The 70,685-nt window shown below is 46.3% G+C and overlaps 3 protein-coding genes across 3 annotated transcripts in view; all 3 read left to right on the top strand.

The window, feature by feature from the left end:
- Positions 1-424: 424 nt before the first annotated feature.
- Positions 425-21,359, top strand: TRIM16 (tripartite motif containing 16). The gene is made up of 6 exons (XM_008686016.2): positions 425-1,186; positions 7,543-7,638; positions 12,070-12,303; positions 15,104-15,269; positions 15,748-15,843; positions 19,787-21,359. Exons 1-6 carry the CDS (start codon positions 686-688, stop codon positions 20,368-20,370), a joined length of 1,677 nt encoding a protein of 558 aa, XP_008684238.2. The 5' UTR covers positions 425-685; the 3' UTR covers positions 20,371-21,359.
- Positions 21,360-31,618: 10,259 nt separating this feature from the next.
- Positions 31,619-66,791, top strand: CDRT1 (CMT1A duplicated region transcript 1). Its single transcript, XM_008686017.2, has 14 exons — positions 31,619-32,123; positions 32,783-32,914; positions 33,886-34,086; positions 34,185-34,312; positions 35,101-35,223; positions 37,877-37,986; positions 40,037-40,237; positions 44,962-45,083; positions 49,883-50,031; positions 51,037-51,179; positions 58,040-58,198; positions 59,808-60,076; positions 61,639-61,794; positions 65,947-66,791. The coding sequence occupies exons 1-14, from the start codon at positions 31,619-31,621 to the stop codon at positions 66,744-66,746; spliced, it is 3,198 nt and encodes a 1,065-aa protein (XP_008684239.2). The 3' UTR covers positions 66,747-66,791.
- A 2,367-nt stretch (positions 66,792-69,158) lies between these two features.
- Positions 69,159-70,685, top strand: part of LOC103658559 (trans-golgi network vesicle protein 23 homolog B) — a 19,622-nt gene continuing 18,095 nt past the window's right edge. The window contains exon 1 of the mRNA XM_040630064.1: positions 69,159-69,293. Within this exon, the coding sequence (XP_040485998.1) occupies positions 69,282-69,293 (12 nt within the window). The 5' untranslated portion in view covers positions 69,159-69,281. The remainder of the gene's footprint in view (positions 69,294-70,685) is intronic.

Here is a 70,685-nt window from a genome sequence, read left to right as displayed (position 1 = left end):
ACCTCTTTCTAGGAACCATGGGTGGGACGTGTAGCCTGGGAGAGCTATCTGAATGGAGCTTTGTGTGGAAGGAGACATGTTCTTCCCCGACCCTCTGATCCCTCCTGAGCACTTATTTGCAAGGAGGTGGTATGGATAAGGTCAGGGTCAGGGGCACATATCCTCCTTTTCCCAGTGCCTCCTGTCCAGTTCTATGAGGTGGGAAGGGATGAAGGGCTGTCCTATCGCCGAAGTCCTTACATTTTAGATCCCTTTAAAAAATGCAAACGAAAAACGTAGCCTGTGAAGCCCCATAAAGGAACACAGGCTTTCTCCAGCAGAGCTCAGGAATCTGAGAGCGGCCACAGACACACGTGGTCTGCGGCTGAGCCTATGGGGTGCGAATGATTTCACGCAAGAATATAAGTTTCGGGGCTGGACCCGAGGAGGGGCCTGAGCCACTGGGGAGACAGAGCGGCTGTCCTCAGCCTCAATAACCTAGCTGCCTTGTCATCACTGCAGCTGGCGGCCGTCCGAGCCCGGAGCCGAGTAATGACTAACTGAGCTTCCTCCGGGAGGGCGGAAACAGTTAAACTCCTGTGACAGCTGCAATCACTTAGGCGTGGTTTTCTCGTCTGACTTGGGCCCCACAAGATCCTGGGCCAAGGGGCAGAGGAAGGACAGCTTGGGCGCCAGAGCCTTCCAGATGGCTGAGTTGGATCTGATGGCTCCAGGGCCCCTGCCCGGCATCACCGCTCACCCTCTGGCCACTGTCAGCCCAGACTCTGGGTCGGGCAGCGCTGCCGAAGAAGAGGACATGGGCTCCCCAGGGAGCCCTCAGGGGGAGACGGAGGGACAGGGCAGCAGCTCTGCAGGGCAGGGGGATCCTGACGGCGAGGGGGAGGCGGAGATCCTGTGTGACTTCTGCCTCGGGACCGGCAGGGTGAAGGCGGTGAAGTCCTGCCTGACCTGCATGGTGAATTATTGCGAGGAGCACCTGCGGCCTCACCAGGAGAACAGCAAACTGCACAGCCACCAGCTGACCGAGCCTGTGAAGGACCGGGACCTGCGCACCTGCCCTGCCCACCACAGCCCCCTGGTCGCCTTCTGCCGCCCCGATGGCCAGTGCATTTGCCAGGAGTGTGGCCAGGACGAGCACAAGGGCCACGCCTCGGTCTCCTTGGACGCTGCCCGCAGGGACAAGGAGGCGAGTGCTGGGGTCCATCCAGGGGAGGGAGGTGGGGAGATGGCATGCCCGGGGAGAGGCTGGCCCACCGCCACAGCTCCTGGGGCTCCCGACTTCACTTCTGTGCTCTGAGTCCTGACAAGGACTTTAGCCTTAGTACCTGGCTGTGCGTCCAGGGTAAATATCTGTTGCACTTGGCTTTGGAAACCGAAGTGGGTCCCTCTGCTCCCATCTCCATCTGGCTGTCCCTATACTATCCCCATGTGTGTCTGTCTCACCTCACGCTTGCTAGTTTCCTATCTGTCATTCAGCTTTCGGTGATGGATGCATGTTTGGGTGCGGGATACAGGAATTCTGGGGCTTAGGGCAGTGACGTCTCCTTCTGGCTGGATCTGTGCGGCAATTAATGAAATGTAAGCCTTGGCAGAAATTCAAGAGAAAAAAGTCAAACCTTTCACTTAATGTGTGGCAATTAATGAAATGTAAGCCTTGGCAGGAATTCAAGAGAAAAAAGTCAAACCTCTCACCTAATTTCTCTTTTTCCCCTTTACCCCAAACGGGAGACTGGTAGAAAGGGCTCCTTTAGAGACAATCCGGTGTGAAATCCGAGAGCTTGAGAAATGCTAAGGTAGCCTAGAATTGGACACTTAACCTCCAGGTACAATGTCAAGGACGGCTTAACATCGGGAAACTAGAAGTTCCTCATCAGATGGAGGTATCATGAGGGACTAAGAAACACCATGCTCAGAGCCTGTAATTTTATTCCCATCAGATAGGGAAGCTGTTTCTAGAACAACCAGCTTTTCTTTGCCTTTAAGCGGAGAGCATGGGGAAGTTCTTGGGAGTGGATTTAGCTACTTTGTATTCTTTGTTTCTCATACTTTGACTTTTCAGGAGTACATTTCCCCCCCCCTCAGTAGGGCAGTGCAGTTGACTTTTCTCCCACATTCCTTACGGTCATCCTGCTGTCAGCTCCCTGTTTGCGCTGCACAGGGAGGGAACCCCACAACTCCTTGGTCCAATGTTCCTGGGCAGCAGAGGGAAGGGCTTTCTGGGAAGGGCACTTTACTTGCCAGGCCCTCCTCCATGTCCTTTCTTAGGCACAGCTTTTATCCAGTGTTAGTGGCCATTGTTCTGGAAAGCTCTGTATTCCAGATGCCAATGAGTCACCATTCCCAGTGCAGGGAGCCACTTGCCAACGGCTTCCAGTGTTTCCGGCATCAGGGAAATGTCCTGTCAGGAAAGCAGTTTGCTGCCACTCAGTATAATACTCTTCCGTAACCATGGAGAGGCTCGTATCAACAGACGGGTCAAAAGGAAAACTCTGGACAGAGTTGAGCAAAATGGTCCCGGTTGAGCACTGCCTTGTGCCAAATGCTTTCTGTGGATTTCCTCATTCAGATAACTCTCATTCCTCAGATAACTCTACCGGGTGGCAATTCTTTTTATCTTCACATTTTGCCCAACTCATACACACAACTAAGTCACGGAGTGAGGAATGGAAGCTTTTGGAAAGCCGCCCTACCTAGGGAACGTGAGTGAAGGATCCCAAGATGTCAATATTATAACTTTACTTCTTTTTTTTTTTTGGTACCAAAAAAAATTTGGTACCAAATTCCTGCCATACATACAGTAGAGATACCAAGACAAAGTGTACTGCTGTTCTCTTTGGGTATAATATCTGAATGTTACTGTATTTAACTGGAAAAACTTATTATTTTTTTTTTATTTTTTTTTAAGATTTTTATTTATTTATTCGACAGAGACAGAGACAGCCAGCGAGAGAGGGAACACAAGCAGGGGGAGTGGGAGAGGAAGAAGCAGGCTCATAGCGGAGGAGCCCGATGTGGGGCTCCATCCCATAACGCCGGGATCATGCCCTGAGCCGAAGGCAGACGCTTAACCGCTGTGCCACCCAGGCGCCCCTGAAAAAACTTTTGTATATACATGTTGAAAAGCAATCTCCACCAAACATTGCAATAGATCATTTCAGGGAAAGGTCTCCCTCTAGCCTGCATCCCCCCCCACCTCCTTCCTCAGACAAACACCACTATCTACTCTCTTTTGTTTTCTTTCAGACGCTTTGTGTCTATGACAGCATGGATACAATATGAATTTTAAACAGAGTTAGGGTGATTGTAATTCCGAGCAGGAAGAGTTATTATGTAGAGCATTTATGGAACCCTAAGTTCAGGCATCCTCAGGGAGAGCTGTGTAGGGTAAAGTAAAAAACTGGGTAAGGGGCCCCAGAGCAATTTTTGGTGTTGAAAAGCAATCATGGTTACAGGTACAATCCAACAGCCTCAGACCCCAGGTATTTGATGAGGACCCCCGTTCAAAATCTCCGCCCTTCTGCTCTAAGAGAGCTCTCACCATTTCTCTCCTATGTCCTTGTTTTTGGCTCAGAGAGCAAGTTTCCTTCCTAAGTGCAGCCACACTCTAGGGGGCTCCGCCAAATCTTAGGAGCAAAAGATTTCTCAGCAAGGAGCCCAAGAGACCAGCCTAGAAGACACGGTGGCTTGATGAAACTGCAAATGCCCCTAGGATTATTTTGAAAGCTTTACTAGGCATAAGGAAGGCTCCAGAAGCCTTGTGTCCCCTTCAGCTAGCCCCAGCCTGCTGGAGTCACTCACTGAAGGTCACTTTGGATCGTGTTAAGGGCTAATTACTTAAGCAGGCATGTTGTTGTAGGAAAGTGTAAATGGCAGGGTCAGTCACAAGGACACAAAGCAGCTAAGATCCTGCATCAGATCCACAGAGCCACTTCCTTCTCAGTTAACCAAGGGAGGCCCTCCTGAAGCTTCTCTGGTCTCTAGCTATGCCAGTGGGCAAAACTCTGGATTTTGGAGGGTGGGTGCTCTTTGATATATGTTCTATCCTGCTGGTCTACCAGATCCTGGTTCTTCCTGATGGGGTCTTCTCTCCGTCCCAGGCCAGCTTTCTAAGGCCCCTTTGCTTTTTTTTTTTTAAGATTTTTATTTATTTATTTGACAGAGAAAGAGATAGCCAGTGAGATAGGGAACACAAGCAGGGGGAGTGGGAGAGGAAAAAGCGGGCTCCCAGCAGAGCAGGGAGCCCGATGTGGGGCTCGATCCCAGGACCCTGGGATCATGCCCTGAGCCAAAGGCAGACGCTTAATGACTGAGCCACTCAGGCGCCCCAGGCCCGTTTGCTTTTAAGATCAGCAGGCCTTGCTGTGTACGTGTGTGCATGTATGCAATGCCTGATAAAACTTGGACTCCTTCGGCCATTCCCTTGTTTGTTCTGACCCCGGTTCACTCCTGTTCTTCCTCAAGCTTATCAGACATCATTGATTGCTTCCAGTGGCCTCAGTGTGAGACCACACTGCCTGTCCTCAGGGAGCTTGGACTCGAACAAGGAAGCCAAGGCAACTTCCACAGCTCCCTGGAGTGCCAAAGGGCTGAGGCAACAGAACTGCTACACGGTCCAGGAGGGAGTTGTCATCAGGAGAGAAGGCAGGGCAGGGTTCTTGGAGGTGGGAAGATCTGTCTTAGATCATGGGTCCACTAGTGACAGGCCATGTTATATTCAGCCTCAGCATCGGTTCCAGAAGGTTCAGGACTAGAAGTGGCCTGGGAACACAGTCTCCTTGCAGAGCAGGAGCCAAGTTTCTGCAAGCCACAGGTATTCATGCATCTCTGGAGAACAGTTAACCAGTACTGTTCATAGCCTATTTGCTGGTGGCCACAACACGGATGGTTCGAGGGCACCCAGGAAAAGAATTTCTTCTAGAAATTCTGAGGAACGCCTTGAACTTGGTATTACATAACTTGTTTTATTCTTACACATTCTACCAGACTGTATGTCTTTCCAGAGCAGGGAGGGTGTCCTATTTGACTGCACTGGCATGTGGTAGGTTCTAGACCAATTGGCTGAGGAATGAAGTCCGCCCAGGTGGAACTCTAGTCTACCAAATGCACTCCCCAGAAGGGCTACCATTGTGCGGATGGAAATACAGAGGAACCTGGACTGCCTGGAATTTTCTGTCTTCTCCTTCCCTCTGCTCTTCCTATTTGCATCTCTAACCCCAAGTCTGACCCCTAACCTCTGGGTACCACCTTCCCCTGTAGATAGAAGCAAGAACAATTATGTTAATGCATTCCTGTGGCCCCTGCACCAGGGGAGAAGCTCAGTGATTTGACAGAGATCAGATGGCCAGCAATGGCAGGCCTTCACACCCCAAATATTGTACCTTTTGACACTTGTCATTACCTTGCTGAAGCTGGCAGGACCCTCCATGCCCTTCAGTACAGGGCTGTCTGCACTCACTGGCACCACTGTCCCGCTTTCGTGCCGACCCCATCCACCCTGGCCTGAGATGTGTGTATGGCTGACATGGGAAACCCTAAAGCCAGAGCCTGAGGCACCCTGTCATTTTCTAGGAACAGGAATAACTGGAGATACAGGTCTCCCAAAGTGGCCCCACCTTTTGTAGTAATCCGGAGTGCCTTCCCTTGGGGTGACTCACTCGGAGAAGTCCCATTAGGTACTCAGGAGTCCTTTTCTCCTTTTATGGCAATCTGCAGGCAAGGGAGAGCGCCCCCTCCCTGGCTACTCTCTGAGAATCTCCCTGTGCCTCTGGATCCTGCTGGGGCTGCCCGTGCCCCTTGCCAGGGTGTGTTGGGTTGTGCCTTCACCAGCTTTAAACAAGCACTCACGTTTCCCCCCTTTTCCTCCCTTTCCCCCCCTTCCACCACTGCCCCTAAATAGGCCAGACCCATCCCCCCACCCCCAAGCAGGTTTCAGGGGTGGGGGCATGGGTCACTGGGCTCCCTCAGCTCCATGTCAGCACCCCAGATCTGAGCAAAACAAAACGAAACAAAGTTACCTGCTTTCTGCAGGGTGGTGAGGCCTTGGGCCTGCTTGGGCTACCCTCCCTGGGGGGCCTGGAACTCCCCCCAGGCTTCGGTGGGGAAAAAGCAGAGGACATTGATGCCGTCTGAGTTCCCTTAGGGCGCAAACATGCTGCTTCCGTTGCTGATAAAACCTACTGAAAGCATTTAAAGCTAGTCTTTTCTTTTTTTGCTGACTCATGCCCTGGGAGGGCCTCTGAGGGCTGCAAAGTTTTAGGCTTTGGGCCTTGGCACACTTCTTGGCAGAAAGTGTTTCGGGAGCCTCCGGAGGGAAGAGTGAAGAAGGCAGTGGGGTCAGAGCAGGCAAACCGGAGGGTCTCAGGCAGCCACTTGCCCAGGCTGGAGGGCTAGCCTGCCTCCAGGAGTGATGAGCGTATGATGGAAAACAGCCATGGTAGTGATGTGGTTGTGGAATGTAGGTGAGGTTCAGTGGGGTGAGGTCCGGAGCCGAGGACCAAGAAAGAATTCTTGGGACGTCCTTGGTGCAAAATGGTGGTTTTATTAAAGCCCGGGGACAGAACCCGAGGGCAAAATGAGCAGCTGCCCTGGGACCTTGAAGAGTGGTGATTATATACTTGGGAGTTGGGGGGAATAAGGAAAAGGGAGGTTTCAAAAGAACTTTCATGTGCTAAAGAGGACTGACCTACTGGATACCAGGTTCTTGCCATTGTCAAGTTAAGGTTGTTTTCCCCCTAGCAAGGTATTAACATTAAGACAGTTGCAAGATCCCTGGAAAAGTGTAACACCTGTCCCACCCTGGAGTGGGAGGTGGGGGGGGGGGAGGTTGTGGGGTTTAAGCTTATGCTTTGTCTTCAGCCAGCCTTCTGCTCCCTCATCAGTAGCAATAACCTGGAAGAAGGGCCCCCATGATGGCCGACATTGGTGGACCACACACAGTGTGCCAGCTACTGGAGCAAATTCGAATTAACGCACGCTATCTCATTCAGTCCTCACAAAACCCCTTGGGTTGGGTGCTTTAGTTACCCCATTTTGCAGGTGAAGAAATGGAAGTCTGGAGACGTTAAGTAGATTTTTCCAAAGGAGCAGCTGCTAAGTAGAAAAGCTGGTGTCCCCACCCTTTGCTCCAGCTCGTATTCCTTGTTAGGTTATTTTGGGGGCAGCGTGGCTGGGCCGAACTCCACTGTTGAACTGCGTGACCTTGACTGGGTAGCTTGATTGCGTCATCTGTGAAATGGGGATATTGGTACTTAGCTAACGTGGGTGTGGTCAGGGCGATAGGAGATACATCTAAATGCTGGAGGTGGTGACCCGCGCAGCACCACGTAAGTTCTTATGGTAGTTTAAGCTGATTTGTGCCGAGTTCAGCCCCAGGAGGCTCTGGCACACAGCTGACCCTTCCTGTCCATTTAGGACCCTCCCGGCTGGCTTCTGAGGCAGCTCCCAAGGTCAGATTCTCCTTTCCATGCCAGAAGGGCGGATGGCGCCATCGCCCCTGCGGACATTCTGTGTGCACTCCTTAATGCCGTTCTTCCCTCTTCTTAGGCTGAGCTTCGGGACACCCAGTTAGAGCTGGAACGGAAACTCAGGTTGAATGAAAACGCCATCGCCAGGCTCCAAGCCAATCACAAATCCGTTTTGGTAAGGCTTCTCTGGGTCCCCTGCCGCACATCAGCACACCTGTCCGCTGCTGCAGGCTCAGCCAGGCCTATCGGGGGTTGTGGGACACGGGGTCGCAGGCCCAGCCTCTGTGTCCATGGGCTCCTTGGGGTTTCCTGGCAAATGAGAATTGTAGGTAGAGATATGAGCAGCTACACCATGGGGTGGCCTCACCACACTGTCGGCTTTTGCTATGAAATTTAGGTTCAAAACTGGCAAGTGATTTCCTTTTTCATGATACAGAATAGGAGCAAGATTAGTCCTGTAATAACAGCATTCCTGTTTTTACATTGTATGTAGCATATGCTTTTTTGGCCAGGAGAAAGGAATGTGGGGGGGAATAGAGGGGGATCTGGCTAGAACTCCAGGAATCAGGCAGAGTCTGGGCTTCTCTTACCATAGGAGGGTGTTTTGCATGTGAGTGTCACCAGACCTATGACTTGGCAGCAAGAAAAAAGAGTGGAGGACTGCTTGATTAGTGGATGGTAACTTGAAAAGGCCAATGGTGTGCCAGGCTACTTGGTTTTAGTCTGTCTGGTTTATGGCCACTTAATTCTAACTGGACCCAAACAGTTCCACAAATACTTCTCATTAGTGGAAAGCCAAACCATCACTCAGAAAGGAATGCAAAACACCTAAGCTATGGTAGTGAGTCAGCAACAGCAACTTTGCATACCATGCATGATTCCATCCATCCATCCATCCATCTATCTTTCCATCTACCTATCTTTCTTTCCTCCCTCCCTCCATCCATCCATCCATCAAATTTCCATCCATCCATCCATCCATCCATCCACCCACCTTTCCATCCGTCCATCCCTCCCTCCATCCATCCCTCCGTCCATCCATCCATCCATCCATCCATCCATCCATCCATCCATCCATCCACCCACCTTTCCATCCGTCCATCCCTCCCTCCATCCATCCCTCCGTCCATCCATCCATCCATCAAATTTCCATCCATCCATCCGNCTTTCCATCCATCCATCCATCCATCCATCCATCCATCCATCCATCCATCCACCTTTCCATCCATCCATCCACCTTCCATCCATCCATCCATCCATCCACCCACCCACCCACCCACCTTTCCATCCATCCATCCCTCCCTCCATCCATCCCTCCGTCCATCCATCCATCCATCAAATTTCCATCCATCCATCCATCCATCCATCCATCCATCCATCCATCCATCCGCCTTTCCATCCATCCATCCATCCATCCATCCATCCATCCATCCATCCATCCACCTTTCCATCCATCCATCTACCTTTCCATCCATCCCTCCCTCCATCCATCCATCCCTCCATCCATCCATCCATCCATCCATCCATCCATCTTTCCATCTATCCATCTTTCAACCCATCCATCCATCCACCTTTCCATCCATCCATCCATCCATCCATCCATCCATCCATCCATCCATCCCTGACACATGTATCCATTTCAACCTAATTTCCTCCTTCTCAGTGTTGACAACTAACTAGCTGTGAAAGATCAACGCCTCTTTTGCACCCACATCACCTTATGAAAAGAAGAAAAATAATTGTCCCTTTAAAGTCTTAAAAGCCTTCAGAGATTGTGGATTTCCAGGCTCTTGATAATCTAGAGAACCACATGGAACAGCCTGCCTTTTTTCTAGCCCTTTATTTTTCAGACACTTTGATCCCTACACAGCTTTTCTCATAATTGTGAGACACAATAGCCAACATGTACAAGGGACACGAACACACAGAGAGATGACAAGACTTGTCTGGGGCCCCCAGACTGATGAAACAGGAACTTGGGATTGTTGCTCCCTCAACCTAAGACATTCAGGACATTTACGGGCATGTGCATCATCCTCAGTCTCGTTAAACCATCAGCTTCCATACTTTGACATCCTTGTGGCCCCTTCTCTCTTTAGTCTTTATTTGTCATTATTTGGGGAGTAAAGAATATCCTTTGCATATTCCATTTACATGGAAGGAACAAGTATTTCTCCATGGAACAGTTTAGGAACGAGAGGTCACATTTGACAGCAGAAGAGTCAATCCGCCAACATCAGTTGAAGCCTCCTTCCATCACCCTTCCTCAGGAGGGTCTTGGTGGAAGAGGGGATTTGAACCCTGAAGTCTCTCATTAGACTCCTGCTTCTCAGCCTCATGGCATTGTGCTTCTGTGAGAAACTTGTGATTGCAGGATGCATGTCAGCAAGAAACTCGCAGGGCATTTTGAAGAACAAGATTTATTACTCAGAGGTCCTGGAGGGCACAGAACACTGCCCGAGGGCCACACAGCCACTCTGCAAGGTCGCAGGTAGAGAGGGTACGAGAAAGTACAGACCTGGGGTCTGCCTTTATTGGGGTTGAAGCTGGGTGTCTAGGGTTTCATGGGTTCATTCTTAGTTGGCTTATTTAAAGCATGAGAGCAAGAATTCTGGCTCGGAAAGAGGCAGGGTCACTCAAGGGATCAGATATCTAGACCCCCCCAGGGAATTCTGAAAGAGGGAGCTTCACGGGTGGGGGTGGCCCGATTCCTTACCCGGTTGTGTTGCTCTTAGCTGTGAACCACAGCGGCAATGTGTTTATTCCAGATGGATGTCTTTTGAAATGGATGCTTCAGGGATGACAAATTTAATGTTGGGCACTTACATGACGGCTGCTGTTCTCCATGGGCTCTTCTCGGTCTGGGCTTGAGGAATTTGGGGAAGATCTCCCATCTGCCTTCTTAGTCCCCAGTACCAGCTCATTTTATTTCCAGTTCTGTTCAGCTGCCCCAACCTTGAGGAAGCCAACAAGCAATGGGGCAGTTGGCATGAAAATGACAATGTAGAGAGGCTCTACCCATCTCCCCGCCCCCCGTAGAGATGCCCCTGGCTACCTTTCTCCTCCTTCTTCCTCCCTTGCCAGTTAGACTGAAGACCGGGCCGCCACTAGGCATTCTTGTGGGCTTGCAATCCTGAGCACTGGTCGAGCAAGGTCCTCAGCCAAGCAGAGGTCCTCCTACCTGGCATCATCATTTCTTCCCATCTCCTTCCCAACCTTAAGCCTTCCACATGCCCTGGGCCCAGAGTGCCATCCTTTCTGAGTCCTTTCCTTTGTAGGCCCCTCCTTATTCTCCTCCTTCCCTCCCCATCTTTCCTGCCAGGGAACAGAGGTGCCCTAGCACCCTCAGCCTCTGAGGTATCTGTTGTTTGAGCTCCCCGTAGATGCCCAGGGCTGGCCCTTGCTCTCGGGAGGAGCAACAGAAAACAGCACCCGGAGGGGTTGCTCAGATTGCTCTCGGACGGGATCGATGTGGGTGGGACAATTGGGGAAGCTGAGGTAGGCGAAGAACAAGCTCCGGGCTGTAGAATGAGGTGAAGGGAGTATGAGCAAAGGAAAGTGTGTCCAAAACGGTTAGATGAAGTTTAAGCTGGACAGTATCAGAGGGAGCTGTCAGCACCGGCCCTTAAGAACCACCAAAGGACAGAGGGAAGCATTTACACCTGGATTGAAGTTATAAACGTGATATTGACTGAAGGCAGGTATACAGGATGTCCATCCTGCGAAAGGGCAGAGTACACGCACATGCATAAATGCCATCAGGCAAACCCTTAGTGTGTATCACACGGACTTTGCTTTGTATTTTGTTTGGACAACACATTCCTCCTGCACACTCTCAGGTGCCGTGGCCACCTACCCACACCCTAAACGTTTGTGCCTGATAGAGACACCCTATGCTTAGACGTGCTTTCAGTTCTGATGGACTCGGTGGGCGGCTTAACCTGACGTCATGAAATGCCGAGAAAGCGAGATCACGCCACTGATTTGTACAAAGAAGTCGAATTATTAATGTCCCGCAAGAAAGATAGTTATGGGGGGGGGGATGAAAGATAGCTATCGAGTATACTGAATACATGCATCTCCCTGGCAGGAGAATTGATTTCAAACACTTGAATGGTAACACCAGACTGTCAGAGCTGCCGGGGTCTCAGAGAGCGTCAAATGTATGAGAGACGAAGTTGATGATGGTACATTTAGTAAATTCACCCTGGAGTGTAAATCCTTTTTTTTTTTTTTTCCAGGACCCCAGGATTCATATGAGAATAAAATCTTCCTTTTAGATTTTATTTATTTATTTATTTATTTATTTATTTGGTGGGGGGAGGGAGGGCGCTGGTGGGGAGGAGGGGCAGCAGGAGAGGGAGAAGCAGACTCCCTGCTGAGCAGGGAGCCCAATGTGGGGCTTGATCCCAGGACCCTGGGATCATGACCTGAGCCGAAGGCAGATGCTTCACTGAGCCAGCCAGGCACCCCAAAAAATCTTCCTTTTACAATAGAAAATTGCTCCCTAACTTACGGGTTCCTAGGGTTCACAGTCCTGTGTGCTGAGCTTCGAGAACGTGGCATGCCTCGCTCACGTTTTCTTCACTGCACCTTCCCTCACCAGCTGTCGGTGTCAGAGGTGAAGGTGGTGGCCGAGGAGCAGTTTGGGGAGCTGCTCGCTGCCATGAGGAAGGCCCAGGCCGATGTGATGCTCTTCTTGGAGGAGAAGGAGCAGGCCGCTCTGAGCCAGGCCAACAGCATCAAGACGCACCTGGAGCACAGGGGTGCGCAGATGGAGAAGAGCAGGCAGGAGCTGGAGAGGATTGCTGCCGTCAGCAACACCGTCCTGTTCCTGGAGGTGAGGAGGGGAGGGGTCAAAGGGTGGGGGGTGCAGGGCGGAGGCAGAGGCGTCCAGGCCACTAGGGCCAGGGAGCACCCTCACTTGGCTGGGTCTGTAGCAGATGTGGGACATGTGGGAATGGAACTGCTCTTTGAATAATGGGGTGCATGGGGGGCTGCGGGGGCAGGGAGAAGCAGGTTTTAGCAGAATACAGGAATACTGGAGGGGAAGGCCAGCCTTCCCAGAGTGGGAGGCTGGAACCAGGTCATGGGAGGTAAGTCATGTCCAAAGAGAGAGAATGGCCTATGCACAGGTAGAGAGGTTTGAGAGAGCACGGCTGATTTGGGGAATAAGGCGCTTTCACAAGGATGGGGCATGAGCTGCTGGGCACTTAGGGATGGAGGTGAGGCTGGCTGGGCCAGGCAGGCATCTGGCTGTGAGAGACCTGTGTTCTTCTGCATGAAGTCATGGATGGACGCCGGTGGAGGGTTTCAGGTGGGGGAGTGAGGAGCTGAGATCAGTGTGCCTGGCAGGGGTGAGGCTAGAGACCTCTTGCCTTTCAGAGAGGGCCATGCGTGATGGTTGATTGAAGAAGACCCAGCGGAGGAGACGTTTCATTACAGGGCAATTCATTATACACTAAGCCACATTAGGGCCAGATCTGAAGGACATGTAATCTTGCAGGGATCGGGTATAAATCCCATCATTTCAGATCTGTCACTAGATAGCTGTGTAGTTATTAACTAAGTCACTTAAACTTTCTGGGTCTCAGATTCCTCGTTTATCAGATAATCAGGTCGGAATCAATAGCTTTCTTTCTTTCTTTCTTTTTTTTTTTTAAGATTATTTATTTGAGACAGAGAGCACAACGGCAGGGAGCGGCAGGCAGAGGGAGAGGGAGAAGCAGACGCCCCGCTGAGCAGGGAGCCTGATACCGGGCTCAATTCCAGGACCCCTTGGATCATGACCTGAGCCGAAGGCAGACACTTAACCGACTGAGCCACCCAGGTGCCCCCAGAGTCAATAACTTTCAAGGCTCCTTCAGCTCTAATATCTCTAAATACAAATAATTTTTCTTGATTGCCCTTTTGAAAAATTTCCCCTATAGTTACAACAAACATAAATGGTTATTATGAAAAAACACTTGGAAAACACAGGGAAAGATGAAGGAAAACTGTCATTCATACTGCTACCACCTGAAAACAACCATTGTTACCCCTTTAATGAGAGAAAGAAAAGCAGGCAGAGAACGACAGACAAACATACTCACAAGAATGTCCCTCTTTCAGTCCCTTCCCTTGCTTTTCAATATCAAAACAAAATATGAATAAATACTTGGCTTTCCACATCCTGAGTTCCGCCAAAGAGGACATAAATAATTTTTCTTTTTTTTTTCTCCTTTTAGGACTTGAACTTGAAAACTTTAATATGTATATATTTTTGTATAAGATAACTTATTTACGTAGAAAGCTAACGTCTTTTTCTCCAAATTGTGAGCCAGTTGAAATGACATGTGTTGAATAACACTTTTCCACCCCCCACTGATTTAAAATACCACTTTGCTCATGTTTGGCTCTGAATCTATATACAATGTTAAAATGTTTATCTTTCGGGCGCCTGGGTGGCTCAGTTGCTTAAGCTCAGGTCATGATCCTGGAGTCCTAGGGTCCCTGCTCAGTGGGGAGTCTGCTTCTCCCTCTGACCCTTCCCCTCTCATGCTCGCTCCCTCTCATTCTCTTTCTCTCTCTCAAATAAATAAATCTTTAAAAATCAAATAAAATGTTTATCTTTCTATCGACTCTCTGGGTTGGCCTTTTTCTCCTCTTCCATGAATCTGCCTAACCATTTTGGTACAACTTTCTTTCCATTGCTGTTTTCTGCCATATCCAGTCTGCCCTGCAATGCTCTGGCTGAGTTTGGATGTTGATACTGTGTTGCATCTGAAAGCAGCCTTTCCTGATCACCGCCTTGTTTTGAATCTTAAGTAACTTCATCTGATTATCTACCTGAAAGCACTTTTCAGACTCTAATGAGCAACAGTGCAAAAATTAGAGAGAGCTTGTATATCCGATTGAACTCACAAGGCAAAGGCAGCATTCCTGTCTGACCACCTGTTCATGGGTCTTCCTAGCGTTGCACCTGCTTCTCCACTCCTCCCTTCCATACTGTGACTTGTGTTTGAATTCTAAAAAAGAGGGGTGCCTGGGTGGCTTAGTCGATTAAGCGTCTGCCTTCGGCTCGGGGCATGATCCCAGAGTCCTGGGATCAAGCCCCACGTTGGGCTCCCTGCTCAGGGGGAAGTCTGCTTCTCCCCACCCCCATGCTTTCTCTCTCTCAAATACATAAATAAAATCTTTTTTAAAAATTCTAAAAAAAAAAAAAAAGAAGAAGAAGTCCGGAAGGAATGAAAGTTGCAGGAATGTTACTGTTGCTGTTTGGACTGTTGGCAAAAAATGTGTTCTTGTTCTTGGTCCCTAGTCTGGGAGGTGCATTGGAGCTGCTCACAGGCATCTAGTGTCTCTTGATTTTAATTTTTAAATTTTTTTGTGTGTGTCTCTTGATTTTTATTTTTATTTTTCTATGTTTATTTTTTGTGTGTATCTCTTGATTTTTAAAAGCCCACCTTCCCAGTTTAAAAAAAACCAAAACTTTTTCTATGTTGTTAGGTCCTGAGCTAGACATGTTACTTATGCCTGCTTTGTGATGGCCACGTTACCATCAACCCATTTTACAGATGCAGGAAGTGAGGTAATGAGAGCAGTCTGGTTTCAGAAATCCAAAAATGAAGGCAAGTTCTGCCATGTTTCCTCTCCTGCAGGAGTACTGCAAGTTTAAGAACACTGAGGACAATGCCTTCCCTAGTGTTTACATCGGGCTCAAGGACAAGCTCTCGGGCATCCGCAGGGTCATCACAGACTCCACAGCGCACTTAATCCAGTTGCTGCAGAGCTACAAGGAGAAGCTCCAGGATTTCTCCAAGGAAGGTAAGGAAAGCTGTCTGGGCCGGCACTACGGTATGTGTGTTTCTCAGAGTGTCAGAGAGCCAGGGGAGGGAGGGTGAAATCAGGGGGAATGGCTCATTTGCAAAGCCGTCCTTTGGCCAGGCCGGTGGCTAACGGACACTCACCTTGATGATCTTAGTTTATGATTGAGACCCAGAGAAGTCGAGCTAGTTACATCCTGCAATTGGCTCGAATTTCTCTGACTAGTTCCTGAGGTTGCTAACGCTTGTACTTTTAAGTGAAATCCAAGTCAGGTTGGGATCGCTCTCCAGTGTATTTTGTTTCAGCCATGGAGAAATCATCCACTGAGCATGAGTGTCTCTGACATGACTAGAGTCCAGCCCTTTCTACCCGCCCCCCCGCCCCGGTGAGCCCGGGGGAGAGCGGCTGGGAAGTCCTGCTTCTTAGTCTCTCCTGACCACCTGGACAGGTATGCATTCATAACTCTCTGATTTTCTAGAGGAGTACGATATCAGCACTCAAGTGTCTGCTGTTGTGGAGCGCAAGTATTGGACCTCAAAACCCGAGCCCAGCACCAGGCAACAGTTCCTCCAATGTAAGTTGCAAACAGCGTCCCTTACCCACTTACTGATGTCAGCGTAATGCTCGTTGGAGCAAGAGCGCTGTCTTTCCTGTAAGTCTCAGGCTCTTGCAACCTCGGGTCTATCCCTAAATGGGATATTTAATTTTTAATTTTTATTTTTACTTTTCATCTTTGAGACCATTTCAGACTTACAAAGGCACTGAAAAAACAAGACAGAATTCTTGTATACCTTTCATCGGACTTCCCCGAACGCTAACACTTCATATAACTACGGTACATCGACCAAAGCCAGGAAAAGAACATCACTACACTACTAGTAACTAATCTATAGAATTATCCAAGGGTTTCACCAAGCGTGCCAGCCAATGTCCTTTTTCTGGCCCCAAGTCCGATTCGGGATCACAGATGTTTCCCTGTCTCCTTAGTCTCCCCCCACCCTAGGTCCTGTCCCTTAGTCTGTCCTTTATGAGCTTGGCACTTTGGAAGCTCCTGGCTAGTTACCAGCTGACTCCTTTTTAAGTCTGGCTTGGCCAGAACTGCGTAGCCCATTGTCCTGTCATTATGTGGTATTGACCTGATGTGTTGCATGTTTGAAAACACCATGTTTCCGATCAGACTTAACCAGTCCACGTGCTGTCATCTCCCAGGAGAGGCAGGACTTCATCTGTGCAGTTGAGGCTCATTTTTATGACATTTGGCAAATTAATCTCTTTGGAACGTGTCGTTGAATCCAGTTACTGCTTGTTTTCTGAGGGTGACCGCTGATTGGCTAACTGCTGGACCTCCTTTTTCTCCAGTTTTTGGAGCCTCAGGTTCCAAGGACTGTTTCCTGTTTTTGCCACAGCTCCTACTTTTTCTCAGGACCTCTTCGCTCTCACATAAATTTCCTTTATTTATTCTTTCCTACTTCCTGCCAGAAGCATATCTGTATTTTTTATAAACAGATATAATTAATACAAGACACCAAACACCCTTTATTCTTGACATTAAGATAAAAATGAAATGTATCCTATTATAATCTATCTTCTTTGGTATTACAGAGGTCTTTTTTCATACCCAATATCAACGTTGTCATTTTGGGTATTGTTATGAACTTCGAGCCTTTTATAGACTCAGATTGTTTGACCTGTCAAAGTCACGTGGCTCAAGTTGCCAACTTGACCAGTGGGAGCCACTCTTTCTCCTTTAAAGCCTTTTTTTTTTTTTTTTTTAAATAGATTTATGTATTTATTTTAGAGAGAGAGCAGGAGAGGGGTGGAAGGAGACAGAGAGAGAGAGAGAGAGTCCCAAGCAGACTCCCCGCTGAGCACGGAGCTCGATGCGTGGCTGATCCCAGAACCCTGAGATCATGACCTGAGCCGAAACGAAGTGTCGCCGCTTGGAACCGACTGAGCCACCCAGGCGCCCCACCACTCTTTCTCCTTTAGACATTGACATTCTGCCCTTGAAATTGGGAAAAGTATCGTTGCTTTTTGGCGCTAACAGAATATTCCAGACCCACTCTGATTTTCTGGTCCCAAGACATAGAGTCACCTCCTTGCCAAGAAGTCCTGGGTCCCCTTAGATGAGAAGAATATTATTGTTTACTCTCTGGATGCTAAGGATTGCCAAAGGAGTTGGTTGGTCAGAGTCCGCTGCTGATGCTGTTGGGAACTTTTAGGAACACAGAGCTGCAGATAGTTTTAAAAATATGCCTTTTTTCAGGTGCCTGGGTGGCTCAGTTGGTCAGGCGTCTGACTCTTGATTTCAGCTCAGGTCATGATCTCTCAGGATCATGAGATCGAGCCCTGCATCGGGCTCCCCAATTGGTGGGGAGTCTGCTTCTCTTTCTCTCCCTCTCCCTGTGACCCTGCACCATTCATTTTTTTTTTTTTTAAAGATTTTATTTATTTATTTGACACAGAGAGAGACAGCCAGCGAGAGAGGGAACACAAGCAGGGGGAGTGGGAGAGGAAGAAGCAGGCTCATAGCAGAGGAGTCTGATGTGGGGCTCGATCCCAGAACGCCGGGATCACGCCCTGAGCCGAAGGCAGATGCCCAACCGCTGTGCCACCTAGGCGCCCCATACCCTGCACCATTCGTGCCTGCGCTCTTTCTCTAAAATAAATAAATAAATCCTTAAAAAATAATGCCTTTTTAAAACACATTTGTTGGGATATTATTGACAGATAAGTTTGTATCAGTTTCAGTATGGAATGCTTCACGAATTGTACACGTGTACATGGACTATGCCAATTTTTGCATCATTCCCATTTTAGTATATATGTTGCCAAAGTGAGCACCTCTATGCCTTTTTATGGTCCTCAGTTCACATTCATTTTTCCTTTTTTTTTTTTTTAAGATGTTATTTATTTTGAGAGAGAGAGAGAGAGCGCTGGGGAGGGGGGCAGATGGAGAGGGAGAGAGAGAGAATCTCAAGCCGATTCCACACAGAGCCCAAAACAGGGCTCAATCTCACGACCCTGAGACCATGACCTGAGCCGAAATCAAGAGTCGGTCAGTCAACCGACTGAACCACTCAGGTGCCCCTTCATTTTTCCTTTTAACTTAGATTGTTGTGTCCTTTTTATCCTTCTAAAGTGGTCTCATTGCCTACTAAGAATTTCCCTTACCAAAAAAAAAAAAAAATTTCCCTTACCTAGACACCAAGGAGTTGGGAAAACTCTGGGTTAATCTCAAACAATTTTTTATATTAATGGATTTTAAATTGGCTCGAATATGCTAATTGGGAAATAAATACTGGACATCTTCTCTGAGCTAGAAGCCCATGATCGAGTCCCATGTGAACTGTGGAGTTTTATCAATTAGAAGGAAGACAGGCATGAAACAAACACATAAATAAATAGATTATACACATTGTGTGGAGTACCATGACGCTTCAGAAGCCAGAGGGCTCTGAGAGAAAGTGGTGGCGAGTCACGGAGGGCCTCTTTGAGGACACGAACCCTTAGCTACAATTTGAAAGGATCAGTAGGAATCCCCCAGACTCAGGTTAGGGCGATGATGATGTCACAGAGAGAACGGTCTATGCTAAAGCCCTTAGAGGGCTCAGCGTTGCACGTTTCTGAGGCCGGGATGACTGGACCATGGCCATGAAGGGCCAGAGGGAAGAAGACAAAGCTGGAGACACGGGCAAGTCATGCAGCCTGGGGTGAGGGGTCACTGCTTTATTCTGTGGGCAAGAGGCACCATCCAAGGTCTTGAAGCTGGGGTGACATGACTTACCTTAGCCTACACCCTGAAACATGCTACACGGCTCTGTGGTGGACAAGGGATAGAAGGGGGTCAAGACAGAGCAGCATGGCATGATTCTGGGCTAGACTGGGGGTGAAGCAGTGGTTTGGACAGAAGTGGGATCTACTGGGCTTGAGGCTGTCTGTGTGTGTGTGGGGGGTGGTGATGAGGATGGGGGCAAAGAAATTTCCAAAATAACTTTAGTGTGACTCAAGCGACAGGGTGCATGGAGGTGCCATTATGTTTTCATTCTCTGGGATTGGGAAGAGAATGTGTTTAAGGGAATTTTTGAGAGGTTACCATGCTAAATATTGGTCAAATAAGGAAAGAAAGACTCAAGTGTGGGAATGTGAGTGCCTATTCCCACAAGCCCTTGCCAACACTGAGAAGAATAGTGCCTGGCTTTCAATACGTATTTGTCGAATGAATGAACGACGAAATCAGTGGGTTTTATTTCTTGATTCAGTTCCGCAAATCACATAGTCAATGCCAAGCAATTTGAACTTCAGAAAGGAAGGAAATGGAGTGACTTGTGTTCTCGGTTCTCTGGTTTTCTCCCACCTCTTTTCTGGGGACGGGGGAGCAGCTTCCCGAGGTAAACAGAGCAGAGGAGAGAGATGTTTGCTCAGACCTGGGAGGCAGGCTGGGTTGGAAGTGTTCTGTCTGGAGCAGCCGTCCGTTCCTGACCTGCCTCCCTGCCCTTCCTCCGTATCCCCCTCAGATGCGTGCGACGTCTCCTTCGACCCGGACACGGCGCACAGGTATCTCCGGCTGCAGGAGGACAATCGCAAGGTCACCAACACCACGCCCTGGGAGCATCCCTACCCGGACCTCCCCAGCAGGTTCGTGCACTGGCGGCAGGTGCTGTCCCCCCAGAGCCTGTACCTCCACAGGTACTATTTCGAGGTAGAGATCTCCGGGGCGGGCACCTACGTTGGCCTGACGTGCAAAGGCATCGACCGGAAAGGGGAGGAGCGCAATGGTTGCATTTCTGGAAACAACTTCTCCTGGAGCCTCCACTGGAACGGGAAGGAGTTCACAGCCTGGCACAGCGACACGGAAACCCCGCTCAAAGCCAGCCCTTTCCGGAGGCTGGGGATCTACGTGGACTTTCCGGGGGGGATCCTCTCCTTCTATGGGGTAGAGCCCGATGCCATGACTCTGATTCACAAGTTTGAGTGCAAGTTTTCAGAGCCGGTCTACCCTGCCTTCTGGCTTTCCAAGAAGGAAAATGCCATCCGGGTCGTGGATCTGGGGGAGGAGCCTGAGAAGCCAATGCCAACTTCCACCGAGGCTGCTCCCTAGACGCCAGACTCTTGCTGGCCACAAAGACGGGGCAGCAGCTTGCATCTTAAGGGGGACTTGGGGATGGAAAGGTCCGCCGGTGGTAGCGGGCTTTAGGAATCCCGTGGGTCCCTGCGCAAGGAGAGAGGTCTCTGGCTTTTCCCTTTTGCTCCCTGCTGTGCTGTTCTCTATGTTATAGCATTCCCTAGGCACCGACACCCCGTTTCTCATCTTCTAGTGATATTCTCCTGTCTGCTCAGGTGAATGTCACACTGTGTCCAGGCTGGGTGATCAGGAATCTTCAGAGCAATCAGAAAGACGGCAGGCTAATCAGAATCAATTGCAAACTCTATTTTGCATTGCCTGCCCCCCCCCCCCCCCCCCCCCCCCCACCCCGCACACTGTTCTGGATGCTGCGTGGCCATTGACTTCACCTTCACAGCAACCCCCTGGGGGTCGAGGCTCCTATCGTCCTCATTTTGAAGATGGGGAACCTTTGGTCCCCGGGGGGATCAGTGAACTTGCTCAAAGTCATTGCGCTCCCGTGGTGGGCGAGTGGCAGAGCTGGGATTTGAACCTGGGCAGGCTGATGTGGAGATTTTAACCGCTACACGATGCTGCCCTCCTCATTCCATCGTGGGTATTGTGTGTAAGGGAATAAGCCACATGACGACCTTCTCGGCATGGACATCGAGACTCTTAAACCCTCAGTGTCTTTGCACCCACTCCGTCTGGCTGGGCCATGCAGCTGAGACCTCACTACCTCACACAGCAGCTCATCCTATTTTTGGATAGTGAAGATGATACGAAATGTCTTTCCTGTGTCTGAGTCTTAGTCCTCATGACCTCTGCGGAGGGTCTCACCTCGTGATGTGGACTTGCCTGATTTCTCATTCAGAGGACAGTCCTTCAGGGGACACCTGGGTGGCTCAGATGGTTAAGCATCTGCCTTCGGCTCAGGTCATGATCTTGGGGTCCTGGGATCCAGCCCCATCTCAGAGTCCCAGCTCAGCAGGGAGTCTGCTTCTCCCTCTGCCCCTGCCTCTCCCCCTGCTGGTGCTCTCTCTGTCTCTCTCCCTTTCAAATGAATAAATAAAATCTCAAAAAAAAAAAAAACCCAAAAAACAGAGGACAGTCCTCCAAATATTTGCAGGCAGTTCTCCTGCACATCCTTCAGGGGAGTAGTCTTGTTTCTATGCTGCATTTCCCACTTTTCTTCATAACTTCTGGGTCTTTCCCTGTGAACTGTGTCAGGCAAGGCTCTTCCTCATACGGTCCGATGGTCCTTTCTCAAGAGTACGTTTCTTTACGTCGCTTGTCTTATTTCCAGAGACCCCATCCTCTATTCGTATCCAAGGATTTATACTGTGTAGGATTTGAATTTTTTATTGGATTTTTTTAAATTCGATTTTTATTATTTTTTTACTTGGATTTTAAATTTCATTGCATCATTGCTGCTTGCTGAGATACTTTTGATTCCTTCCTAGCCTGGTGTCACCTACAGAGTGGGTAAACTTTTCTTCTGAAGTCTTAGTCGTGTTGATACATACCGATGAGGGGAGGGACAAATATGGAATCTGGCAGCTCCCAGTCGATACCTGTTGGGTTTAGTTATTCAGTAAGTTACACTTTGGTAAAACTATACTAAGGTACCCCACTTTTAGCCCTTTATCCCCAGACACCAGGAAGAACTTTTCCAAAGGGAGAAATCAAGACATGTCTAGAAATGTCTGCATTTCCTTGCTCCGTCTGTCCCACACTGCTCTCAAAAGACAAACTGAGATCAGCTTGGCCTGCCTTGTGTTTTATCGAACCGCTGTGGGTTATTGGCACTGGCTGCTTTATTTTCTAAATGCTCACCACCCGCTTGATTCAACCATTTTAGGATTCCTTTGCCATGAGTCAACATCAAGTTGATGAGTCTGTTGTTTCCAGAACCTACCTTATTTTTCTTTTTAAAAATTAAGACAGTTTTGTGTGTCCCCATCCTCTACCACTTTTCCTAATTTCTCGAAGATTACTGCCTGGCCTTTGGTCATATTGGTAAACAGTGTCAGTGTCGTGAGATGTAGCTGGGTTAGGTCAGAATGCCTGAGCTCTTACAAAGGGACCCTTTGGGTGTCTCCTTCACCGACTGGAACTTCATTTCCCTGCCAGCTCCTTTTGTTCATTCAATTTCAGTGTCAACACCTCCCTTTTTTTTTTTTTTTTAAGATTTTATTTATTTATTCGACAGAGATAGAGACAGCCAGCGAGAGAGGGAACACAGCAGGGGAAGTGGGAGAGGAAGAAGCAGGCTCATAGCGGAGAAGCCTGATGTGGGGCTCGATCCCAGAACGCCGGGATCACGCCCTGAGCCAAAGGCAGACGCTTAACCACTGTGCCACCCAGGCGCCCCTACACCTCCCTTCTTGATATAAAAGATCAAAGCAAAATTGAGAGTTTGGGACATCTACTTCCTGTCTGTCATTGTGTCCACGGATGGGCATATCATTTTTCTTATTCTTGGTCTCCAAATTGGAGTTGCCTAAAATGAACATATTAAAAAAAAAAAATATATATATATATATATATATATATATAAAACAATATATATATATATATATATATATATATATATATATATATATATGTGTGTGTGTGTGTGTGTGTGTGTGTGTGTGTGTGCACACCACCCTTCTGTATTTACCTACATTTACTTCCTCTTCCATTGTGTAGACGCATTTGGAAAAAAAACCTGAACTCATCAGGAGCTCCTTCTGGTGCATGATTGTTTTGTTCCGTTACGAGACCCTTGTGGTTGTAGAGTCAGAACGTAATTTTAGACACTACGTAATTCATTCTTGTCCCAACGGGTTGAAGTTCAAGTGCCTATGGCATTCTCTTCCAGGAACGTTATGGAACCTGAGCAAATTCCCACGTCCTCCCAAGGTTCATGATGGAATGAGGAGATAGGAATTTTGGCCCGGTCGTGGAGCAACCTTTATTTCTCTAACCCGGTTCAGCGTGGTTTTGGAGTGACTGTCCTCAAATCAAATTGGTTCAACAGACGTAGCATTTATAACGTGCAAGCCACTATGCTAGGCACCAAGTGACCAAAACATAACTAGCTGTATCTTTTGATCACAAGAAGTTGATTCATATTTTTATTTTACTTGTTATTATTATTTATTTTTAGAGAGCGATCAGGGGGAGAGAGGCAGAGGGAGAGTGAGAGAGAGAATCTCAAGCAGGCTCCACGCTCAGCACAGAGCCCAACGCGGGACTCAGTCTCACAACCCTGAGACTGTGACCTGAGTCGAAATCAAGAGTTAGATGCTTCTCCGACAGCCACCCAGGTACCCCAAGAAATTGATTTAAATTTAAGTGAAAAGTGACAGAATCTGAAGAGCTAAATAGAATCTACTATTTGGGGCACCTGGGTGGCTCAGTTGGTTAAGCATCTGCCTTTGGCTCAGGTCATGATCTCAGGGTCCTGGGATGGAGTCCTGCCTCGGGCTCCCTGCTCAGCGGGGAGTCTGCTTCTCCCTCTCCCTCTGTGGTTCCTTCTGCTTGTGCTCTCTCTCTGTCAAATAAATAAATAAAATCTTAGAAAAAAATAATTGTTAAACATATTTTTAAAAGAAGAATCTACTATTCAAGGGGCACTTGGCTGGCTCAGTCAGTGGAGCATGTGACTCTTGGTCTCAGGGTTGTGAGTTCAAGCCCCATGTTGGGTACAGAGATTAAAAAATAAAAATAAAATCTTTAAAAAAAAAGGAATCTACTATTCACAACAGTAACAGACAAGGCAGTATGGAATGCATCCCTCAATTCCATGTCTGATGCGCTGCCTCTAATTTAATGTCTTCTCAGGCCATCTTGGATTTTGTATTGTGTCGTTGACTGACCATCTACCAGATTGCTCCCCATCTCTACAACCAAATGCCCGCGTTTTGGGGCTCACCACTCCAGCCTCATTAGCCAAAGACAGAAATGGAAGAAATGGTAGAGGGCACATTTCCTGCTTCTCCCAGCTCCCTCAGATTTGAGCTTGACTTCCCTCCCTCTGCACCCATGATGAGACATGGCAGTGGTAGGGCAGGTGGCCTTTCAAGGAGGGTCACTATATTGTGTGCAGCTGATACGCACATGCAGGGCACACACTGTGTATGGCTTGGGTAAGAGTGACTGGTCGTCTAGTATTTGTTGGGACGTGCTTAGTCTTTTTTTTTTTTTTTTTAGATTTTTATTTATTCGACAGAGATAGAGACAGCCAGCGAGAGAGGGAACACAAGCAGGGGGAGTGGGAGAGGAAGAAGCAGGCTCATAGCGGAAGAGCCTGATGTGGGGCTCGATCCCACAACGCCGGGATCACGCCCTGAGCCGAAGGCAGACGCTTAACCACTGTGCCACCCAGGCGCCCCAAGGACGTGCTTAGTCTTTATCTCCATTTCTGGTTTGTTCTCTAGTCTTGTTGAGAAAATCCAGTCTCCCTGGAGGGAGGGGCACAGGTACTGGAAAAGAAGAGGGCACACAGGTCATCCGACAAAGACCGAGGGTCAACATAGCAGTGATGCGGACTTCGAGGTTAAAATCCTTTCCCCCAAATTAACGACTTTTCCCCTAAATTAATTAATGTAGTGACCCTGATTACTTGGGGAAAAAACTGTGTGTTTATGTCTCATATAAAAAAATAATTTTCAAAAGATGTACTAAGCTACTATAGTCAAACTCAGTGAACTCCTTATCCTATCTGAGGTGCTTTGAGCTCTAGCAATTCGGTGTTCTCAGCCTTTTCAAATTATAACTTGCTTCCAGAAGTTTCCATAAAAACCCTTGTCATCCTTTCTTCTGTTCCAGCCATTCCTCCCAGGCCCTCCTCTCTGCATCCGGGCCCCATCTTCTATTCAGTCAGTTTCAAGCAAGATTTTTTTTTTTTTTTAAGATTTTATTTATTTGTCAGAGAAAGAGAGAGAACACAAGCAGGGGGAGCAGCAGGCAGAGGGAGAAGCAGGCTCCCTGCTGAGCAGAGAGCTGGACGATGTGGAGCTCGATCGCAGGACCCTGGGATCATGACCTGAGCCGAAGGCAGACGCTTCACCGGCTGAGCCACCCAGGTGCCCCACCTGGCCCTTCTTTATTCACAAAACTTCAGTGATCACTTTCATACCCTTAACCAACCCATCACGTGTTCATCAATGACAGACCCATACCTGGAGCCCATTAAGAGACTCTAAACCTGGGACGCCTGGCTGGCTCAGTCAGAGGAACACGGGACTCTTATCACCAGGTTGTGAGTTCGAGCCCCACGTTGTGTGCATAAATTATGTACAAATAAAATCTTTTAAAAAAGCCTACAGGGGTGCCTGGGTGGCTCAGTCGTTAAGCGACTGCCTTTGGCTCAGGGTGTGATCCTGGCGTTATGGGATCGAGCCCCACATCAGGCTCCTCTGCTGGAAGCCTGCTTCTTCCTCTCCCACTCCCCCTGTTTGTGTTCCTTCTTTCGCTGGCTGTCTCTCTCTCTGTCAAATAAAAAATAAAATCTTTAAAAAAAAAATCCTACAAAGCTACTATCGCATAATTTTTAGGGCCGACCTAAAAATAAAGTGGACAACTGCCACACGGAAGCCCTCACTGTCTCTGGTGACTCCTTACGCCCAAACAAGAACATATAATAACGGTTGGTCAGACATATTAGAGATCCTGGATCCTCTCTCTCTCTCTGGAAATCCACCTCTGGCTACCACACCCCTCTGCTGAAGTGTTGCTGACCTATCCTCCAAAAAGCTTAGATTCTTTGAAGATTAATGAGAAGTAGAAAGGGCCTTAACATTTTGAGTACTCCTTTTGAATACCATTTCTTATTTCATCTCTGTAGCCCTGGGAGAGAGAATTTTCCCTGTTTCAGGGAATGAAGACAAAAACACTGGTGGCTCAGAGAGGTCATGGAACGTGCTCAAGGACACACAGTAATCACTTCTGAAAGAATGATGGATTTGTGTTTATTTTTACCTATTTTAAACAATTTTATTTTTAGGGAATCTCTACACTCAAGGTGGGGCTCGAATTTACAACCCTGAGATCAAGAGTCGCACGCTCCACCGACCGAGCCAGCCAGGTGCCCCTGTGTTTATTTATTTATTTTTTATTATTTTTTAAAAAAAATATGTTATTTATTTATTTACTTGACAGAGAGAGAGACAGCCAACGAGAGAGGGAACACAAGCAGGGGGAGTGGAAGAGGGAGAAGCAGGCTCCCAGCTGAGGAGCCTGATGTGGGGCTCGATCCCAGAATGCCGGGATCACGCCCTGGGCTGAAGGCAGTCGCTTAACGACTGAGCCACCCAGGCGTCCCAGCCTGTGTTTATTTTTTAAATGACGTTCGGTTCACAGATTCTGAGACATAAGCGCAGCTCACATCGGTGCTTCTCAGTGTGGTTTCCCCACCATCCCCATCAGCACCATCCAGAAACTTCTTAGAAATGTAAATTCTTGGGCTCCCAGCCTGGATTGAGGGCTCAGAAACTCTGGGGACCGGGCGTAGCAGTCTGGTTTATTAAGGCCTCGAGGGGACTGTAAAGCCCATGTCAGTTTGAGAACCACTGGTTTCCATCTATCTCTCCTTAATTTGCTCTGTTCTTCAATTAGCAATAGCTGGGCTTCGAACTTCTCTGTGCTTGTCTTGGTTCTCCCCCTTGTGGATAATACAACATTTCTAGCCAATGCCGTTGTTTTCCACCTGCTTCTTTCAAAGTCAAAGGGCAATTCGGCAGCGTGGAAAATCACGGACTTCTCAGGAACAGAAGCTTTGCTCAATGAACTGTGAAACACCGCATAATGGGGAGGTCATGATAAAATGCGAGTTTCCCCGCTTTCCCTGGTAACAGTACTTGCATAGTTCTTCACACATTGTAAGATGCCCTTCAAATACATCCATTCATTTGACCCTGACACTCACCTGTGAGCTAGGCGGAGGTGAGATCTCCATTTTACAGAAGGGGGGCAGGCCTGGAGTGGCAAGGGAATTATCTAGGGGCAGGTAGCTGGTCATGGCACAGCCTGGTTTCACCGCACACCCTCCTTCTCCGGCCCCCAAGCCCTTTCCCGACTTCCTGCTGGCTGAACCGGGCAGGTGGCTGTGGGTGCAATGTTAACTAGGGGAGCAGAGCGGGCTGGGGTCAAGCAGCTGTACCGTCTGGGCTTCGCCAAATTGCGTGAGAGGGTGGGAAAAGGAAGTAGAGATTGGGGCCAAATGGGAAGACGGTTTAATCAGAATTGTGAAGAACACAGGGCAGAAAGAACCCCTAGGGGCTGGCATGGAGCCTCCAGGCTGCTGGTAGCCTGAATATTTGAAAAATCTCCAGGTGGACTTAGCCCCAAAGCCTGCCTTTGAGAAATGTTTTCCTCTCCTGGGTCTTGAGTCTGACGAGAGCTATTTGCCTGCCTGCCTGTTTGGGTACTAGTGGCGCCAGTTCCCCACTATTGGCTTATCCCATCCGGTCACCTTGCAGGTAAGATGCTGTGTGTGTGTGTGTGTGTGTGTGTGTGTGTGTGTGTGGAATGGGGAGGAAGCAGAAGTAAATTCCATGCTCACCTACTTTAATTAATGTAGTCCTCCTAGTACAACACCCTGCAGGGTGGGGATTATGTGTCTTTATGGATAAGACAATAGGAGCTCAGAGAGGCAGGAGTCCCTTGTTCAAGGTCACACAGCTAGTAAGGAGCAGCAGTGGGGTTCCAGCCAGTCTCTCTGACTCCCAGGTTTGTGCTTCTCCACGGGGCCACAGTTGGCGCTCAGCATGGAATCAAGACTGAGTTGGGTGGATAAAACTGCTCTGATGTACGTCGGCCTCACTGATTAATTTGGACCTTCAGAAACAAGCCACTTTAGGGGCTCCTGGGTGGTTCAGTCAGGTACGTGTCCAACTCTTGATTTCAGCTCAGGTCATGATCTCAGGGTTGTGAGATCCTGCTTAAAATTTTCTCAACCTCTCTCCCTCTGCCTCTTCACCCCTCCCATCCCACTCTCTCTCTCCGCCTCTCTAAAAACAAACAAAACAAAAAACACAAGCTACGTTCAATCTGTAGCCACTCTGGGGGTAGTGTGTCTCCTGCTTACAGACCCAAGCCCTCTGCATAACGGTACTCTTTCCTCCCAGCCACCGGTCCTCCGCCTGGCCTTCCCGATAGTTGAGATGGTAATCTACTTTCACCTCTTCTCCAGATACTAATTCAGACAGAAGAGACTGAGCTGTGAGAAGTGATCTCCTTGCCGGCCTGATTCCTCTCCCTACACCCCCGACTCTTGTACGAGACGGCCTTTGCCACCAAGCAGGGCAATGATATCCAATACCTTTCTCTCTAGCTAAGCCTGGTCTCCAGATGTGAGCAGCAGAAATGCTCAGTTACTGCAAACATTTTGGCTTAATCTAGGAAAATCATTATAATAACAAGAGCAGTGACAATGGGTCTCACACATCTGATTTAATCCAGGAAGAAAGCTATAATTTTTTTTTAATGATTTTTTATTATATTGTGTTAGTCATCATACAGCACATCCCCGGATTCCGATGTAAAGTTCAATGCTTCATTAGTTGTGTATAACACCCAGTGCACCATGCAATACGTGCCCTCCTTACTACCCATCACCAGTCTATCCCATTCCTCCACCCCCTCCCCTCTGAAGCCCTCAGTTTGTTTCTCAGAGTCCCTAGTCTCTCATGTTTCATTCCCCCTTCTGATTACCCCCCCCTTTCTTTATCCCTTTCTTCCCCTACTGATCTTCCTACTTCTTATGTTCCACAGATGAGAGAAACCATATGATAACTGTCTTTCTCTGCTTGACTTATTTCACTTAGCATTATCTCCTCCAGTGCCGTCCATGTTGCAGCAAATGTTGAGAACTCGTTCTTTCTGATAGCTGAGTAATATTCCATTGTATATATGGACCACAACTTCTTAATCCAGTCATCTGTTGAAGGGAGGGGAAGGGCAGAGGGAGAGGGAGAGTGAGAATCTTAAGCAGGCTCCAGCACAGAGCTCGATCTCACGACCCTGCGATCACGATCTGAGCCAAAACCAAGAGTCGGACACTTAACGAACTGAGCCACCCAGGTGCCTGTGTGTCTGTCATCTTTAACTTCAGGTCTCCAGGTTCTGTCTTCATCAAAGTAGGCCCATTGTTCTCCCTAATTGCCTTGCTAAGATGTGAACTTTGAACATATGACATAGATTTATGCTAATATAACATTACTTTTGTCTATGTTACACACTGAGCTTTTACAGAAGATATGATTTGCAAATAAAATTTTGTTGTTCAAAATGGTCAAAAAGCCCAGTGAGCCCCTGGTCTCTTTCGGATCATAAGTGACAGCAGGACCTCAGGGACCACGTGCACTCAGACGGTTGGCTCTAAGGACCCAAGTCATCGCTCCTGATTGGATCATAAGCCATGGCGAATGGTACAGACCTCATGAAACAGGTACACCATGTTTCATATCATTCTTTTTTTTTTTTTTCCAGTAGTCTCCATGCAGCGTGGAGCCCAGCATGGGGCTTGGACTCACAACTTTGAGATCAAGATCTGAGTTGCGATCAAGTGTCAGACGCTTGACCGACTGAGCCACCTGGGTGCTCCTTTGTCGTTATTCTTTTAAAAACTATGCACGCATATGGTCATTTTTTACCTTCATCTCAATGTGTGCACACACACATGTGTAGAGACTGGAGCGGGCATTGATTACTTGGCTGCTCAGAGCAATGATCCCAATGACACCCATGATGACAACGACAATAGGACTATAGTTAGTGCTTATGGAGGGCTGAATATCTAACAGGCCATCTTTTTAATCCTCAAAAAAACAAAACAAAACCCCAAGTCTGAAGTCGAAACTATTGCTGTCTTTGTTTGACAGATGAGTATACTGAGGCATAGGGGATCAAGTAATGTGCTTGCGTACACAGAGCTAGTAAGCTGGGCTGGGGCCCAAACCCGGAGTCAGACCCCAGACCCCTCACTCTTCGCCACTTGCTGTAGTGTTGCCTGGGATGCATTGGGGGTTACTCAGATCAGAGGGCTGAAAGCTAGTGGTAGAAGAAGAGGGGGAACGGAGGTGAGCCAGGACGGAATGTGCTGTGTTTTGGGAGCTGCTCAGCTGGGTGTCTCACCTGGTAGCCCCTAGTTAGATATTTAGCCTGATGTCTCCTCCCAGAGCCAGTCTGAGCTGGCTTGGAGCTGAGGCTCTGCACAGATTCCCCGCCCCCGCTCCCCTCAACCTTGTCCTGAACTTACCTTTAGCTCATTATAATACTAAGATCTCCACCTATGGGCGGAACCTTCTGCCATTTTCGGACATAATGCATGCACTAACATGTGGATGGGCTGGGCCTGAGTGATTGCACCGAAATGCCCAAGTAGTAGAATAGGAATAAATTCCTTAATGTATATGCAAGCTCCTTGCCCCCGCCCCCTCAATACACTGAATACAGTCTTCCCCTCCTAACGCCACGGAGACAGTGCTTTGGGAGATAGCTCTTTCCCTGGCTNCTTACTTGCCTCACGTAATCAAAAGTTCTTTGCTCTCAAACACTTCCTCGGGTTGTGCTCAATTTCATGAACCCCAAGGGGCGACCCCCTCTTGAATTCAGTCACTGTACTGTCTCCCAGACCCGTGCTCGTGCGTGCGATGGAGGCCGAGTGACATTTTTCCACGAAGGAGGGCTTCCCTGTAGAGGTTTCTGGTTAGCATTCCGAAGCAGTAAAACAACTTACGTTCCTGTTACACATTTGCGTGCTCAGTTCGAGGAGAGTTAGGAAATGACTATAAACGCATTGAGGATCGTATACAAACAGCTATAAACGTAAGTACATCATGACTATTTACCCGTCATTAATCACAATCACAGCTCAACGCCAGGCTCCACGATACATATATATTTTTTTCCTTTAAGAACTTAAATTTGACTAACACTGTTCTTGTTGTCCTAGAAATGGGATGACCAGCTCTTTCAGAATATACAGCAACTGCCTCCACCGCAGCAGTGCCCAGTTTAGGAGATTTACGGTAAAAGCCAGGTTTCCTAGGAGGTCAGTACAAAAAGCCAGACTTCTACCGGCAGTTTCTGGGAGAGATCAACTTTCCATCCAACGCAGGGGTTTAGCTTTCCTCTGGGAAATGTTTATAACAGAAAAGGCTCAACCGGGATCTCCATCAGCTTCTCCTGTACCTCTGGTGTTTGGTGGGGTTGACAACGGGCAAGGATAAAATGAGCGGGTCATCTCAGGATCATGGAAAGCCTGGACCCGAGGCTCAGGAATGCCCCCTATTTTCATTGTGAGAAGGGAGACAGTGCTGTCCCTGTGTGCCGAAAGTGTGAAACATGTGTCTTGGCTTGGAAAATCTTCTCTACCAAAGAGTGGTTCCAGAGGATCGGAGAGGGGCCCCAGAGGCGGTTTCTCGTGAGCATCCTGGAGCAACTGAACAGCTTCTACCTGCTGCACTATTTTCAGAATATCCTTCAGACCACGCAGGGGAAGGATTTCATCTACAGCCGCTCCCGGGTCAACCTCAGCAGGAAGGAGGGGAAAATCGTCAGGTCTTCCCTGAACCAGATGTTGCATAAAACCGTAGAGCAGAAGATGAGGGAGATTCTGTACTGGTTTCGGAGAAGCACCCCCCGGACCAAGGCAAAGTATACGCTCTTGCTGCTGCAGATGTGTGACCCCAAGCTCCTGCTCACGGCTGCCAGTGTCATCAGGGCCCTGTTTCAGAGACGGCGGAACAATGTCGCAGGTAAACGAGGCCACGGGGACTAGGAAAGCCGACTTCAGAAGCCACACCCAGAGACCAGGTGTGTGGACAAGCCTAGGTAGCGGGGATCTTCCAGAATGCAGGCTGGGGTTCCTTGTCCTCACCTGCAGTCCTGTTTACCAAAGGAGGAATTGCCGACTGTGACTTCCTTCTAGAAAAGTATAAAGTGCACACACAGAAGGAAGTGCAGAACTTGTAACTGTCAGGCATGTATTTATTTATTGTCTTGGTCTTTTTAGAGCTTTTTCTTTCTTTAAGATTTTATTTATTTACTTGAGAGCGAGAGAGCACAAGCAGGGGGAGCAGGAGAGGGAGAAGCAGGCTCCCTACTGAACAGTGAGCCCGATGCTGGACCCAGGGAAGCATCTGAAGGCAGATGCTTAACCGACTGAGCCACCCAGGCGCCCCTTCCTGCAATTTTTATATAGAAACTCAGAGGACCCCACCCCACCCCGCTGGAAAACCCAGACATAACTGGCCGGGTCCGTTTCATGTAGATTGAAGAGAAGCAAGTAGAAATAGAACTGCTTGTCTCACCTCCTTTCCTCCACACCCCCGCTTAGAGAGCAACCTTGTCTTGGCCGTTGGCTTTTCAGGCCTCGATCAAGACACCAGGGATGTGTTTTTCTTTCCCGAGAAAGACTACAACCCGCAGTCTGAGACCTCAGATGTTTGCTGGGCAGCCAGCACCAGGAACGCGTCCTTCCCTTTGTCCAGAGCTTCAGGAAGAGAAAATTCGCTTGACAACGTGGGGGGTGAAGCATCTAATTTTGGTAAGTCAGCGTGTGGCAAGGAAACTAATAGGCAGGAGGCCGGGAAGGCCCAATGGGGTTGGAGCGGCGGGCAAGGCAGTGGCATCTGGAGGTGGCAGATTTGGAAACGAACGTTCAGTTGGCGCTAACAGTGTGTTGGGCTCACGGATCCTTATTACGTCATGGAATCCCAAATCCGGTAGGGGAGAAGCAAGAATTAAAGGCAGTCATTATAACCTTGAAGTCCATGTTTTCACTTCTCCATCTTGGTGCCTCTAAGAGACACCTGAAAATAGAGCTCAGATTGGACACTATCAAAGGGTTTCCTTTGGAGTCTCCCTTTGTCCTGGGCCACCACCCCCTGTCTGGCCCCTGACCTTTGGCGTTGTGGGTACCTCTAGGGGTCAGCCCACCAGCGCCTATTTTCTGCAGCCTTGCATTCAGTCTTGAGGAGGAAACAAAAGCAGTGGGGAACTGGGGCCCGACCTCAGGGCTCTCCTAAGTTGGTTTGTGAAGCGAGATCTCTATGTGACGTAATTACAAGAAACCCAAAGCATCGATTCTCAAGCACTTTTTATCTGGAAACTTCCAGTTTCATAAACAGATAGGACAATGTAATAACCATCACTCAAGTTCAATAATTATCAACACTTGACCCACTCATGTCATTCATTTCCCCCTTTTCCAAATTGTTTACATTTGTTTTTCTTGGGGTATTCTAAGGGAATTCCAGGCAAAAGGCCATTTCACCCAAGCCAGGCAGGCTTTGCTACTCTATCTGCTTGAACTGGGAAGCCTGAAAAGTCCTTGTGCCTTTGGTTGGGGAGGTTATCATTTCCAGTTTGGCAGAAGAAGTGACAAAAATCCAGCGGTCTTGTGGGTGGATTCCGATGAGCTCTATTTCTGGGGAGAGGGTTTGCTGAGGGCTTCTCTTGGCCTGGAGTTACCATAGACACAACCCCACCCTGCCCCGTTCTCTGGCTTTCCTCTAGAAGGACAATGGAAGAGTTCGATCCAGTGTATTTCTGAGATGAATAGGCTGTTTTCCAGAAAAGCAGGCATGTCAAAGGCAGAGTACGTGCCCTCCGATCCACTGGTTGACTTGGACGTCGTCAAAGACCTGTCTTCTGGGGTCAGCAAATACCAGGACTTCATCCGTAACCTGCCCATTCACCTCTCCAAATATATTCTAAGTACGCTGGGCTGTACTGGGGGGTTTCTCGAGATGCTGCTCATTATGGCTCGGTTGGGAGTTTCCCAGCTCCATTTTTTTTTGTTTTTTTTGTTTCAGGTATGCTGGATAAAAACAGCCTGAACAGGTGTGCCTTGGTGAGCCAGCACTGGGCCACGCTGGTGCAGCAGGTCAAGATGGATCTGTCCATGCATACGTTCATTCAGAACCATATTGCCTTCTTGCAGGTACTTCCCGTCTGCGTGGGGTCCATCCAGAGACCGGCCCCATTTCCGTGTTGAGGTTGGCCTGACTGTGGGCCTTTCCGGTCTATTCCGTAGACCCTTAGTTGGCCTCCTCCTCCAAGTTTGCTGCTTTGCAGGCTTCAGTGGCCCCTTCCTTTGTGTCTGGTCTCCCCGTTAAACACCCCACGGTCAGTGCATCTAGCAGGGACAACATATATAGAAACTTCTCAGGAAGAGAGAGGCGGAGCCTTTCTGAAACCTCGCAGAGCGGGCAGTTGTTTTCCCCAGAGAGCTCTGTTGTGGCTTTTGCAATAAGAGGGCCACGAGGATGTCCTTGGAGCAGCTTATATGGTACACAGATGTTTCAAAGACCATGAAGTATATATTCTCGGGTCAAGGTGCCATTTTCCTGGAGAGTATCCGTCTCTGGCATTTTTGCTTCTATTTCCTGCCTGAAGCCTTACCCTCAATCATGGGTTCTTGAGAGCTTGAGTTTTTCTTAGCAGAGATAGATGACAGAAGACAGAAAGAGGCCGGCACTGTGAGGCGGGCCATCCTCTGGGAAGCTGAGGACTGCTGGCCATTTCCCGCTGGTGGCTCTCCAGATGTCTGGTATTCGTTATTGACCGTACGCCGGTCTGCGTACGCTAGCAGCCTAGTGGGTCAGGCCGGGGCCTTCTTTCGCCAGAGTTTACCCACCTTTCGGATCTTGCCAAATACTGGTTTCCCCCCTCCTCTTGGAGAGTACGGGCCCAAAGCAGTAACCATTTTCTGTGTATTTTTTCCCTCAGGGATCCTACACAAAGGGAATCGATGCTAATTATGCCAACAAGCTTTTTATCCCAGTTCCTAAAATAACCGATAACGGGAAGCGCATGCGTGTGAAAAATCAGAAATTGAAACTGAGAACAAAGGTGGGTGGCGGTGGCGTCTGGGGCAAGTCCCTGTGAGTGTGTGCTGTTCTCCGTAGCCGTGCTGGAGTCCAGACTCAGCCGTCACATGAGGGTAGAGGAAATGTGGATTTCGGTCTGGGAGGTGACATTCCCTAAGGGAGACCAGAGTTCTGTGCTGTGTGTCCTTAAGCAAGTGACTTCCTCTCCTTCAGCTTTAAATTCCTCATCTGGTGAGCGAGTGGATGTCAGTGATGGCTGGGATTTTCCTCGACACCCGTCAGTCCCCACGTCCAGAGGCTGCAAAAGTGTGGCTCAGAAATGGAAGGGCCAGGGAAGGTCCAGAACGTCCAGGGTCCCGAATGAATTAATCCTTCTCCCCTTTCACTTCCAGGTTTATTCTGGTTCTAGGAATGAAGGGGGGAGTTACTTAACCATAGACCCCCTACCAAACCTCAGGCAACAATGAAGAGCCGGTGAAAGGCTCTGAGATCTCTATTCAGCATGTCCAGGCGTGATGGTCATTCCTAAAACCATCAGATTCTTGCCCCCTCCTCTCTGCTCAAGGGCATTCTATTTTGAAATCTCTTCCGTGGGCCCCAAAAGGGTACTTAATGAGGCGTGGCCAGACTGTAGCTTCTCCTAAGGCAACCGTGTAGTATGAGTTAGAGTTTGAGGGCTGGAAGGGACCGGAGCTACCATCTAGTTCATATGTCTGTAGAGGCCAGACAGGTCGCATGAATGAGGGAGGTTGGTGGTGTGAGCGAGTATGACGGAACCACCATGAGCTGGAGAGTTCCCTCCCCATCTGAAGGGGCCAGTTGCTGCGCAGCTCCCGCGAATTATTGGCATGGGAGACTACGGACCTCCACCTCCCCATCCATGTGAGCTTTCTAGAGAAGTCAGAAATCTGAATTATCTTGTGACATCTCTTGTTTTCCTTAAATGCGGGCAACCAATGAAAAGCATTTTTTTAAAAACTATGGGGGCCAAAGAAAACACATTCGTGGACTTCATTTGACCTGCAATTTTTTATCTTTGAGTTGGCCCACTCACTCATTTTACGGATGAAGAGACTGAGGCACAGAGAGTTTCAGGTCTCCCAGACAGAGTGACAGAGACATAAGTTGGATGCTGACCCGCTCTTTCCAAGCTTGTTGCTCTAAGTATAACAGAATCAACATCCTTCTGTTTTAGGTGACGTAGCTAGTAATTGCCTGACAAAAAAGGACTACCTGGACAGTGTTTGATTTTTAAAAAAAATTTTTTTGAAGATTTTATTTATTTATTTGACAGAGAGAGAGACACAGCCAGCGAGAGAGGGAACGCAAGCAGGGGGGGTAGGAGAGGAAGAAGCAGGCTCCCAGCGGAGCAGGGAGCCTGATGCGGGGCTCGATCCCAGGACTCCGGGATCATGCCCTGAGCCAAAGGCAGATGCTTAACGATTGAGCCACCCAGACGCCCCCCGGGGAGAGGCTTCTAAGGTGGACATCACTACTGGGTTAGAAATCAAGAAGGAGGTTGAGCCAAGAAAAATGGGCATTCCAAGGAAGAGTCTATGGGCATGGAGAAGAAGGCTAAGTAGGAAGGAGACTTTGAAGAGATGTTCCCAGGAGGGCTCCCAGGTCCAAACATGATGCTGTGGTCTTCTTTGCTTTCATGATAAACTCACACTCTTTTTTGGTTTCCTGCTAGCATGGTGGTCATTTCCTGCTATTTGAGGGTAAAGAGTATGGCTGGAAAGAGGAGTGAAACTCAGTCTGGTTGAGTCATTGTGCCAGAATTCAGCATGTCTGGCATGCCACAGTGGATCAGAAAGTGTGCCATGGAGGGAGGGAGGGACAGGGGAAAGGGAGGAAGGGAAAGAAGAAGAGAGAGAGGGATGGAGGGAGGGAGGGAGGAAGGAAGGAAGGAAGGAGGGAGGAAGGAAAGAGGGAGGAAGGAAGGAGGGAGGGAAGGCGGGAGGGAGGGAAGGAGAGTAGGAAGGAAGGAGGGAAGGAAGGAAGGAAGGAAGGAGGGAGGGAGGGGAGGAAGGAAGGAAATAACTCTTAGAAAGGGAAGGAAAACACCCCTGTTGAGACTTGATAAAACTGATTTCCTCTCTCTGAGGCTCGGATATATCTCATCTGTAAAACGATGAGAATACTTCATGGGGCAAATGATGTACTTCTTGCGGCAGCTGTAAGGAGAAATCAAGCTTGCCTCCGTGTGCAGACATGGAGGCACAAATGCAGAGTGCGTAGCTGTGATTTCCCATATGGCTTGAGTTCCCACCAGTACGCTTTGTACTGTCAGGTATATGCAGTGTACCCACGAAACCCAGACTCCTGCAACATAGTCCGTTAGAGGGCACCTGTGACTTTATTTTGTGAGCATTACCCTTTGTGAGCTGGGTTTTTGGAAAAGTTGAGCGATCGGCGACCTCGGAAGTTCATGGACTCAGAACACACAGAAAATACAAAGAGGTGGAGGACGAGTCAGGACCCTTGACTCTCCGTGGATTACTTTAGGTCCTGCTCGTGGGTCCCTCCCAACCCACGTGTAGTGGCAGCCACAGCCCAAAGAGGAAGAATCCTTGGGCCCTTACGTCTCTACCAGGGGAGACCTTAGGGGGTGCATCTTTGGGGCCCGGGGTAAAGTTGCCACTGTGCTTTGACTCTGAGTGTTCCCTTGCTAGAATGACTACAACCTGTGGGCCGCATACCAGAACCAGGAAACTCAGCAGGTCCAGATGGAGGAGAGAAATGTCTTCTGTGGGACTTACAATATCCGCATCCTCTCTGACACGTAGGTACTGGGGTCAGAATCCAGGTCTTCGGGGACCCTTGAATTACCCACACTGGCGTCTTTAGGATTCCCGTGACCCTGTTCACTTGGAAAGGCAATCCTTCCTCACCTCAAGCTCCAGCCCCCCACCGACATGAGATCCCCTTCGGAGAACAGTGCTGAGTGTTTGCACCATTCTCGGCAGTGGGTAGAGGACACTGTCCTGTTATCATTTTGGGTATACTGATCAACAGTCTTTCACACAAGTCACGTGCATAAAAGCATTGCTTTTCTTGTAATATTTTTATGTTTTTTCTAATTTTAGAAGTAATATATGCTTAATGCGGAGAGGAAATCCACCAAATGCCGGAAAATGTGTAGAGAAAAGCAAAGACCTCCTATAATCTTCATGTATAGTAATACGTGGATTAATATTCATTATATTAATATTCATGTATATTTATGTGTATTCTAGAATTTTCTTTGCATGTATACCTACAAATTTTAAATAAAAATGGGGTTATGGGGGCGCTTGGGTGGCTCAGTTGGTTAAGCATCTCTCTTTTGCTCAGGTCATGGTCCCAGAGTCTTGGGATCGAGTTCCGAGTCGGGCTCCCTGCTCAGCCAGGAGTCTGCTTCTCCCTCTCCCTCTACCCCTCCCCCCTGCTCATGCTCTCTCTTTCTCATGCTGTCTTTAAATAAATAAATAAATAAATAAATAAATAAATCTTTAAAAAAATGGGGATATGCTGCACATATTTCTGTAACCCACTCCAGCAAAGTACCATGGATATCTTTCCATGTTAAACATGAAAATGGTGTTGATGATAACCGCATGGTGTGATATCCCTTTGGTATGCCAGAGGAAGGCCCTTCAACAATCAACTTATTTTTTTAAAGATTTATTTATTTATTTGAGAGAGAGAGAGCGAGCCGGAGCCCAAGTAGGGGGTGGGGCAGAAGGAGAGGGAGGGAATCCCAAACAGATTCCCCACTGAGCATGGAGCCCATCACAACACAGGGCTTGATCCCACAACCCTGAGATCATGACCTGAGCCAAAACCAAGAGGTGGACGCTTAACCAACTGAACTACCCAGGTGCCCCAATAATCAATTTTCTGCCATACTTTAGGCCTAGGATTTCACTCTTTACTCATCAGGTTTTGTGGAGTCTGTCTCTCTCTATTTTATTTTTTGACTGTGAATCTTACTTACAAATTACATCTTGACCAGTCAGTAGAGGGAAGACACAGCAGATTGGGGAAAGGCAAAGATGAGTTTTTATGGCTGGCATGGTGATAAGTGCCCTTAAGAAAAGATGATGGCTGATTGAAGTCTAGACATAACAAGGGGAAGGAGGACGAAAATATCAAGAATTACTTCTCATATTCAGACATGACTACATCTCTGTTTGCTGAAATAATCCCACTTTACTCTGTGGTCCTGGAGTTATCAATAATAGTGTCCCCTTTCACAATAAAAAATTCTCAATTTGGACAATAAATGGTTTGATCATCTTGCTCATATCTGTTTGCTAATAATCTTATGATTGGACAATTAACTTACCCTGTTTTACTGGACTGCAAGGTCATTGACGGCAGGACCCATATCTTAATTCATCTTTGTATTTCCCATGGTACTTGTTAGCACTGGGCTTTGAACCTAATACAGGCTCATTGGATATTGGTTAAGAGAAAAAAAAAAAAAAAAAAAAAGAAACGGTGGGATATGCCGTTGGTATAGGGCTTCCCAGCTGTGTTCCTCTGAGGTTTTCCACAAAAAAAGATTTCTGTGGTCAAACAAGTTTGGGAAATGATGCATATTCTGTTCTCTCTCTTGAGGATTTATCATATGTTAGCAGATTTTTTTTTTTAATAGTTTTGCCTGTTGTCTTTAGGTTTTAACCTGAAATGACTTTTTGGTATGGTACGAGGTAGGGGTCCACTGGGGATGTGTCTTCTTCAGCTTTCCACTATACCATTGCTGCAGGTGACAGCCATCATACTCAGGGAGTTCCTGGAAGGACACTAACTCTTCTTTCATGGATTATCTTTTTCCCTGGGCAACTCAGGTGGGACCGAAACAGAGTCATTCATTATTCTGGGGGAGATTTGGTCGCAGTGTCATCCAACCGGAAGATCCAGCTTCTAGATGTCATACAAGTGAAGGAGTTACCCATCGAGTGCCGAGGCCATGCTGGGAGTGTCCGTGCCCTCTTCTTGTGTGAGGAGGAGAACTTTCTACTGAGCGGGAGTTATGACCTGAGTATCAGGTGAGTGGTAAAAGGGAGTTGGGGTCCACCCCCCCAGGGCCTAAAGTCAGCTCGTGGAAGAAACATGCATGCTTTTTCCTTTTCATGTTTATTGAAAACTTATCTTACTGACTTCTTGAATAACCCATACCATTTTTTTTTCTTTATTTGGCGAGGTAAAAACCAATAATTTGTATACGGTTTAAACTTTGAATGAGATTGATTTGTGGCAATTATCAGATCTATTTTCTAGCTGAAGGCTGTGAATCAGAAGGTATATATTTTTTAATTTTTCAAGATTTTATTTGCTTATTTGAGAGAGAGTAAGAGAGAGAGAACGAGCAGGGGGGAGGAGCAGAGGGAGAGGGAGAAGCAGACTCCCCACCAAGCAAGGAGTCTGATGCGGGACTTGATCCCAGGACCCTGAGATCATGACCTGAGCCAAAGGCAGACGCTTAACTTACTGAGCCACCCAGGTGCCCTTCGGAAAGTATCTTTTTTAGCACTCTTAGATGATGGCATAATTTATATATATTTTTTATAGATACCTCAGGGAAAAGTGGTTTTCTGTGGGTATGAAATACGGTATAGAAGCAAAATAGTATTTAAAAATGTACATATACATTTATTTGTAAACAATATAATAAACATCCATGTACTGTTACTCAGACCAAGAAATAGGTTGTTACTGTTCCCCAATTCTCACTGTGTGTCTTTCCCTTCTTTCTCCCTCCCAGCCAGAGGTAATGTTGTCCTAAATTTTATACTAATTATTCCCTTGTATTTCTTTCTAGTTTTGCTAACTATTTATAGATCTCCACATATATTGATTACTTTTGCCTATTTTTCAACTGAATGTGAATGGAATTGTATTTAAAAAATTCGAATATACTTGACTCTTGCACTGAACCATGATTTCGAGATTTATCCATAGGATATAGGTAGCGGTAATTAATTTATTTTCATTGAGACATAGTATTTTATGGGATGAATATATTATAACTCATGTCGTCTTCTGTTGATGGATATTTGCATTGTTCCCAGTTTTTTTTTCTTTCAAAGAATAAACATCTGCTGTTACACATGTTCTTGGATGTGTCTCCTGATACCCGTGTGCGTGAGTTTTTAAAAAGGTTTTTTCGGGGGCACCTGGCTAGTTCAGTGGTAGAGCATGAGATCCTGGAGTTGTGAGTTTGAGCCCCATGGTGGATGTAGAGATTATTTTAAAAAATTAGTAAAAAAAAATTTTTTTTACTGAAATATAATTGACATACAACATATTAGTTTTAGGTATATGACATAATGATTTGATATATATATATATGAAAATGTATATATCTTGTGTATATATACATATATATTGAAAAATGATTACCACAGTAAGTTTATTTATATCCATCACTACTTATGATTACAAATTCTTTTTCTTGTGATGAGACCTTTTAAGATCTACTCTCATCAACTTTCAAACGTATGATGCAGTATTGTTAACCATAGTGCATGAGTTTTTCTTAAGGTTTATTCTTTGTAGTGAAATTTCTAGGTAGGAGTACTAAATTTTTAAAAATTATTTATTATTTTTTTAATTTAATTTAATTAAAAAAAAGATTTTATTTATTTATTTGACAGAGAGAGACAGGGAGGGTGGGGAACACAAGCAAGGGGAGTGTGAGAGGGAGAAGCAGGCTTCCCGCCAAGCAGGGAGCCCGACGTGGGGCTCGATCCCAGGACCCTGAGATCATGACCTGAGCCAAAGGCAGACGCTTAATGGCTGAGCACCCAGGTGCCCCTAAATTGTTTTTTGAAACAGTTGTATTAAGTTACACTCTCATCAGTTGGGTATGACAAGGTGCCTTCTTATAGATCCCCACCAACACTTACTATTAAATGTTCAAGACTGACAACATTAAGTGCCAATCTGATGGGTACTAAATAAATCCTTATTGTGGTTATAATTTTCACTTCTCTAATTACTAATGAGGTTGGGCATATTTTCATATGTAGGTAGTAAGGCTTCCAGATAATGAATTGGCTCATGTGATTATGAAGACTGGAAAGCTTCAAATCTGCAGTGTGGGCCAGCAGGCTGGAGACCTAGGAGAGTTGGAGGTGGAGATAAGTCTGCAGGTGGTCTGCTGGAGAATTCCCTCATGTTGGAGTTGGGGCGGGAGGTTGGTCTTCTTGTTCTATTTAGGCCTTCCGTTGATTGGACGAGGCCCATCCACATTATGAAGGGCAGTCTGCTTTACTTGACACCCATTGGTTTAAATGTTGATCTTGTCCCAAAACACCCTCCAAGCTGACACACAAAATTAACCATCACAATGTGTTTTACAGCCATTGTGCTGCTGCTTCTATGAAATTCCTGTTCGGTTTTTGTTGTTGTTTGGCCTCTTTTTCTGTTTATTTATTTATCCTTTTCTTACTGATTCGTTGGAGTTCTTTATATTTTTTGGATACTAATTCTTTCTTCATTTTTGTGTTGCAAATTTCTTCTTCCAATTCAAGACTCCTGTTTTCACTGTCGTGTTTTTTGATGAACAGAAATCCTCAACTTTAAGGTAGTTGACTTTGTGGACTTGACACATTTAAGAAATCCTTCCCTTTGGTAAAGTCATAAAGATATTCTCCTGAAATATCTTTTGTTAAAATTTTTTTAAAATTAATTTTTTTTTTATTTTTAAAGATTTTATTTATTTATTTGACAGAGAGAGAGACAGCCAGCGAGAGAGGGAACACAAGCAGGGGGAGTGGGAGAGGAAGAAGCAGGTTCACAGCGGAGGAGCCTGATGTGGGGCTCGATCCCAGAACGCTGGGACCATGCCCTGAGCCGAAGGCGGATGCTTAACGACTGCGCCACCCAGGCGCCCCTAAATTTAAAATTTTTTTATTTTTAAAGATTTTATTTATTTATTTGACAGAGAGAGAGAGAGACAGCCAGCGAGAGAGGGAACACAAGCAGGGGGAGTGGGAGAGGAAGAAGCAGGCTCCTAGCGGAGGAGCCTGATGTAGGGTGTGATTCCTGAGCCAAAGGCAGATGCTCAACGACTGAGTGACCCAGGCGCCCCTAAGTAGATGATCTTTCAACAGAAATAATGACAATAATTATCTTCTTTTCTAATACTTATATACTACTTTTTTCTTTTTCTTTCTTTCTGACTTTACCTAGGCCTTCCAGTTAAGCAGAAGCAGTGAGAGCAAGCGTCTTGTTACCCTTTTTGAAGGGAGTACATCTATAGTTTTTTTCACTAAGTATAATGCTTGCTGTGATAACTTTTTGTTTATAAGTTTGTGAAATCAGGGATGTTCCTTCTATTCCTATTGTTCTTTTTCTTTTTTTTTTAAGCTTATTTATTTATTTAAGTAATCTCTGTACCCAATGTGGGACTTGAACTCACGACCCTAAGATCAAGAGTCACATGCTCTTCTGACTGAGCCAGCCAGGCGTCAGTCTAAAAGTAAAAATATTTTTAGAAAAATATTCCTATTTTTCTAAAAGTGTTTATCAAATATCTTTTCTGCATAACTTAAGAAAAACAACCTGAACACATGGTCAGCCATGTGGCTAGAAACAGAAATTCAAAACATGCTTTTTTTCAGGCCATTGGGATATCGTGAAATGCACTGTGGGTGCATAGCAGGCTCTGACAAACAGCCAAGGCCACAGGACCTTTGGGAATATTAGAGGAAAAAGCTTAGTGCATTCAAAGAAAAACAAAAGAAACATTTACTAATTGTTTATTATATGCCAACTGTCATAATAACTCTATGAGGTAACTACCATTATTATCCCCGATTTACACATGAGGAAACTGGGATACAGAGCGGTTCATTAACTTATCCACGATCATACACGTAGTGAGTGATGGACCTGGGACTGTACCCCAGGCCGCCTGGCTCCAGAGCCCACTATCTTAATATTACACTTCCTCCTCTCACAAAAGCACAGTGGCTGAAGTGGAAGTCTGTATCGGTGATAGGTGAGACACCTCGGCAAGTTTGCTTATTAAGAAATGCTGTGACTCACACATGTTCCCATGTATCTCTTAGATATGTCTTAGAAATACACGTAAAATATTTTGGATCTAAGTGACTGAAGTAAATTGTTCTTGTTTGAAGATCAGCTCTACCGTTCAATCAGTGCCACGGATTTTAAGCCTGGTGGTAATTCTAAAAACTCTTCCACCTAACACCAGCCAACATTTATTAAGCGTTTTCTGCATGTTGGTCGTTGTTCCAATGTTACGTGAATTAACGCAGGGTTTCTCAATTTGGGAGTGTAAAGTACTTGGTGTGGAGGCTGTCCTGTGCATTGCACGACGTTCAGCAGTGTCCTGGCACTCTACACACTAGATACCAGACGCGTGTCTCTCCCCACCTGAGACAACCAAAAATGTCTCCAGACATTGTCAAATGTCCCCTAGGGGTGGAAATCACTCTTGGTTGGCAATCATTGCATTTGCATATTTAATTCTGCACAAAAACCCTACGAGGTGTAACTATCATTATCATTTCTGTTCTACAAATGAGGAAGTGACGCTTACACAGAAATTAAGGAACTTTCCCAAAGTTACACCTAGTAGGTGCTGCAACTGGGATTCAAATCCAGGCCTCTGACTCTGAACTTGACCATGAAACTTTGCTGCCTTTCAACAGACTGCTGATCTAAGGGAAGTCATATGCAGTAAGATCCCTTTAGGCCCTCAGAAAATCTTAAAAACATTTTTTTGGCCTGATTCCTGCAGATCCTGGGATCTGAAAACTGGGGCTTGTATACGAATCTTCAATGGCCACCAGGGGACAGTCACTTGCATGGATTTATATAAGAACAGGCTCGTATCTGGAGCAAGAGATTGCCAGGTGAAAGGTGAGAAAGAAATGCCTTGAACTTTCTCAGAAGTTTCCCCTAATCCATGAATTGTCAAAATACTGTTTTGCTCATTTCTGTAGGAAGACATTCTTGTATCCATCCATCCATCCATCCATCCATCCATCCATCCATCCATCCATCCATGTATCTATTGATCCGTTCAGGTAACAACTATTTGTGGAATACCTACGATATTCTAGACACTGTGCTAGGAGCTAAGGAAAAAAATAAATATGATATGGCCCTTTCAATACGGCTTTTTATCTCCTCAAGAGGCTCATAATCTCTTAACGGAGATAGATACATAAATACATAATGGAGGATATAATAAATATATGAATAATAATGGCTGCTATTTGTGACCGACATAGGTACTTTGCACATATTATTTACTAGTTTAACCCTCACAAGAAGCCTATGGTGTGGATACAGATGAGGAATCCAGAACTCAGAGAGAAAACCATTGCCCCAAATCAGAGCTGCTGCTGAGTGGGAGAGTGGGGATTGAAACCCAGGGCTGTCTCACTTTAAATCATGTGCTCCTAACCACCACGTGGAATTCTTTTTTTTTTTTGAGATTTTAATTTATCAGAGAGAGAACCCCCCCCCGGCGCGGGCTCGATCCCAGGACCCTGATATCATGACCCGAACCAAAGTCAGACACTTAACTGATTGAGCCACTCAGGTGTCCCACATGTGGAATTCCAAGGGACCATAGAAATAAGAGTAACAGCGAAAACACAGCAGACAGGGTGGTGTTTGAGTGTGTCCTTGAGGATGGGTAGTTCTACAAGCAGAGGGAGAACGTAGGACATTCTTTTTTTTTTTTTTTTTTTAAAGATTTTATTTATTTAATTGACAGAGAGACAGCCAGCGAGAGAGGGAACACAAGCAGGGGGAGTGGGAGGGGAAGAAGCAGCCTCCCAGCAGAGGAGCCTGATGTGGGGCTCGATCCCAGAATGCTGGGACCATGCCCTGAGCCGAAGGCAGACGCTTAACGACTGAGCCACCCAGGTGCCCCAGGACATTCTAAGCAGAAAGCACAATACAGGCAAATCCACAGAAGTGTGAAAAAAATGGCGTCTTTAGGGAATTCCCCTTGCTTGGTATGGCTGGACTGCAGCACGTGGTGTTGGGCATAAGGCTGGTTAGTTTGTTTGGGGCCAGATTATCAAGGGCCTTCTGCATCATGGTAGGAAATTGAACTGTATCGTATAGATTGCAGGAAACTATAAATGCACGTTGAGCTGCGGACTGACACGATCAAATGTGTATCTGACAAGGATGCCTCTAGCGAATAGTATGGAAGGAAGATTTGGAGTCGGAGGACTATGTGGAGACAGGAGACAGGTGAAGATACTACTCAGTCTAGAGAACTGCTGTGGCATCTTCAGACTATCTGAGAACAAGCAGACGTGAAGAAAGTCAGGTGGATATGAGCTTACGTGAGGTGGCATAGACTGAAAGGAGATTTCTCTAGGGACAATTGGCAGGACTTCACTGCCAGCTGGATATGAAATGTGAGAAAGATAGAAGGGCAGGTAATGAGGCCAGACTTTTAAACTCAGGCCAGTGGATGTGTGGAAGTGCCATGGATGGAAATAAGGACTAAGGGGAAGAATAAGGTAGGGTGAGGAAGGAAGGAAGAGGTGATGGCTTCAACTTTGGACATGCTGAGTGTGGTAGGCAGAATAATGGCCAACCAAACATGTCCATGTCCTAATCCCTGGAACCTGTGACCATGTTACCTTGCAAAAAGGACTTTGCAGATGTGATTAAGTTGAGGACCTTAAAATGGAGAGATTATTTTGGGTTATCAGTGTGGGCCTCTGGGTCATCGCATAGATCCTTAAAAACAGAAACTTTCTTATCTGTGATCAAAAGGAGATGTGATTATGGGAGAATGGTCAGAAACATGCAACGTTGCTGGCTTTGAAGGTGGAGGAAGGGGGTCATGAGCCAAGGAACATGGGTGGCCCTTAGAAGGTGAAACAGGCAAGGAAATGGATCACTCCGGCCCCAAAATCTCCATAAAGGAACACAGCTCTGCTGACACCTTGATCTTAGCCTTGTGAGGACGTCATGTCAGACTTCTGTAAGATAATATATTTGTGTTGTTTTCAGCCACTAAGCTTGTGGCAAGTTGTTACAGTAGCAACAGAAAGCTAATGCATCGGGTATTGGATTCCTGAGGATAGCCAGGGGAGGACTGCAGGACGGAGAGGCAGGTGTGAGTTTACATGTGAGGTTACCATGTAACAGGTCTGGGGCTCCAGATACGTCGATTTGGTGGTTATCAATTATAATGAAAGGGGGAAGCCCCAGGTACGGATGAGATTTCCCCTGCAAAGCACAAGAAAAGAGTAAAAAGAGAAGAGAAGCAAGGGACCCAGGAAACTACAGCATGTTAGGGGTAGGTGGAGGAAAAAGGTGTGGGAAAGCAAGAATGGAGTGTTGTTCCATATGCAAATCCTCAGACCTGCTGAAGAAACCTTACTCCTCCCTACATCTTTGCCCTCCTTGATTCGACTGGAAGTCTCTTAGCCATGACTGCTTTGAGGAGAAGAGCGGAGAGGAGGAGGGGATGAGGGTTTGGAGTTGGAAGTCCAGACAAGGCCTCCAAACTTGGGAGAGTCTTGCAGGGCCACTGGCAGGGCTGGAGCTAGGGCAAGGGGAGGTAGGCTCTCACCTCAGGTGTAAAACTTAATGGGGCACCCAAAACTCCTAGTAATCAAGATACACATTTAAAAAAATTAATTTTTTTAATTAATTAATTAATTAATTTTTAAAGCTTTTATTTATTTATTTGACAGAGATAGAGACAGCCAGCGAGAGAGGGAACACAAGCAGGGGGAGTGGGAGAGGAAGAAGCAGGCTCATAGTGGAGGAGCCTGATGTGGGGCTCGATCCCATAATGCCGGGATCACGCCCTGAGCTGAAGGCAGACGCTTAACCGCTGTGCCACCCAGGCGCCCCCACATTTTTTTTTTTTTTAAGATTTTATTTATTTATGTGACAGAGAGACAGCCAGCGAGAGAAGGAACACAGCAGGGGAGTGGGAGAGGAAGAAGCAGGCTCCCAGCAGAGGAGCCCGATGTGGGACTCGATCCCGGAACGCCGGGATCACGCCCTGAGCCGAAGGCAGACGCTTAACGACTGCGCTACCCAGGCGCCCCACATTTTTTTTTTTAAAGATTTTATTTATTTGAGAGAGACAGACAGCGAGAGAGCATGCGCAGGGGGAGGGGCAGATGAAGAAGCAGGCTCCCGCTGAGCAGAGAGCCCAATGTGGGGCTCCATGCAGGACCCTGGGATTACGACTTGAACCAAAGGCATGCTTAACCGACTGAGCCACCCAGCTGCCTCTCAAGATACACATTTTAACACAGCATTTAAAAGGTCAAAATTAATTCACAAAATACACGACCAAAAAAATTTCAAAAGATATCCCCTTACCCTAATGCTGGCCCCAGCCCCCAGCCTGCTTGCTTCCCCTGGGCCCCTCCCACCTGCCTTGGTTACCAACAGAAGCAAGAGGAGACACTTAGAGACCTGAAATGTAACCCCCAACTTGTTATTTATTTTTGAAGATTTTATTAATTATTTGAGAGAGAGACAGAGAGAGCACAAGCAGGAGGAGGGGCAGAGAGAGAGGGACAAGCAGACTCCCCGCTGAGCAGGGAGCCCAACAAGGGGCTCGATTCCAGCACCCGAGACCACGACCTGAGCCAAAGTCAGACGCTCCCCCTACTGAGCAGCCAGGCGCCCCTGGCTTTCTCCTTTCTAATTAGATAAAAGGGCCAATATATATATATAAAATACATGAAGAAAAGCATAACTACATAGTTCAGATTAATCTAGTGTATGCGGTTAAGAGCGTGGCTTCTGGATCCAGACTCTCTGGGTTCGAATCCCAGCTCAGTCTGCTTACCATCTGCTTGACCTTGAGCAGGTTACTGGACTTCTCTATGCCTGTTTCCTCATCTGTGTAGTGGGGCAATAATGATAGCAACTGTCTCGTGAAGATGAGTTAATACGTGGTCAAGCACTCCCAATGGTGCTTGGCTCATGGTACTTGCTATATCTAAGTATCAGCTGTGGTTATTACTTTGTCTCAGGTTATACATTCTGCTGCCTGAGAGGTACTCTGGGGCCACCGAGGCCGACTTTCATGGTCTCATCATCCCTGAATTTGTGGTGCCTCCTTTCAGTTTTTTCCTTCAAGCTCTGTTCTCCCACCTACCCATCTACTTTCATATCTTCCCAACACAGTGTGGTAGGCAGCTGTCCAACACCATCTATGTAGAAGCAGCATTAAGCCTGCCCCCAGCTCTGGCAATCCGTCAGTTAGTAAAATCCAAAAGTCACATTCAGAAATATTTTAAAATGTAAATAAGGACAGACAGCTTTCTTTTTCTTTCGGAGATAGAAAGGATAATAAATCAGGAGAATAGTGTCTGGAAAGAATGAGGCCACAGAACACATGTGGTGATTTTCTTGAAATTCACTCAATAGCAAGTATTTTGCAGGCTTATTTGAGATGAGCTGCCTAGCACTTGGACCTCAACACTAAGTTCTAGGGTTGGAGCCAAGGTCTATGGATGGTGGCTTTCCAGGGGCCCATGGTCAGGGAGCTCTGTGTTGCAGGCACACGGAGCTGTTGGTGAGCCTACAGGGGTGCTGGGCCAGCCGAGAGCCTTCTAGGGTCTGACTTGATGGGCTTGGCTTCTGTGATGGGGTAGAGAACTCCACCGTAACCTGCCTTCATGCCTCTTCTCTTCCCCCGTCCCTTTCAGAGTGGGATGTAGAGACAGGGAAGTGTCTGAAGACGTTTAAACACAAAGACCCCATCTTGGCCACCAGGATCAATGACATCTACATCGTGAGCAGCTGTGAGCGGGGGTTAGTCAAAGTGTGGCACGTTGTCACAGCCCAGTTGGTAAAGGTGAGAGGGTGGTGGGCTGTCAGGGGAATGGGGCACTGGTGGCGATGGATTGGAGGAGACTTATGGTCTCCCCCATGGACCTCCCCAGACGACCCTAAAGCTACCAACTTATGGTCACCAAAAGGATGGTCCTGAAGAGCTGACAAGGAAGCTCCTCCTCGATCCCCCCAAGAAAGGGCCATTCTGAGTCAGTGGAGGGTCAGGGCATATGTGACCCACATTGTCACGGAGGTGGTGGGGGAAGGCTACATTCTGACTCAGCATGATATATGGGCTCAGGGTCTTTTAACAGCAGCAGAAGTAAAGTGACTTTTCCTTTTCCAGAACATTCTACCCTGACTCTTGCATGGGGTAAGGGAATGAACAAAGTCACAGTGGGTTTTCTCCTTACTCTCTGGTGAAAAGAGTACATCTGCTGTCTTGAAAGCGATTGAATGTTCACATGCAAAAAACGTTGCTCCATTTGAAACCCCCTGGCCCTAGTGGGCAGTGGTGGGATACATTTGTGCCAGGAGCACAGGGGCACAGTGAGAAGCTGCTGGCCTGGCTGGTGGGTTGTTTCCCATCAATCTTGTCACCATGGTCTAACCAGCAGTTAAAGGTGCTAGGATGTCCCAGGTGTCTTCTGGTCTTGGCAAGGAGCCAGGGATGGAGTGCCTGCCCCTACACCTTGTGGGAGCAGACTACGGTGAATTCTGGCCCTCTCTGGTACTCCAGGAAGATGAGGCCTGCCCCAGCCACAGACCCACCAGGAGCAAGGCCTCTCCTTGACCACATTCTTCCTTCACGGGGAAGAGCGAGCTCTGGAGAGAGGGAGGCATGGACACCACTGGCCTTCTTAGAATAAAAGTAAAGTCAGCTCAGGTAAATACCAAGTGAGTGGTAGTCATGGATTGGCAGAGTGTGGCTTTGCAGTTCATCTAAAAACGCCTCCAGCTTTGGCCTTTGGAGGACTCACAGTCTGAGTTGAAGATGGGGTGAAAACAGAGCCCTCTTCTCTTGCAGACTCTCAGTGGTCACGAGGGAGCCGTGAAGTGTCTGTGCTTTGACCAGTGGCATCTCCTCTCAGGAAGTGCTGATGGCCTGGTCATGGCCTGGAGCATGGTGGGAAAGTATGAGCGGTGCCTCATGGCCTACAAGCATCCAAAGTAGGTACAGGAAAGCTCTGAGCGATGAATGTAGTACTCTCTCCTTTTCCCCCATAGCCGAGACTTCGGTTTTTGGTAGATCAGTCCCTTCTGCTCTCTGCTGACTTTTGTCCCCTCTACCTGTTACCCATCTCCACCCTACTCCCCATTTGGCCATTCCCTCTCCCACTGTCACTTATTTCTCTTAAGAAAGAGTAGTACTTGACGTGGATGTTGAGAAGTTATTGAAATCTTATGCTTATGACACACATGATACATTTATATCTGTTGTCTACCAAACTTAAGAATATTGGCAGAACTGTCCCTAAGAATGCCAGTTCCAGTAAACTCAGAATACCTGGAGTTGGTCTCTACCCCAGAAGCCTGTATTCACAAAAATCATCCAAGTGCCCAAGGTTTAAAAGTAACTTAAGGGCTTAAAGAAGGGGCTTTCTTACAAGTCTGCTGGCTGCATTCTATTCCAGGACAGCAAATGGATCTTATTTTACAATTCCAGTCCCACTTTGGTGGTGGTGGTGCTTGGAGCCAATTGAGAAGTAGTCTGAGGTCATAGCTGAGCTAACTTGGACGGAATATTGTGCGCAGTTAATGGTTCTCCCATGGCCATGGGTTTCATAGGCTGCTCTGAGTCCCTCTTGTGCTGCAAGAATAATGCTTCTTCCTCTTAAGTGCACTATAAAAAACTCTAGGAAAAAAAAATGCTATCCTAATTGGTTGAAAGAGTAAATAGGTCTTCTAGGGGATCTACTGGGGATAGTTATTTAGTAGAATATGGCCCTAGATTTCCTCATATCTTCATAGGAACCTCTTGGGCATACACTGACTTTGTGGGAGGTGGAAGGGTATTTGGGTTATATACGTGAATGTTTACTCATTGTGGTGTATGACTGCATTATTGATGAGTGGGTGCTGGGCTGGGCAAGGCTTCTGTTTGGTGCTTTATCCAGCCCATAGGTGATTATCAGTAAGCTTCTTAGCATGTCATCTGGATTATCAAACTCAAAAGAGTCCATCTGAAAATTGTAACTTTCCGAGCATGATTCTGTAGGATTTAGTGTAGGTATTGGAAAATAGTCTGTTCTCAGCAAATCTAGGAGTTTGGTTGCCATTCTGTCAACCCAGGAGCCTCCTACTCTATCTCAGCAATGAGATCTTCTCAGACCATTCTCATTGCCATTGAATGGTGGCCCCCAAATCTCATTCACATTGGTTCTTGATACCTTCACAGTTACAGCAACTCCATAGGCATGTGGAGGACATGGTCAATGTTCTTGTTTTTAGGGCCCCTCCTCCACTCATCTGTAGTAGTGGTGTGCACATGGAAGTGCTCAGTAAATATTTCTAATTGATTGGTAATGAGAACCATCTTGCAGATTGCCTTTCTGGAGAGTTCTAATGATGGGACTGGTACCCATCTTTTGAATATGATGTGGGTGAAAAAACAGGTATCATGGCTGTCTGAAGAAAGAGGTCTTCCTTCTGTCCTCTTGATCCAAAAATATTTTTCACCCAAAATTAAGATTCTGCATATAGTGTGGGAGAGAATATGACAAATGAACTTACAGGGTACAAAATAGGGCTGAGACGAATGATGATTCTTAAAAAAGTTTCTGTGCTCTGTAGTTTTTTAAAAATATTAGTCTTTAGTGTCTTTTCCACAGGTAGTATTAAGATAATGTTTTTAAAATTCATATGATATAAAATTCACCATTTTATAGTGTACAATTTAATGGTTTCGGTACATTCATAATGTTGTGCAAACATCACCACCATCTAGGGGCGCCTGGGTGGCACAGCGGTTAAGCGTCTGCCTTCGGCTTGGGGCGTGATCCCGGCGTTCTGGGATCGAGCCCCACATCAGGCTCCTCCGCTATGAGCCTGCTTCTTCCTCTCCCACTCCCCCTGCTTGTGTTCCCTCTCTCGCTGGCTGTCTCTATCTCTGTTGAATAAATAAATAAAAAAATCTTAAAAAAAAACCACATCACCACTATCTCATTACAGAACATTTCTGTCAATCAATCGTAATATCCTCTGTTTCATTTCTAATTTCAGTAATTTCTGTTTTCTCTCTTATTTTCTTGGTTGTCTAAGCAAATATTTGTCAGTTGTCTAGCTAAATGTTTGTTGATCTTTTGATCTCTTCAAGGAACAAATTTTTGTTTTCATTGACTTTTCTCTATAGTTTTCGAATTCTCTATTTCATGGCTTTCTTCTCCAAGCTTTATTTTCCTTTCTTCTCCTTGGTTTGAATTTAGTTTGATGTTCTTTTTCTCGTTTCTTAAGGTGAAAGGGTAGGTTATTGGTTGGAGAAATGTAGGCATCTACTACTACTACTATAAATTTCCCTCTGAGCCCTGCTTTAGCTGCAACCCTAAAGCTTTGATATGTTGTGTTTTTATTTTTATTCATCTGAAAGTATTTTCTAATTTTCTTTCAGAATTATTCCTTGAGTCAGAGGTTATTTAAGAGCATGTTTAAGTTCTCCATAGTAACGGTTTTTCCTAATTTCCTTCCGTTACTCATTTCTAATTTAATTCCATTGAGGTTGGAGAGCATACTTTGTATTATTGCAGTCTTTCAAAATGTACCGAGACTTGTTTTCTGGCCTAACATAAAGCCTATCCTGAAGAGTGTTCCATGTGCTCTTCAGATTAATGTGCATTCTGCTGTTATTTGGGGGAAATGTTCTATACATGCCTGTTAGATCTAGTTAGTTTATAATGTTAGTTCATGTCTTTTGTTTCCTTGCTGATCTTCTGTCTAGTTGTTCTATCATCTAGAGTGTGGTATTGAAGTGTCCATCTCTGATTGTTGAGTCATCTGTTTCTCCCTTTAATTCTGGGAGTTTTGCCTCATGTATTTAGGGGCTCTGTTGTTAGGTTTATAGGTGTTTATAATTGTTACATCTTCTTGATGAAGTCAACCTTTTTTTCATCATATATATTTTTTGGTGTCTATTAACAAGTATGTCTAAAATTTTGTCTAAATTTTGTCTCCACTTTGTGCTTTGTTTTGGTGTTTTTCCCATTCTCTTGCTTTCAACCTATTTGTAGTTTTGAATCTAAAGTGAGTCTCTCTCTCTCTCTCTCTTTTTTTTTTAAAGATTTTATTTATTTACTTGACAGAGAGAGACAGTGAGAGAGGGAATACAAGCAAGGGGAGTGTGAGAGGGAGAAGCAGGCTTCCTGCTGAGCAGGGAGCCCGATGTGGGGCTCGATCCCAGGACCCTGGGATCATGACCTGAGCCAAAGGCAGACGCTTAACGGCTGAGCCACCCAGGTGCCCCTAAAGTGAGTCTCTTATAGACAGCATATAGTTAGATTATGTTGTTTTTATCCTTCCTTCCAATTTATGCCTTTAACTGAAGCGTTTAATCTGTTTATATTTAAGGTAAAAAGGACTTACTCTACCATTTTGCTACTTGTTTTCTACAGTCTTAAGTAATTTTTTTGTTCCTCAGTTCTTCTATTATGGCCTTCTTTTGTGTTTAATGGCTATTCTCTGGTGTGCCATTTTAATTCCCTTGTCATTTTTCTTAAACTATATTTCTGAGTTATTTTCTTAGTGGTTGCCTTGGGGATTACTGTTAATATCTTAATTTATAATAATCCTGTTCATATTAATATCAATTTGATTTCAATAGTATACAAAAAACTTGCTCTTATAGAGTTCCTTCTCCCTCTTCCTTCTTACCCTGTTGTCACAAACTAAATCTTTATATCCTGTGTATCCATCATCATAGACTTACAATTATTGCCTTATGTAGTTGCCTTTTAAATGAGATAGAAAAAAAGACCTATAAACAAAAACCACATTTTACTGTCTTATATTAATCTAGGTAGGTACCTCTACTGATGCTCTTTATTTCTTCATGCGGATTTCAGTTACACTTATGTCGTTTCATCCCCACCCGAAGGAGACTGTATAGCATTTCTTGCTAGTGTGAACTCTTGGTTCTTGTTTATTTGGGAATATCTTAATTTCTCCATTTTTGAGGTTAGTTTTGATGGATATAGGATTCTTGGTTTACAGTTATTTTTTCCTTTCAGCACTTTGAATATGCCATTTCATTGCCTTTGGCCTCCATAGGTTCTGATGGTTTCCAATGAGACATTTGTTGTTGATACTACTGAGGATCCTTTTTATGTAACGAGCTGCCTCTCTCTTGATGCTTTCAACACTCTCTTGGCCTTTGGCTTCTTACAGTTCGATTATGATATGTCTAGGTGTGGATCTGTTTAGTTTATCACAGAGTTTGTTGAGCTTCTTGGATGTGTAGATTAATGATTTTCATCGTATTTGGAAAGCATTTGGCCATTATTTCTTCAGATATTTCTGCCTTTTCCCCTCCTTTCTTTCTGGGACTCCTATTACGCATGTGTTGAGAGTTAATGATGTCACACAGGCTTCTGAGGTTCTGTTCATTTGTCTTCATTCTTGTTTCTTTCCATTCTCAGACTGGAAAATCTACACTGACCTCTTTTTAAGTCCTTTGCTTCTTCTGCCTACGTGAATGTGCTGTTGAGCCCCTCTGGTGAATTTTCATTTCAGTTCCTGTAGGTTTCAACTCCAGAATTTCTATTTGAACTTCTTAAAAAAATAATTTCTAACTCTTTATTGGTATTCTCTGTTCTCATACTTTCTTTTAGTTTTGTAGACATGGTTTCTATTTGCTATTTGAACATGTTCAGAAGCCATGAGAGAAGTCAAATAATTCATTGTGAAGGAGGTTTGTTCTGTTTCCTCCAGTACCAGGAATGTGGGCTGTTATTTTTTCATGGTTGCCACGGAGCTGGGGAGTTGGGAATGGGACTTGGGTAAGTTAATATACCACAAAGTTCATTCTTCTTATTGAGACAAAGCCATTCGTTTTTGTCTGAGTGCTCCTTGGGTTGCTGCAAGCCTTTGGGTATTTTCCAGAGTTCCGAAAAAGTTGATTGTGACAGTTTTTGCCAGTTTTTTCATTGCTTTTATGGAAGGGTGGGATTTTGGAGTTCCTTCTTCCACCATTCTCCCTGACATCACTCTCTGCAGTGTCTTTTGATAAAGAAAGAACAAAGAAGGAGACTTAAGAAATAAATGACTTTTTTCTAGGGCAGAGATAAAACCTGAATGCAGACTGGGCTATGACAAGATCATAATAACCATTATGAGCTGTTTGAAAAGCACCTCCATTAATTTAATCCTGACAGCAATCCTCTGAGGCAGAAATCACTACCCCCTTTTCATAGGGTAGAAAACTAAAGACCGAGGTCATGTTACTTTCTGAAGGTTACCACTCAGTATGTGGTAGAACCAAGTTTGGATCCCAGGTTTTCTGATCCTAAAGCCCCTGCTTTCAATCACTGGGCTCTAATGGTATAGGCTGAACTACCAAATGCCACAGGAACCTATGAGAAGTGCAGGTCCAGCTCTGCAAGATCAAAAGAGGTACAGAAAGAGACAAACCCTTCTATCACAGGGCATCTCTCCTAGCTCTGGATTCCCCTACAGGGAGACTAAGATGCACTTAAGGCACCAATAAATGTATTATAGTTACATCTTAGAAATAAAACTAGAACTTTGTTGGACTTTGCTATATTTATTTTGCATTTCAGAATGAGTGATCAATTGATTGATCTATCCATCCCATGAGCCACATTGGCCTTTTTGTTGTCCTTTGAACACGCTAAGCATGTTCCTGCCTTTCAAAGTCTTTGTTGTTTCTATTTTGCCAGCAGCTGGGGCTTTGAAATATCTTAATCTGGCTCTTGGATCTGATCAGGGCTAAGGCTAAATGGTATGGGGTGAATGCCATTCTTTTAACTCATTGTATCAGCGATCATACTCTGAAACTTGAGCTGACACTCACCACTTCAACGGATATTTATTGAGAACCTTCTATGGGCTAGGACTTGTGTTAGGTGCTGTGCATGCAAAGATGCGTAAGCCATGTGTTCTGCCCGAGAATCTAACAGGGTATCTGAAGTTTGTGTATGTGTGCGTGGGGAAGGGGAGATGGAGGTAAAGGTGGTTTTATGGAGAAGGTAGCATGTGAGCAAGGCCATGGGTGGACTTGCATACGTATAGATGGCAGGGATCAGAGGACTTGCTTTGCACATAAGATCTAACAAATTGGTGGTACCAAATTCAACTTTTCGGTATCATTAACAGGAATGGGGTAATTACATTGTGCAGAATTGAGTACTCCACACGCCTGGAGTCGCCCTTGGCCACAGCCGTCGTAGGAAGGTTTGGTTGGAGGCATCTAAGTCTCCTGGTCCTCCCTCTGTTTCTGCTGGTCACCACAAAAGGGAACTCCTAAATCTCATCCCTGGATACAGTTTTCCTTTGGGATGTTTCACTGAAAGAATGAAAGCCACTAACTCAAGACCCAGAAGAGACTGCTGAAATATTAGGTTTTTCCCTCATATAAAAATGATCATTTCCCCATCTGTTCTGTTCTTTCTTTATCTAATAATGCTATTTGGAAAGGAATCAAAACATTAAGTACTTCTCTGCATGACTTTTGTAGAAGTCAGTAGGTAGGAACCAAATTGTAGGAGAAAAGCGCGATCGTCTACATATCAGAACAAAGCAAAGCAAAACAAAAAGCCACGATGTAAGCCTTTGCGTGTTGCCATCCTGTGGCACTGTGACCATTTTGCAAGAAACACAACAGCAGAATGGGAGGAGAGGGAGCGACCATGTCTTGAGGGTTAATGGCTTACATCCAGAATTATGAAATGATGGCAAACATCACAGGAAGGGCAGTCACGACCAATGCCTCCCAGGCATGCGCACAAAATCCCCCAAGCTACAAACGAACCCAAGCAGTTTCCCAGAAGACATGGATGGCCTGTTGCTCTGTTCCCTTCCAGGGAGGTGCTCCACATAGCTCTTCTCTTCCTCCGGGTCATCAGTGCCTGTGCAGATGGCAAGATCCGCATTTACAATTTCCTCAATGGGAACTGTCTGAAGGTGATGAAAGCCAATGGCAGAGGTGATCCTGTGCTGTCCTTCTTTATTCAGGGCAACAGGTGGGTGGTAGGTGTGGAGGTCAGGGCCGTGAGCTCTTCTGTCTGGATGATTTTCTTCTGCTCTGGGACACCAGCCCTGCATTTGCTGGCAGTAGGAGAGAGGGGGCAGTGCTCCCCTCCAATTTTGGCTGTAGAAGGGCCAATAATCATATGGGGAGGTGGGTGAATCAGACTTTGCACAAAACTTAGCAAGCAGGGTTCACATGACTCTGAATTTGTTCTGGATGTCTGGGCAAATCAGGCAGTGAGTACGGCATAGCTCTGCTGTGAATGCATAGCCCCAGCTTGCTCCCTGACCAGCTGTCTCTGATGTTCACTTCTGACTCAAAGAGACTTATAGGAGGAGTGGGGGATGGTGGTAGCAGGGGGTCCAGTGTCTGGTGGGGCAGAGCTGAGCTTACAGAAACCAGAACCGAGACCATTTGTATGTCATATTGTATTTGTCATAAGCTAGATTCAGAGTGATAATTATGTGAAAATACCCAAATAGAATTCACTTTTGCACAGGCTCACTTGAGATATCAGTTAATCTTCCCAAACCATATTGCCTTCCTTTTAATGAAACTATACCAGGGCTACTTCTCATCTTAAAGGGGCAGAGCTGGTAGGAAGTCTCAGTAAAGGGACACATTTCCATTTCAAAGTAATAATGCCATTTAAAAAATCACCTCTGACCTTTCCTTTTTTATGACATCCAAAGAAAGACAATTACCTTTGGGCCCGAGTAAAAATGAGTCTGAAAGAGATTTGTAATTGGCATGATTCCCCAAATTCCATTCTAGCATTTCTAACCGAAACAAGTCACTCTGATAGAGAGTTTACACTAACAGTTAAGGTCTTAAAATTCAGCCTTTTGGAGCAGAAAGGAACCTACACATGGTATCTCCATTGCTCGTTTATGGTTCTAGGAGATCTAGGTACAGAGTAGGGTAGCTAACATGCTCTGTGAATGTTATGAATGACAGAAACCACTGGGTGGTTGGGAGTCCCTGCTGGGGGGCCCAGGTTTGGAACTCTTTGCCTACCAAGGCATAAAAGTGGATTAGGAAACATGGAAATCATCCTGCTTCATCAAGTACAGCTGTTTTGTTTAAATGTAGAGCATGCAGAGACCCTGGAATGATAGAGGGACGGAGGGTGGGCTGGTGGGTCAGCAAGGGACCAGAGTTCTCCTTATCCCCATCACAGCAATAAAACATGGCATTTGGATACCATGCTTAAAAAAAAAAAAAGAGTGAATTTCAAGACATCAGTGTGCAGAGTACCTAACCTTTCTGCTCTGGGCACCCTAGGGACTTGGCACTCACTCTATGAACAGAAATTCATTTTAAAATATTTTAACTTGAAAAGGGAAGGAATCAGAACATACATGCCCTGCTTACAGTTAATTTTCAAGAGAACCCCCCCTACCCAACTGTTGCCTGACCTGTGACCATTCACTGCTCCAGACCCTCCAACAACCTCCACCCCCCTCTTTGTACAGTCATGTCCCAGGCACTGTTCCCTCAGGCTTATGGTTGGATGGGGCAGTATTTGAAATGCATATTTGGAGGCCGGGCAGTGGTGGCCTTCTTGCCTTTTGTGGGCCATCTTTTTGTTTTGGTTCCAGGATGGTGATCAACACAGAGAGCAATATTCTCATGTTCCAGTTTGAGAATATAAAGTGGCAGTACTCCCTGGACCGGGCCAAACAAAAGAAGAAGGATAAAGAGGAGGACAGGGAAGAAAATGGCCTCACAGAAGTCCTCTCCAGGTCTAGCACTCAGGTTTTCAGCCTGAGGGACTCAATGTCCAGTAAACAAACCGTGGCCCAGGAGTCCCTATTAAGTAAACCATACAGGTCCCGAGTTTTCCTGAAGCCCGCCAGGGTACCTACAGGTAAGAGAGCTAAATCCCAGGCCGCCTCGGTGGTTCCTGATGGAGCAGGTTCCGGTGGTGGTGGTGACGGAACTAGTTTCTCTATAGGATATTTTAGCCAATGATTTTTTTTTTTTTTAAGATTTTATTTATTTATTCGACAGAGATAGAGATAGCCAGCGAGAGAGGGAACACAAACAGGGGGAGTGGGAGAGGAAGAAGCAGGCTCATAGCAGAGGAGCCTGATGTGGGGCGCGATCCCATAACGCCAGGATCACGCCCTGAGCCGGAGGCAGACGCTTAACCGCTGTGCCACCCAGGTGCCCTTAGCCAATGATTTCTTGATGACATAACTCCTAACTATTCAGGAAAGTGGGAGCCCATTCTCCAGCTCAAGAGAATCTCCTGATTGTTCAAGGCCTGGGCTTACCAAACGCACTAGAATCTTTGTACAGTAGATAATACTGGCTTTACCACTTGCCATTCAAACCAAAAACCACCGACACTCTCCACCCCCATCCAAACATACATTACATAAGTATTTCCTTAGAACAGAGATAAGATATTACTCTACCACAGAAAAATGTTCTAGGCAGAATGTATTATCTCTAGAGTCCTGATTGATTACATGCATACCCAGAAAATACTAGTATGAAGCAGAAATGTGTGTGTGTGTGTGTGTGTGTGTGGCATATGGAATGCCATTTTAAGACACACAAAGAATAAGTTAGGTGTGGGCTGGAGTAGCCAGACTCCTTCCTTTCACCTGTCCCATATCTGGCATGTGAAAGTGGATCCACAAGTCTAGGTCATGTCCAGGTATGTTACACTGACAAATGATCAGCTCTCTCTTGAGGAGAGAGGCCAACAGGTATAGATAATGCCTAAAGCTCGACAGTCAGTTGAAAAAGTGGGTGAGAGGGGCGCCTCGGTGGCGCAGTCGTTAAGCATCTGCCTTTGGCTCAGGGCATGATCCTGGTGTTATGGGACCGAGCCCCACATCAGGCTCCTCCGCTATGAGCCTGCTTCTTCCTCTCCCACTCCCCCTGCTTGTGTTCCCTCTCTCGCTGGCTGTCACTCTCTCTCTGTCAAATAAATAAATAAAATCTTAAAAAAAATAAAAGAAGGGTGCCTGGGTGGCACAGCGGTTAAGCGTCTGCCTTCGGCTCAGGGCGTTATCCCGGCGTTATGGGATCGAGCCCCACATCAGGCTCCTCCGCTATGAGCCTGCTTCTTCCTCTCCCACTCCCCCTGCTTGTGTTCCCTCTCTCGCTGGCTATCTCTATCCTGTCAAATAAATAAATAAAATCTTAAAAAAAAAAAATAAAAGAAAAAGTGGGTGAGAGGAAAGGCAGGAGGTGGTGTAGACTCTTAAAAAAAAATAAAAGAAAAAGTGGGTGAGAGGAAAGGCAGGAGGTGGTGTAGACCTTAGGCTCCAGATGACTTAACCCAGTGTCACACGACAACAAACAACAGGGTGATAGTTTGGGTACAAATCAGCCAAATTACCAGCTATGCCCCCCATTATTTAGACCTCATTGAATTATGTAATTTGTGTGATTTCCTCCTCCATCTTCATTTAGAAGTGTTACTAGAGGGATCGCAAAGTCAAGAAAAGTCAAAATCTCCTCGAAGAGATGGCAAGAAGAGAGCAAGTCCTGTTTCTAAGGAAGCAAGTGACATTGATGGTGGGCAAGAGAGTTCGGCAGCGAAGTCCCCCGCAGGAGATACAACGAACGGTGATATTTTATTCCAGATCGGGGCAAGATCCTCTCTCTCACTTCCTCTCTCTCTCCCTGTTGCTTGCTTGCTCTGTTCTGTCTAGTTTTTCAGCAAGTCAATGACTTTGCTTATCTTTGAGAATTCAGAATGGTTAAAATGTCTGACTTTTCTTAAGGGTGATTGGCTTTCCTTAATTGTCCCCTTACTAACTTGAGGCCACAAGACACAAGCCTTTGTAAGAGCTGCATGTCCAGTTTTGGGCTCACAGCCTGCCTCCCATGCCTGCCACTGAGACTTCTCACTTCTTGGACTGGTGTGTCATCATGAATAGGATATCCCTTTGTTGTTTTTGAGAGAGACTTTGGTAAAGATTTAAAATGCCTTTCGAATATGTTTGGCTAACATAATAGTGCTTCTTTGAGTGAAATTCCCTGTAGAGACCAGCTTCAAGGTGAGTGTAAAACAGTTAAGTTTCAGGAGGGCTATACCAACAATGGGTAGCCTTGAATATGCCTGTTTATGTATCTGTATAGGTATACCTGTAGGATAAAGTCTTAGAGGTGGCGTTGCTGAGCCAAAGGATTACTACCCTTAAAAATTAGAAAGATATTGGGACACCTGGATGGCTCAGTTGGTTAAGTGTCTGACTCTTGATTTCAGCTCAGGTCATGATCTCAGTCAGGGTCATGAGATCGAGCCCCACATTAGGCTCTGCGCTCAGCGGGGAATCCACTTCTCTCTCTCCCTCCTTCTCCCCCTGCTCGTGCTCTCTCTCTAAAATAAGTAAATAAATCTTCTAAAAAATTGGAAAGATATTGCACCCCTGTTTATTGCAGCATTATTTACAATAGACAAACTATGGAAGCCCAAGTGTCCATCAATAGATGAATGGATAAAGAAGGGGTGGTTTAGGGGCGTCTGGGTGACTCAGTCGGTTAAGTGACTGACTCTTAGTTTTAGCTCAGGTCGTGCTTTCAGGGTCATGAGATCTAGTCCTGCGCTGGGACTCCATGAGGAGTCTGCTTCAGAGTCTCTCTCCCTCTCCCTCTGCCCTTCCCGTTCGTGCTCTCTTTCCCTTGAATAAATAAATAAAATTAAAGAAATTGGAAAAAAAAGAGGTGGTGTGTACACACACACACACACACACACACATGAATATTACTCAGCCATAAAAAGGAATGAAATCTTTCCATTTGCAACAACATGGTTGCATCTAGAGGTTATAATACTAAGTGAAATAAGTCAGTCAGAGGGAGACAGTTGCCAATTTCACTCCTATGTGGAATTTAAGAAACAAAACAAATGAAGAAAAAAAGACCAAAAAACAGACTCTTAACTACAGAGAACAAACTGATGGTTACCAGAGGGGGTGGGGGTGGGGGGATGGGTAAATAGGTGAAAGGGGGGTGAATAGTACACTTGTCATCATGAGTGCTGGGTCATGTGCAGAATGGTTGAATCACTGTTGTACACCTGAAGCTAAGATAATCCTGTGTGTTCACTATACTGGAATTACATTTTTAAAAAAATAATAAAAAAGGAGGACACTAGCATAACTGATACATTTTCTTTGGATTTAAAAAAAATTAGAGGGGCACCTGGGTGGCTCAGTCGGTTAAACATCTGACTCTTGATCTCAGCTCAGGTCTTGATCTCAGGGTCATGAGTTCAAGCCCTACCTTGAGGGGGGGTTTACTTAAAAAATAAATAAATAAAAATAAAAAAATTTAGAAAGATATTGCCATAGTCAACCTTAAAAAATGATGTATCAATTTACAGTCCCACGAACAATGGATGAGAGCTCCCACTACACCCAGGCCCAAACTAGGTGTTATCTCTCCTTTTGTACTTGCTCATATGATAAATAAAAATGGTATTTGCATTTTTTAAAAAGTTGATCACTAACAAACGAAATGTCTACCAGTGGGCAATGACTAAGTAAAGATAAGGAAAGATTCATACTATGGAATATTATCTAGTAGCTAAAAATTATTATCATGAGGACATACCATAGTGACTTGCAAAGAGATTCACAGTATATTATTACACAAAAAAAGACACCTTAATGAACAATGAGTCATCACAATTCCTTTTTAAAAAAAATTGAGTATAGTTGACAGATAATGTTACATTAGTTTCAGATGTACAACATAATGACTTGACAAGTTTATACATTCTGCCGTGTTCACAAGTGTAGCTGCCATCTGTCCCCATATACATCCCTGTTACAATATCATGGGCTGTATTCTTTATGCTATGCCTTGTTTTCCCATGATTTATTCCTTTCATTACTGGAAGCCTGTATCTTCCACTCCGCTTCGCCCATTTTGCTCACCCCCCGCCACCTCCCCTCTGGCAACCATCAGTTTGTGGTCTGTATTTATAGGTCTGATTCTATTTTTTGTTTTTTATTCATTTTTTTAAGGTTCCACTTACGAATGAAATCATGTATTTGTCTTTCTTTGTCTGACTTATTGTACTTAGCATAATACCCTCCAGGTCTACCTATGTTGTCTCAAATGGCATGATATCATCCTTTTCATGGCCGTGTAATATTCCTCTCTCTCTCTCTCTCTCTCTCTCTCTCTCTGTGTGTGACCATTGAGTATGATGTTAGCTGTGGGTTTTTCATATATGGCCTTTATTATGTTGAGGTATGTTCCCTCTAACCCTACTTTTTTGACACAATTCCTTTTTTTTAAAAACGATTTTATTTATTTATTTGTTTTAGAGACAGAGAGAGAGCGCATGAGTGGGAGGGGGAGGAGGGAGGGAGGGGCAGAGGGAGAAGGAGAGAATCTCAAGCTGACTCTGCACTGAGCTCAGAGCTTGACGTGGAGCTCGATCTCATGACCTGAGCTGAAATCAAGAGTTGGGTGCTTAACTGACTCAGCCACCCAGGTACCCTGACACAATTTTTTTTTTTAAAGGAAAAAAACTGTGTGCATTTTCATACACACATGCAGAGTGGTTTATTCTGGGATTAGAAGGACAGTGGGGAAGATTTTGACATCTTAATTTAATTTTGTATGTTTTAGTAAAAATATTTAATATCTTACTATTTAATAGCAATGTAATAATATTTAATGTAATCATTAATTTGATATTATAATTATCAAATAATATTTAATTTCATGATTTAACAACATTTAATAATTCAATGAAATATTATTTATTTAACAAAGTAATTGGGGAGATATTTGAAACTTCATTCCATCTTAGTATGTTCATACACAAACATCTTGGGACAAAACCCATTTCGTCAAGGAAAATTATACGCTCAGTGCACTTTTGCATTTTTTTTTACTAGTTATACGTTGGCATAATTTGGGGTACAGACTTTTAACTGTTAGGTCAGACGAGACAAATGACTTCTACTTTTCATGACTCAGTTATTCCTTTTGTAAAATGGGGATAATGCCTTCAGGGTATCTGTGAGGCATTGTAGGGACTGAAAAGCCCAAACGAGAGAGAGAGAATAGATTTGCTCACATGTGAAGACATCCTTGTTACCTCTAGGTATTTGGCACCTTGGGAGTCTTGACCATAATGGAGTACGCCAGAATGAACCTTCTGTCCTTGTCAAGTGGCTTTTCGAACTGTATCTATTGCTCAAAACCTTTTAGGAACTCCTGTTCAGAAACTGCTGTTTGGTTATGTTGTGATATTTTGCATTTCCAAGGGGTGATGGATAGTTTGAAGGCCATTTTGATTTTGGGGAAATGTCCCAACGATCATCTAAAATCAAATATGATGAATAATTAATAAGATGGAGATCAAACTTTGTGATACGGTTTTTGTTTAAAAATAGAGATTCGTTACTATCAATTTGTAAGGCCTATTTTTTGTGTGAATCATGAAAGAGGGAGGAAGCTCATTCCCACAGGGAGTTTTCAAAATGTGTGAAACGCTGCGATGACATATGTCCCCTCCATGTTAATACACACGTGTACTCAAGTACTTGCACATTTATTCAAAACCTGTGTTAAATATGTCGTCATTTCTAGCGTCGTAGAGGATTTTTGGTCCACATCTTGGCACGCCCGTTGGACCACCAAGACCTCAGTGTGCATCGCCGTTAGAATGGGTTTAACTTTCATGCATAACTGCTTACCGGTTTTCATGGAACACTCTGACCTGTTTTTGTTTTCTTTTTTTTGAACACCCAGAGGACGAGGAGAAAGTACAACCCGGAGACTTGATCAAGCGCTCAAAGAAGAAGCATTGGCAAATCTCTATGTCGCCCGACCAGTTCCTTCTCACGGTTAACGCCCTGCAGCAGGCCCATAATTCAGGGGAGTTTGCCTATCCCCGGAGGCCCCAAACCCAAGTCATTGATGCCTGGGGACCTTCAATTTCACACCCAAGGAAGGTCCTGAGTTTCAAAGGAAAATCAGTCCAACAGGCTGTTGATAGGCTGAGATGGAGCAACCCTCCCATCGACGTGAAGGAAACCAGTGTTCCCCTTGAGATCCAGAAACTGCAGCCCAACGTGAAAAACTCTTTGCACAGTCCCCGAGTCCAGTCCACCATACCCGAGCCTGCGATTATCCGCCCCAGGTTCGCAGGCGGCCTCAAGGGTGAAGACCAAGCGACCAGCTCCACGGACGGGACAGTGCGCAGCTTTAGCCCGTTAACCAGCCTGCAGGTCATTAAACCAAACCGCATGCTGGCTCCACCCATGGGCGTGAAAACCGAGTGTGTCAAGAAAGAACGACCTTGCTTCTACACGACCCTTGATCCCTTTAGAATGAACACCGAGTTCATGTTGTTGACCGTAAAGGAGGAAAAAGAGTACAGGGAGGCCAAGATGAAGGAGTATCTGGCCAGAAAGCCCAGTGAAGTGGTCAATCCAGGAAAAGCCAGCAAAGCTGCCTGGATCAGGAAGATCAAAGGCCTGCCTATAGATCATTTCATGAAGCGAGGGAAAACAGCAGCCCCTGAGCTCGGACAAGACATGTTTATCTGAACCAGCCTTGGGAAATGAACGTCTTACAATAAACAGAGAACCCAAGTGGATGCTGCTGTTTGGCCTTTTGTTTTGTGTGTTTGTTTTGGACTGTCCCTTAGCCATGTGGGGAGTCTTAATTATCTTCCTATAAGCCAAAGAATTGATACGATCAAATCAAGAAAACAGAGGCAGTGGGGGAGGGGGGTGTTGCTGGGTGAGACTGGCATCTGTATTCCTACTGAAAACTATTTAACAAAACTTATGAAAGCCCAGCTTCACTGGTGGGTGATGGGAAAGTGGTCAATGGAAATTAAATACCACCCATCACCACCAATTTAGTGTTATCATCCTGGCAAAAAAGGAACTGATGGGATTGTATCAGAAGAATGCATTGGAATTCCCTGATCTTTTTGCACCAAAGCCTGATAAGTTCAATGACTTCAGTGAAGAATCTAAAAGGAGAAGCCCTCAATGGGGTTGACCTGTTGCATTTGAGAACATTACGTGTTCTTTTCCTTCTCAGGGCTAACTCCTTTGGAACAGAATTAAGCATATTCGCCTTTTCTTTTAAAGAGGGACACTAATACCAAGTGTGTTGATGTTTCCACCTAGACCTTCCAAGGATGGTGTCGGGGACCAGGCAGGTAATTGAAAAGAGTGAAGCACACCATGGGAGCTATGGCCCATTGGAGAGCTCAAGCCCTATCCAAAGGGGTAGTTCTCTTTGGTGGCTTAGCATGACCATAGGATGGTGTGAGGTAATAGAAAATATATATCGGTCTCTGTCCTTAGTTCCTAGACAGAGCTTCTGAAACCCTTATAAATTCCTAACTGATACGAACACTAGAAGCATCTTTTGTTTTAATGAGGGGACTCAGAGTGGGCTTCTGGATGGCGGCTGGTCACCAGAAGGACAAAGCCAGGATTGGAAGCTTGGCAATTTTAGTCCCCCTGTCCCATCCTCCAGAGAGGAGAGAGGGGCTGGAAATGGAGTTAATGATCCATCATGCCTATGGTGATGAAGCCTCCATAAAAATCTCAAAAGCATGGGGTTCAGAGAGCTTCCAGGTTAGTGAACACATCCATGTACTGGGAGGGTGACACACCCCAACTCCATGGGCCCTCCCAGACCCGGCCCTGTATGGTTGTTCATCTGTATCTTTTAATAAACTGGTACATGTAAGAAAGTGTTTCCCCGAGTTCTGTGAACCCCTCTAGCAAATTAATTGAACTCAAGAAGGGGGTGATTGGAACCTTCAATCTATAGCCTGGTCATCGGATGGAGCCCGCGTCAGCTCTGGGTTCAGTGTGGGGTCGGCTTCACATTCTCTCTCCCTCTCCCTCCCGCTCACTCTCTCTCTCAAATAAATAAATACATAAAATCTTTAAAAAAATTAATGCAGCACTAGTAAATAGCCATATAAAAATTGTGATTTCTATGGAAAGGATCCCCTCAATGAAGGAAACCTGCTAACACATTATTCCATGAGTCTCCCAACAGCCCTTTGATGTAGGCCAGACAGATGGGATAGCGTTACAGTCACATCATTATAATCACAGTTTCAAAGATGATGTCAAGTCCCTGAATGTCAGGTCCTTCTTGGAGCAAAATGACATCTCCAGCGATTAGACTTAAAACAGTAATCAGAATTACATTTACTATTTACTAAGCACACTTACCCTGTTCGGATACCATTCTCATCCCCCCTTTACAACTGAGGAAAGACATACATAGAGGTTAGCTGGATAGCTAGTACCTGGAGAAGTCTATTCCTTACTGTTCCCTGGCCTCTGTTTTCCTCCCTCTCCATTGTTGAGTCCTCCATCTTGTTTCTTCTTAATGCCTTTCCACCTCTTAGCAAGTGCACATTTATCTTTTTCAGTTGCTTCTACAATTTAAGGTCCACATATAATAGTACATGAACACATGTTGTAAAACAGTCAAACGAAATGCAACTGTGTTATAATAAGCCTGTCCCCCCAAGCCCCTTGCTCTCAAGACACAGATGTGTGCAACAACATCCCCACGTGGCAAACCACAAAGCCTTCACCCTGAAGTCGACTGAGCCTCGGGGCTGCTGTACCAGCGAGCGTGACTTTCGTTCCAGCTTGGAACGGCCCCCACCCCTGCCAAGTCTACACTTCCCCGCCCCCTAATGGGAACCTCGTCCGCGCACTCGCCCGGCCCCCCGCTAGCCCCGCCCCCGGGCCTCCGGCCCCCCGCCCCTGTCGCGCTCCGCCCCGAGCTCGCCCCGCCCCGGGCGCCCCGCCCACACGCTCGCCCCGCTCCCGGGCAGCCCACCGCCCTCGCGCGCGCTCCGCCCCGAGCTCGCCCCGCCCCCAGGACGCCCGCCCTCCCCGCGCTTCGCCCCGAGCTCTTCCCCTCCACACGCTCGCCCCGCCCTCCCAGTTACTACCCCCGCCCAAAGCACCTGGAAGCGGAAGTGGGAACGGGCCGGGCTTTTGCTTTGCTCCTCCCCTCCTGCGCCGACCAGGCCGCGTCAGCGACGACGCTGACGTGGCTCCCGGAAGTGGGGCTGGCGCAGGGCCGTCATGTTGCAGCAGGTGAGGGGCTGCGGGCGCGCTGTGAGGGTGGGTGTGGCTGGGTGCCGGGCTTCTCCGGTCCGAGGGCCGTTGTGCCCGCGGCCCCGCTCGCTTCCCGAGCCTGGGGGGAGGGCGGGTGCGCTCGTATGTGGGGGGCTGCGGACCGCTGTCCCGGGGAGCGCGGCTGGCAGCCCCGAGGCCTCTGGTGGAGGGTGGCCGGCTGCGCCTTGGAGGGACAGCTGCGGGGTGTGCAGAGCGCAGTGCCAGCCGACGCGGGGCGCTGGGTCGCTCGGGTGCGGTGCTGTGGAAACGTCGTCGGTGTGAAGTTGCGGGTGGTCTGGCTTTTCCCAGCCGTTCGGGGACTCTGAGGGGTGCACCGCGGTCCTGTGGGAGTGGGAGACACCGCCAGGGTCTTGCACTCAAGTGTCTGTCGCCGAAGTGACACTAATGGTGATTGCTTATCACTTCGGTCATCATGTCTGTGCCCTTAGAGTTAATTACAGTTTACAGGTTACGACCAGAGATGAGTAAGACTAATTTAATAACCTCTTCCCACGTTAAAAACTTTTTACTGTTTCTAGTGCACTTTCCCTCAAGAATATAGGTATTTTCTTCTTACTGAGGGATGACTGTGGCCCAGGCACTTGCTGTTCTCGGCCCTGGGATAGGGCTGTGAACAATCCAGACAGGTTTATGGTGCTAGGGGATGGGCGCTTGTGGATGGTTTGGGGTGGGGGGAGATAATAAGTTATGTAACTGAGGATGTTTTCAGGTGATGATAGCAAAGACAAAGTGATGTCATAGCAGGTATGAGAAATAGGATAACTTTAGAATTGATGGCCAGAAAAGACCGCCCTGAGCAGGTCACTTAAGTGGAGACGATCCAATGATGGTTAGATTCCGCTTTCAGAACCTGCACCCAGGCTGAAGGAGGCTGGAGAAAACCACACAACCGTACTGACTATTCCCACTTTAAGTGTGTGACCGTGAACCTCAGTGAGCCCTTAATGCTGCCAGGCGGTCATCACACATTCCTGTAGGCTCCTCAGCCTCCCACCCTTTTGGGCCACTGCTGAGGTTTCTCTTTCCTCAGACCTTTCCCATTTCTTCCCTTGTCCTTTCTCTGCTTCTTATCTCATTGAGAAAGTGGGAGCCACTGGAAGAGAATTTCACACCACCTGCTGTCTCTGTGCTCATAATCTCCCATAGACTCTACCTTCCTTTTCCCATCTGTGCTCCATCCCTAGGCCATCCCCTCCATTTGTGTACTGTTTCCATGCCCTCTGGTCTGCTGGAAGGCAGTGCTCCAGCCATTCTCCCTTCGCTCTTCTGCCTCAGTCTTCTTCTTCTTCTTCTTCTTTTTTTTTTTTTTTCCAATTTAAAAGCTTAAGGGGCACCTGGGTGGCTCAGTCG

This window comes from Ursus maritimus, unplaced genomic scaffold, assembly GCF_017311325.1.
Source record: "Ursus maritimus isolate PB19 unplaced genomic scaffold, ASM1731132v1 scaffold_14, whole genome shotgun sequence".
In the NCBI taxonomy this organism is placed as follows: Eukaryota; Metazoa; Chordata; class Mammalia; order Carnivora; family Ursidae; genus Ursus; species Ursus maritimus.
This window is presented reverse-complemented; position numbering and strand designations above follow the sequence as displayed.

Excerpts from the sequence above, each read along its gene's own strand:
- TRIM16 (XM_008686016.2), top strand. The coding sequence starts at position 686 with ATGGCTGAGTTGGATCTGATGGCTCCAGGGCCCCTGCCCGGCATCACC. Across the intron at positions 7,639-12,069 it reads CCAATCACAAATCCGTTTTG|CTGTCGGTGTCAGAGGTGAA; the intron begins GTAAGGCTTCTC and ends TTCCCTCACCAG. Across the intron at positions 15,844-19,786 it reads CAGGCAACAGTTCCTCCAAT|ATGCGTGCGACGTCTCCTTC; the intron begins GTAAGTTGCAAA and ends TATCCCCCTCAG.
- CDRT1 (XM_008686017.2), top strand. The coding sequence starts at position 31,619 with ATGGAAAGCCTGGACCCGAGGCTCAGGAATGCCCCCTATTTTCATTGT. Across the intron at positions 32,124-32,782 it reads ACGGCGGAACAATGTCGCAG|ACTACAACCCGCAGTCTGAG; the intron begins GTAAACGAGGCC and ends TTCCCGAGAAAG. Across the intron at positions 34,087-34,184 it reads CCTCTCCAAATATATTCTAA|GTATGCTGGATAAAAACAGC; the intron begins GTACGCTGGGCT and ends TTTTTGTTTCAG.